The sequence below is a fragment of the Mastacembelus armatus genome, chromosome 14 (assembly GCF_900324485.2).
Source record: "Mastacembelus armatus chromosome 14, fMasArm1.2, whole genome shotgun sequence".
NCBI classification, from domain to species: domain Eukaryota; kingdom Metazoa; phylum Chordata; class Actinopteri; order Synbranchiformes; family Mastacembelidae; genus Mastacembelus; species Mastacembelus armatus.
The window spans coordinates 12,326,024-12,398,112 of record NC_046646.1 but is presented as its reverse complement, the minus strand read 5'-3'; the positions used below and the strand labels follow the sequence as shown (position 1 = coordinate 12,398,112).

The 72,089-nt window shown below is 39.4% G+C and overlaps 2 protein-coding genes across 5 annotated transcripts; both read left to right on the top strand.

The window, feature by feature from the left end:
• Window positions 1–40,732: 40,732 nt before the first annotated feature.
• paxbp1 (PAX3 and PAX7 binding protein 1) lies at window positions 40,733–49,131 on the top strand. The gene is made up of 18 exons (XM_026329060.1): window positions 40,733–41,166; window positions 41,367–41,489; window positions 42,044–42,256; window positions 42,714–42,935; window positions 43,037–43,137; window positions 43,349–43,572; window positions 43,905–44,094; window positions 45,006–45,129; window positions 45,770–45,872; window positions 46,074–46,189; window positions 46,312–46,511; window positions 46,601–46,748; window positions 46,866–46,987; window positions 47,092–47,168; window positions 47,282–47,348; window positions 47,575–47,721; window positions 48,138–48,292; window positions 48,415–49,131. Exons 1-18 carry the CDS (start codon window positions 40,857–40,859, stop codon window positions 48,533–48,535), a joined length of 2,763 nt encoding a protein of 920 aa, XP_026184845.1. The 5' UTR covers window positions 40,733–40,856; the 3' UTR covers window positions 48,536–49,131.
• A 250-nt stretch (window positions 49,132–49,381) lies between these two features.
• Window positions 49,382–65,956, top strand: slc7a1a (solute carrier family 7 member 1a). Of its 4 annotated transcripts, none has more exons than XM_026329064.1 (13): window positions 49,382–49,636; window positions 55,811–56,085; window positions 56,167–56,349; window positions 56,484–56,642; window positions 57,603–57,780; window positions 57,967–58,100; window positions 59,309–59,531; window positions 60,087–60,226; window positions 61,532–61,634; window positions 62,013–62,212; window positions 62,416–62,567; window positions 62,653–62,761; window positions 63,134–63,318. In XM_026329064.1, exons 2-13 carry the CDS (start codon window positions 55,899–55,901, stop codon window positions 63,316–63,318), a joined length of 1,953 nt encoding a protein of 650 aa, XP_026184849.1. In that variant the 5' UTR covers window positions 49,382–49,636; window positions 55,811–55,898. The 4 variants fall into 4 exon arrangements, with proteins under 4 accessions (XP_026184849.1, XP_026184846.1, XP_026184850.1 ...); XM_026329061.2 differs by having other exon boundaries at window positions 49,393–49,636; window positions 55,807–56,085; window positions 63,134–65,956; XM_026329065.2 differs by lacking the exon at window positions 60,087–60,226 and adding an exon at window positions 60,882–61,018 and having other exon boundaries at window positions 49,397–49,636; window positions 55,807–56,085.
• Window positions 65,957–72,089: the final 6,133 nt, after the last annotated feature.

Here is a 72,089-nt window from a genome sequence, read left to right as displayed (position 1 = left end):
ATTTATCTAATGTGTGTGTATGTTTTAAAGTCGCAATCAACTGCTAGGATTACGAAAATGAAATGTTATATAAATAGTGATAAATGTTGCCAGGTTATTAATACATCTCTTATTTATTTATTTGCTTAATTATCTACACCTACAAATGAAGTCTAACATTTGGCCACAAATGTACTTTAATCCTCAGCACTACCCACCAGTTTCACTACTTGCTTTCTTTTTCTCCTAGGGCTATTTTTCCACCACATTACTCCAGAGACTACCCTAATATTTGCATGATGTAGACAAGAATGTCTGGGTTTTACATTTATTTATGGATTTATGTTTTCATGAGTAATATACAGAAATAAAACATCACTCTCACATTAGATAACAAAAGTACAAAGCTTCTCTTTGGTTTTGTTGTTCAGCAATTTTTTACTTTTGAGTGTCAGTTCAATAAAATAAAAGCCATATAGGTAAATAAGTCAAAAGAGAATATCTGATTTATAACTCTTTAATGCATGGAGCTAAAACACTGTTTCAGCTCTTCTGTGATGCTTTAGCATTAACATGCATTACTGTTTACTTAGAGTCACATGGAACAGCTATGGCTTGATACCAGTTTGACCTTCTGTCTTTTTTCAGATATGTCACTGTGTTGCATGGTGATGCATAAGCAGACTGACAAACAAATACTCCAGAGGAAACTCTAACCAACTGTGAATCAATTCTGCGTCACACATTTAATAAATAATTTACAGATTATAGTTGTGAGAGCCAAACTGTGCTAATACCCCCTTCATTAACACACTAAAATATCACATTCAGAATTTTGTCAATTTTTTTTTAGGCATCAAGTCAAATTTGTTTAATCTACTGTGAAAACTAATATTACAACAAAGTTCATTTAGTGTAGTAGCTTTTCTGGAGTTTTAAAAAATATCACATAATCTTCATTAGAGGCTGTAGTTTGTTGAATTGTCATGAAAATTTCCTGTTTATATGAACCCTTTTTTCTTGTTTCTTTCCATTATCAGTGGTTCATGAGTGTAACTCATCATAATCCTAATCATATTCAATTTAATCTGTCACCAATCACACCGAATGAAGACATTTAAGTGGACTTAATAATCCGACAAGATCTCGTTGTCACTCATAATTACTCTGCTGCCAGTAATACCTTGTACCCACCTGGTGCACGCTGCAATACCGGCTGTGTCAGATTGTTTCTTGCTCAGCCACTGAACCTCCTTCTGGTCTTAGTTTGTACTAGCATACTTGTCAATGGCACCTCTTACCTTATAGAGTCTGTGTAGCCCATTTCTCAATAAAATGTGGTTCTTTTGTGTTGAATCCTGCACTAGTGCCTAGAGACACTGGAGAGCCGAGTCTACCCTGTCAAGTACTGTATAAACATTTTTGCAATATATGGTCCTGCATTCTCTGATGCAACAGTAACAGACAGAGCTACAAGGCATTGTACCAACTGTTCATGATAACTGGCCACATTTTGCGAAGGTTGGTCCAAATGGGAAAGAAAAAGTCATTAAAACCTAACATCATCACCAGATTGAAGTTATAAATAGCATTCTCTTTGTATCATTCACCAATTAATGTGACGCATAAACCATTAAAAATGTGAACTTTCTTCAATTGCTAAGCAGTTGATGAGGTCAGGTGCTCACATCCTGAAACTGAAAAGTACATATTTAAAAGTATATTAATCAGTCTTTATTCAGTTATGAGACCTACAACCACCTGGGTTCTGTTTACAGCATCTATTTATGTGGGTCTTCATTGATGAGTATATTTGGTTTGGAGGCACTGTGCTGTGGGTTTTCTAAATTAAACTAAACATAAATTAAACAGGTAAACTATATCAATTATGTTCCTACGCTTCAATACACAATGCTCCTGATTGAAGAACTTCAAGATAGACACTTGATAGGGAACTGAAAATTTAAAAAAGTACCATGTAGAAATGTGACTCTGAGTTCAGAAGGTACGACTGACGTAAATCAACTGAAGACGTTCCAGTAAGTTGTTTGTGACTGTGAACAGCTCTTTCACAGAGACAGAAATAGGGTCAGAACCAGAAGAGTCTAATCTGTAATGTCATATCAAAGAACAGCCTTGAGCTGTACCATCGAAAATGAAAGAAGCATTGACTTTGTGGACACACAATATATGTGTCAATGCTTTGTTCTGGGTCTTCCTATTTTGTTGAGCTTGGAGTCCTGTTTTTATTTCTCTTTCACCTCCTCACTGTCCCCTCTAACAGTAAACCATGTTTTTTTTTTAACTAATTAAAAAATAAGCTTTGATATGGTGAATATTTGATAAGCAATGAAATTGTTGAGGTTATACCATTTTACAAGGTTAAAATGCTGAATGCAAAACTACATGGTGCGTCTTGCAATACAACACACTTTTTGTTGATTTCCTGATTTAGGTCATGGATGTGTTCTGAGAACTGGATCCATGGTAACTTGAATGAACTATGGTAACACAGCACACATGCAGAAAAAATGTTTTCCCCTTCTCTCCTTTGACTTGCCTCACTGCTATGTCTCTTTCCCTGCTGGCCCCAATTGACCATCCTTTGAATTTATATGAAATCATCCACATAACATCTTACAAAAATGACACCTCCATAGTTTTAAACATTTAAAGAATAATAATTCACACTGTCAGTCTGCACACATCTTGACACACACACATATATCAGCACTCTAATTTTCTCTCTCATATCTTGATTCAGTCATTTCAGTACTCATGAAGATCTAAACAGATTGATTGAGCTACCCAACCTTAGGGGATCACACTGCTGTCAGACATGCTCCTCAGTCACGCCTCCAATAACACTTCTGATGAGCTAAATCAATTATATGGACCAGATACTTGTTTCCCCTGCCCTGGATCCAGAAGGCCACAGTGGGGCTTCCATCGCTTCATCTACAACAGGTGAGCCACAAACACACGCAGTGACACACTTTTGCTCTGACATAGAATATCTGATGAAAATAACAAAAGTTTTAGAGAGAGATTCATGTTTAAGTAATTTCAGTCCCACAGTTTTACATTTGGATCACTATCCTCAATCCTCCCATGAAAGCAAAATCCTGAAAATGTTTATCAGCTAACTTCTAGCAAACTACAAACAAAAAGCAAATGAACACCAAATACAAAATCCTACCCTGGCATATATGCAGATGAGGTGGTCGTCTATTTAGATATGCAAATTCTGGTGCAAACATGGTCTCTGAAATCGACAGACCAAAACAATACTCCGTGAATAATGGAGATGTGTTCAAAGCCCTGTCGATATTTGTTCATAGATTTAATTTGCTATTCCTGTTCTGATTTATTAATTGCTGCATTCGGGTGTGTGTGGAGGCTTTGTTATTGTTGTTGTCCTTTGGCTGTTTGTCTGGACCAATTATGGTTGATCCTCCCAGGAACAGACTGGACTCTTCAGATGTCTGCTTATAATCTATTGATTCCTTTCATCTCTGGTTGCTGGTGCTGGTGCATGTGCGTTTGTGTGTGCATTTGCTTGTGTGTGTATGAGGGTGTGTCTGTCAAAAACAGATGGGGGTGGTTGGTTGTGACTATGTGTTGGAAATGAGTCGATCTCATTTACACTAGTCTGCTCTCTCATCTAGGGAGGGAGGGTGTCTTGCTCATGCATTTGTTGCCTTTCTGTTTCCTTCCCTTTTCTTTTCTCACATATGCTGATAGCATTTTTTTCTTTATCGTTCTCTGTCTCATTTGTCTGTCTCTGCCTTTGCCTCCTATCTTTGCATTATAACCCTCTATTTTAGTCTGTCGATCTTAGGCTGTCTAGCCATTCACACTCAATTTCTGTTTTTGGCTGTTTTCTATTATTTTGTCTGTTTTTATTTCACTATCATTCAGTCAGAATCCATTTTAATCTCTTTTCTTTCACTTTTTCTCTGCACACAGGGTCCATCACCATCCTTTTTCATCTCTCTCGCTGTCTATCAGATAATGTAAATTCAAAATTAAACTTTTTCAAAAGAATAGGGTGTAGAAGGCAAAAGATATCAGGACTTTGAGCAATAGGGTAATTGCTGCATATTAAGTTCAAATTCAACAGAACTTATACAATTAAATTCTTTGAGTACTGTGGCCATGTCTAACAAGTAGCTGTTTTAATCTTTCAAAAAACAGTGCTGCTCTGGTGGAAATTAATCCACTGGAAATGTGAATTAGCTTCAAAGCTTGCACAGCCCTCATTGCATTGGCTTTGTTGATTCGTCAAAACGAAGGTCAGCCACAAAACAAGGGGAATTGCTGTTGAGAGCAGATGTGGATTTGTCAGAGCTTATGTGAGTCTTAAAAGGTTTGGATTAATTCTCAATGTCATAAGCCTATATTGTACCCAGTATTAAACATCCATATATATTTCAGAGTCATTCTGCCATAAACTCACAGCAAATTGTAACATTACACAGCAGCAATGTCCATCACTCAGTACAGTAATGACACATCAAATTAAAAACATATACTATATTTTTTTTCTGCCAACAGATAGTAATTCCACCTTAAGATGCAGTGCATGTAATCTTTTGCATATGCTGCTCTAAACACTCAATAGCCTAGTGGGTAAATCTGTGATATACAAAATTCACAGTGAAATAAAGCAACGATAAACACCACAAATGCACTGGCAGTTGGGGAAAATCAGTGTTTTATCATAGCATTAACTGCAGTCTGATACAGTGTTGTGTGTGTGATCATCAGAACAGAAATTACAAACTGTGCCATAACAGTGTAGTCTACATATGCAACTGGCATTCGCTGCTTCTCTCTCTTTCCCACGGCGTGTTTGCACAAGAAGCAGCCACATTTTTCAGGGGTCTGTTTCACACATGTCTAAAGAACAAATACGTTTCTATTTTAATCAGTTCAGCTGTCTGCAGAGGTAGCAGAACGGCTATGCTCTCATGAGCATGGCCTGAAGCCTATTTTTAAGCTTCAGCTTCATTTTCCTGCATTTAATGTGTGTAACAACAGTTATTGTGATTTGGGCTCAGAGCGCTTCTAAAATGTAGGTGACCTACAACTCAATACTGTGGCCTCCTGTGTGGAAACACACGGGGCACCAGAGTTACTGCTGCTGTTCTGCTAATGTGCTGCACCTTCTGTACAGACCCTGTGTGAGTTTCTGTACGTCTCTGTCTTTCACTCACTTCCATGTTTCTATCTGTGTTGGCAGTTCTGATGTGAATGGATGGATTTGGGTCCTACAGTAGAGGATATGATTTGAAGTGATGAGCTCCCAGAGTGGAAAATCAAGCACTGTCTGGTCTCTTTACCACGATCATGATCCCTCACAGTCATTATACAATTTACTGCAGCCATTTCGATCAATCACCACCCATTGTAGCATCATTGTAGCAACCTTGAGGCTTTCACGCCCTTGGAGTTTTCTAAATAACTGCCTAAAAAAGAGACAGAGATGTTGGATTTTGTCAAACATTTTCCCTCTGCACTCTCACTTTTCTGTCTGTGTAGTTTGGTTTGACAAAGGTGGTTTGAGTTTTTGTTCATTTTGACTGCATTTGTGCCAAGTCTTGACATCTTCGTGTCCAACTAACACAAGTTATCATTTCCTTATTTAATATAGCACAGAATGAAATTGAAGATAATGAATTACATTAGTTAGTAACGGTTGGTTCTACCTTCTTGCCACTTTTTGTTATGACATTGATTTTCTAACTTTCTATTTCACTTAGCGTTTGACCTTGTTTTGTCAAGAACTTGTAAATTGCAAGGGGGCTGCTGGTTTAAATACTGTCTTCTAATGTTTCATGTATTGTTATTGTTGAATACCAAACCGTATTAGCACTAATTGCATTGTTTCACAGGGCTGCCTAAAAAAGAGCAGTTTTGCACAACTGCTTTGTTTCATTGTGTTTTAAAGGCAAGCATAAAGAGAAAGGGAATCAAACACCTTGGGGCAGAACTTGTTTCTACTGCAACAACAGTAAAAATACACTGTGGCAAAGCAAAGAACCATTTTTAGACTGTAATTGGGGAGACTTTAATCACTTTTGACTACTCACACTATGTGTGTATGCCTCTGTGTGTGCTCTTCTCCACTTTAGGAAAAGAAATGGACAACTTGTATTCTGCTCATTCTCTGGTTCATTTTCTGTGTACACCTGCATCTGTACACGTATGCACTCAAATACATACACGCTGACTCACTGTCATCACTGTTTATGTGTTGTCACATTGTATTTTAGGACAGCAGAATTTTATTGAGGTGGTTATACATTAATCTCGGCCTTTGAGAAAAAAGCAACAGCATACAAAATCAGGGAAGGTGAAGAACGATAAACAATGACGACAGGACCGCCCATAATTAAATTGAGACTGGACTTTAGTTCAAGCAAAGTCATCTTTACTATAAATGTAAGCTACAATGGGGAAAGACAAGTCTTGCTAAATCAGGCAATATGATGCATTATTTCAACTTCCTGAGCTCATTTCTCCCTGAAACTTTCCTCTAGCTTTGCGGTACTTCAACTAATGACAGCCAAAACTTTGCCCATGAGATGTAGGAGGTGAGAGAAAAGAAGAAGTGAACAGTAGAAGAGTGGAAAAGAAGTTTTCTCACACACAAAGTTCTTCCACATATATCAAGCTATGGCAGACCTTGGGGTGCAAATGCCCCCAGAGAGTCCCTTGACTTCCCCTACTCAACAAGGTCAGGTTTGCTACTGATTACATTCTCCACATGCCTCCTGTGCAGCATCCTCCCTCATAAGTGCACAGTGGTGGTACAGCACTGAATAAAGACAAAGTCAGTTACTTTGATGAGTCAGTCTGTCCTGAGTGTCTTTTTTGGCAGTCACTTGAAGCCACTCAGGCAATTTGAGCCGAGGAAGAAGGAGCATCAGTCCCTAGATAGAATCATTCCAAGGCAACATGTGAAGTTCAAGCAACCCATGGGTGCCTGTAAGTCTGTCAGCCCACAAATACCTCCTAAGAGGTTGGCTCCATCTGTGAGTTTGGGCTCCCTGCCTGTTAACCAGCACCCCAATCAGTCAATCAGCATGCCAGTTGGCTTGGAGCAAGGGTCCACCCCTGGATGCCAGAAGATCTCAGCTGACTAGAGTAACAAACTTCACTGCTCCTAGTTCCAGGAGTGGGTGGAGAGAGGCATCTGTTGTCACCAAAGATGCATACATCAGATTCAGGTTAGGAGTCCAACCCCATAAAGTGTTCTTTTTTCCCATAAGCACTTTCCCAACTTCCTACTGACAAACACACTTTTACATCTACAGTACAATCTGTGTGCACCGTTTTAGCAGCATGGTAAATACCTTCTACGTAAACCTACCAAGTATTTTTCCATGCAGTGGTCCAATATGAGGCCTTCTCTAATCCACTGAAACTTATTATGCTTTAAGTTAGACCATGCTTTCCTTCTTGGGCACTGCAACAAACAGATGCCACATATATAGTTTTGTGGAAAGGCTGGCTGACTCTAGTTGACCTAGCAGGTTTGTGGTAGACATTAAATGTTATTTTAATGAACACTTGAGAGTGGTTTTACTTCAGCATTGTAGATTTCAGCTACTCAGTGTTTGCTCCCAGTCTAGTTGTAGCATTAATAATGTTGCTTTCACTGTTTTTTTGTGACTGAGATAGATAAATATGGACTACATCTTGCATTCATTTACTGTTCCCAATACTTAATCTATGTTCACTGATGTGACAAATAGTAGACAGGGCAAAGCAATGTATTGTATTTAACACTGCTTGTTAACTATTTACTAATTCCAGTGCTACTTCAAGCCACACAAACAGGTTAAAATAGAAAGTAGTGGGGTGAAAAAGCAGCAGGACAAACCTGATATCTTTTGTCTAAGGGCTACTGGCATTAAACACCACACCACATTATTAAGGAGTATTGCTTGTAAAGTGTAAAGTGCAAAGTTAAGAGAAACATGTAACTTTCAACAATGTGAGTGTAGAGGAAATGACATGATCAAATTTCCTCAACGCTTTATTGGATACACTGACAAGTCTCCACATGCATCACCGCCTTCTCTTCTATTCCCCCATCCCCTTCACTTCTTCCCAGGTGTTTCTTCTGGTTGTTGTCTTTGATAATTCTTCCTGATTCTGAATCAGTTACTTCCTCCATCCCTCACATGTCTTAAAACAGCTTGGGCTGAGAACAACTCTGCTTTGGGATAACTTCATTACAAAGCAACCAGGGGAATCAGAGAAGGTTGAAAGAGAGGAGGTAGGGAGGGGTGGCGATGTGCAGAGATAAGTAGCACTGTTGTTATAAAGCTGTCTTCCTTTTATGCCTTCATCTCATCTCTTCGCTCTTGTCCTTCACTAATAGAGAGATAGTCTGGCAATAAATGAAGAGACATTCACCTTCTTCAGAGTACCGCAGTAACAGAAATCTCAGTTAACTACTTTTAAATAATGGAACTTGCAGTAATGTGGAGATGGTGATTAATACTTTTATTGATTCTTTGTTAGGTTAGTGTCTTATTGATGGTTTATCAACCGTAAAGCAATGCTAATGAATTGGAGTGAGAAAGAGAATTTTATTTCCCTAACAATATCACTGAAATGACAGTTAGCCTACTTTATAGTTTAATACCTGGAGTTATTTTATTATGGTATGTATTCACAGTATGTGGGCATAAAACAGAGAAAGAGAGGGGGAAAAAAGCTGTGAACGTGCATGTGCATGCATGTATTTTTGTCTTTTAATATTTTACATTTTTTTATGGATTTTTGCAATGACGGCAGCCTTCATTGCCTCGGGAAAGCTTGAGTTTCTTATGATGCAACAATCAACCACTTTCTTCAACTGTTTTTGTTTTGTTTATGTGCTACTTATGAACATCCTCTCTAACGTTCATTTACAACCCCCAAAATGTACAAAACTGTCCTGACAACAACTAAAATTTGTAACACATCCATAGAAAGACATGTACACATGCATTTATCTCTTTCCCTTTGTGCTAACCCATACCCTTTTAAAGCAATGTGTTATTAATGAAATGTAATAAGGAAGAAGAGGATGTGTGGAGCTCAGACAATTAGGCTATGAAGTAGTCATCCTAGTATCATTTAAGTTTCTTTAATTGAATCCCAGCAGGCAGAAGCTACTCTATGAAGTCAGCCTTTGGTTCGTATGTCTGTGCGTGCGTGTCAGCATGTGTGGAGTGAGCATATGCATGTGTCTGAGCAGTGTAATATCCTTCTCTGTTGAAAGCTATTTCTCACTCAAAAAGGTTTTGCAAACAAAAGAAACTTGAAGACACTTGGCTCCAAGGCAGCAAGACTGTCATCTCATTCACTAACACATCCGCTTGTCCTTTGGGGTTTACAAGGGAGTTCACAACTTCAAGAGTGATAGAGATGGAAAGGTGGAATGTAGTGTGATCAGCCAGAGAGCATGTATTTCTGGTTTAGCTCCCTTTTGTTGAATCAAATAACCACTGGTGGTTTTATCTAAATTAGAAATAAGTGGTGTAAAGCTGTTAATTATGATCATACATGAATTAAATGCAAGATGAGGTAATACACAACTCCTAGCAACAACTCCTCCTGTCTGGGATTAATTCTGATTGTGATTTTTGTATGAGAGAAATAATGGAATTGATTGGAAATGCAATACAACAGCTAGAACATTTATTTTACACTGCAGCGTGCTGTGCCAAAAAGGCTAAGCCATGTCTTTGAACTCCAAATAAGCAAATGCAAAAAAGTACCCAAATAACCAAATTGACTCACTTTGTCTTACTCAAACCTGGCTGGCTTTCTATCTGATTTAGGGCTTAGTATAGATAAGTATAGATAAGGTTATTATAGCGGGAGATTTAAACATCCATGTAGATGTTAAAATAATAGCCTCAACATTGCATTTAATTTTCTATTAGATTCAGTTGGTTTCTCTCTAAATGTAAATAAACCCACTCAGTTTTATTAACACCATTCATCTTGTTCTGACATTGAGCTTTGAAATTGAACATTTAATAGTTTTCCCCCAAAACCCTCTTTTGTTTGACCATCCTTTAACAACATTTGAATTTTAAATAATAAACTGTGCAGCGTTTTAGAAAATAATCCTTTATAGCAGATCTTTGTCTGACAATGTTTTTACTAAATTTATGGACATGATTACATTATTATTTACTAAATCATGCATTGTGAAAGCTCCACAAGGCTCTATCCTAGGATCGATTCTGTTTGCCTTATACATGCTTCTCTTAGGCAAGGGAACGAAGCACTGTGTTAATGCCCATTGCTATGCAAATGACACTCAGCTATATCTATGTAAGAAACCTGATGAAACCGGTTAGCCAGACTTAATGTAAGTCTTAAGAGACATGAAGGCCTGGATGACCAGTAACTTTCAACTTTTAAATTCAGACAAAAGCAAAGTAATCAAATAGTTACAGACTACAGACGGTACAGTTTTGGCTTACTGTGCAACCTAAAAAAAAAGTGAAGAACCAAAATAAGATGATTACTAAATGGAACCCCAAGCTCTGAGAAGACACTGGGGAGACGCATAAAGTGGACTTTGGTTTTATGACTATTTCTAAAAGATAATAGTTTTCTATATCGACTGCCATATGATGATGTAAAATATACGCCGACCCATCGGTGGGGTGTTAGAGAAGTTGAATTTAAGACCTCATAGTACTATACCACCTCAATAGAGGTCTTCGCTTTCAGAATGCAAGTCTACTTGTTCCTTAGCTATCATGTTCCTCTCCTGTGGAACCAGCTCCTAGTCTTAAGATTAGGCTTAAAGCTTTTTGGCAAAGCTTATAGTTATGTCTGGCTCAGGTGACCCTGAACCATTCCTTAGTTATGCTGCTGCAGACCTTGTCTGCTGTGGGACTTCCCATCATGCAACAAGCTCCTCTCCTCTCCCTTCATATTTATATGCCACTATTCAATAGTTCAATTCAATTAAATTCAATTCAATGACAATTAAAAAATCAGCACGTCACATGCAAACCCAGCAAATCCCTCGTGAGCAAGCACTTGGCGACTGTGAAGAGGAAAAACTTGCTTTGACAGAAGAAACACCCAGCTGAACCGTCAGTTTGGGCGGCCATCTGCCTCGACTGGATGGGGTGAGTGGAGAAAAAATAACATAAATACACAAATTGAATTGAATTTCAGAAAAGCCCCTGTCTTCTTTTTCATAAACGTAAGCAACCAGGCAAAGTCTCTATGAATTCACAGAAAATATCAACTATGAGGTTCACAGCAGAATTATTGTTCTTTTTCTCTTTGTCTCTCCCTGTGCCATGCTTTAAGCTCCCTAAGAGTTACTGAGATGAGAGGAGAAGAGAGCAGAATAAGAGCGGTGGTAATCAAATGCAGGTAAGGATAGATAATTGAGGTCTGTAAAGTCCCTCTGCATTTCTCATTTATCCAGAAAAGTTCTCACATTCAACCTAACACTCTCACCTCTAAAGGAACAAAACCCTTTTCCTTCAACCTTTTAGAAGGAAGGCCTAATCTCATCCATTACAGCTTTTTTTTTTCCTTTCTTTGGCAAGGTCCATCATCATTTCTCCTCTTACTCCCCATACCTTCCTCTAACATTTTCCCCAATTTTCATATCAACTCTTTCACAATGTCATTCAGTTTACATAGTCCTTAGGTGGAGGAGACTGCCAAACATTATTATAGGAATGATTCAAATGTTTTTTTTTTCCTCTCTTTTTGTTTTGATTCAGACTTCTCTCAGATTTTGATTGACATGCCAAGAGTGTAGGCTCATCAAGGGCGGAGGAATGGCGCTTGACTACCGATGATTCTTTTTCAGTATGAAAACAGCAAAATCAGATGGTATGCCTCCTTTAACAAAACACTGTTGTGATTACCAATGTTAAAGCCATAACTTCAGGAATAATGAGCATCCAGAAAGGACTTTCATATATGTTGTTACCAGTCCGATACATTAGTATACATTTTCTAATTCCTGATTTCATGAAATCTAAAAATATTATTTAGGAGACTTGAATTTGTGTATTCAAAGAGATATTGAAGGCGGAGAATCTTTCTTTGTTTTGCCTTAAAATTTTTACCCAGCCGGCCTATTTAGTCATAGGGTTTAAGTGCTCTTCTCCTTCAGTGACCATGTAGACTGTTGAAAGGTACTGGCACTTGAAAACAAACAGGGCCATTAATGTGCTTTCATCATCTTCACAACCACCATTTGCGTGATGCATATTCAGCTACAGAATAGCAATGACAGGGCTAATTCACTTAATGTAATTAACTGAAGTGGGTTTGTTGTGTCATTTCAGCCATGCCTTAGTCTACTTCATCCGGCACCTTTTTTGTGCAGATTCAAATGTTATCTCCCCATTTAATGGCCCTTATCAGTTATTTTCATGCCCATAATTAAGCTTCTACAGGGGTAAGTTGCACCTACCAGCAGGGCAGAAGATGCAGAGCACTGATACATGGCTGGGACAAATAAAAACCTGCTTATTTTCTGTTTCAAACCATTAAAGTTTTTATTCATTAAGTTAGTTTAGCTCGGACCATAATCTTTCTCTAAACCTGAGCAAGTAGTTTCTGTGCATAAAATTGACTAAAAGATGGCTAGAGCCTTCCTAACTCATATGCTCCCAATGACAAACTGGTCATTTAATGAGGTAATAACACTGAAAGTGGGTGATAGTTATGTCAGTCATCAACACTACATACAGTATCTGTCCCCTCCCCTTTCTGTCTCTTTATTAAGAGAAATATATGTTTTAGTTACATTTAGTTGAAAGAAAATGTATATCATGCAGATAAGTCCTGTAAGAGCTGCATACAGCCTCCATATATCCTCTAATAATGGTAATAATGCCAGTGTGTAGCAAAGTACATGTGACATTTCTGCCTTCCTGAAGAATACCTTGTTAAGTAGACTGGAAAATTTTTTCCACCCATCCCTTACTCTTTTCTTTTATTCTTTTTCTGGACTAATCCTGCCCCCTACTGGGATTAGTCACTTTTTAAAATAATTTTTATTTATTTGATGTTTTCAGATCTGTCACTTTACTGCACAATAAGCAGCTGTTGAGTATACAATTCAATATGCAACCTTGCCTGTAACAAGATTTCATGTCCTCATTCAGGGAAATGTCGCTGCAGAATGCACTGCTCATGTTCATAGCGTCCTTTCCTGTGTCATATTCAGGGAGGACGTAGCAGTAGTAGCCATCTGTTGTGACTTCACATACGATGCAATTTCACAGGCTGCTTTTACTGCCTGAAATTATCCTAGCCTCCTCAGCCTGTCTTTATGAGACGCACCAAGGACAACTAGCTAGTAAAGTGTGTTTGTGAATATCCGTGCTTGTGAGAGAGAGGGAGCATGCTAGAGAAAGGCCACCATGCCCTGTAACAAAGACTGCTCCTGTTAAATCACCCAGCTGAATACTCATAAACACTGAAATGCATCATTTGCAGGGGTAGGCAGAGACATATCACCATTATTCTGTTCCAGCTACTTAACTGGAGTTTTCCAATATTTGTCCTCTAAATAGGTTAACTGGACAATTCATTGTGTGAATATGTCCTTTTATTTTATTTTTCCACTGAACTCCCAGGGTGATTTTTAGTGATGGGTACATAGGAACAAAACTCAATAGAAAGACAGGAAATGCCTCACATATCTCATAATACTATTATCTCAGGTAGGTTTATACCTGATGAACATAATTTGTAACGCTGACAACACCTAAACTGGAACTGGATGGAGACACCATCTAAAATTACATTATTTTACCTCTGCTTGTTATGATGCAAGGAAGATTTTTTTTTTACACCACAGGAGGAGACAAAACTGACATTGATAATTAACACACAGTATATGTCAACGCTCAAAACCTCTGAAGCAGATGACAACCTATAATCCTCCATTAATTATTGAATGGAATAGTATTAAAGGGACCTGACACAGCCTCTCTGTTGACGTCTTCACTCCTTGCTCATGTCTTGTCAGATTTACCATAAATATGAGTGGCCAACTGGGACAAAATGGGCATGTCAGCCTCCTAGTGTTAATTACAAACAGGATGTGTGGGAATGTTGTTGGCTCCGATACCTCCCATTTGGCATTACAAATAGCAAAAAGATTGTCAGCTGGCAAACACTGCAGCAAACCCACTGATGTCATCTGTCCAAGGTAATATAAACTAAAAAGATCAGTTTTAATAATACTAATAATAATAATAATTTTGAACTTTCAAAAGGCCAGTAATGTAGGTGTTAAATTTAGAAATACACTGTGCTGAATATAGTCAGTCCAAAGAGTTTGCTTCAATATGACATTAACAATCAGAACATCTAATCGAGAGAAAAAAAAAAACCCTAATTATCTGCCAGAAAGAACAAAATGGGGAAATTGTACTTTCGGCATTAGCTATTGATTTTGGTTGAGTTTACTACTTGGGGAAATCTTGCTCCTTAATTGTTTCCATTACAGAAATGCTCCTTGCTTGCTCATCATATCAGATTAGTGCAGACCTACTCGAACTTTGTATTCACACAGTTGGAGGAAATGAAAAGTTGTTTCTGCTTTCTTGTCACCCTATTACCGATCACTTTTCACCACAAGTCACACCTGGCAACACAAACCTTTCAGAGACACTCACCCACACTCTTGATGAGACAGCTGCATGTTTTTAATTTAACAAAGCTGCACTGAGCTAGATTTTCATGCAGATCTAAGTAAAACAAACTACAAATTCAACCTTACCTGCACGCTTCAGATCATGCAGTGTATGTTTCTTGTGATGTAATACCAGCCTTTTCATGACTCTGTTATTAAATCAGTAATCGTGTATTTGATACCTTTCACTCCATGTGTGTTCCTTATGACTCTGAAGGGATTCAGCTCAATATTTTCACATCCTCCTGAGATTCCAGATGCAATGTACATATTTCAGCCCTGATGACAAAAACAACTAGAGAGAAAAGAGCAGAGTGAGGCATCTGCAGAAAATAAATCAGTGTTAAATTAAATGAACACTTTTCCTTATTATATTTAATTAATCATATTCATTTAGGGTATACTGTATATGTTATCCAGAAACAGTTTAAACATTTAGAAAGCTTTATTTTATGGAAAATGTTTAGCCTTAAATACAGTGGGATCTGTGGGAGAGCACATAGCAGTTTGTCCTGGTATGTACTGTACGCTCTCATATGTTGAGGTCGGAGAAAATGCTTTTATAACTTTTCCTTTGGTTGCTTTCATGTATACATGTTTCTTTACGATTAGTTGTCTTTTTAGTGACAATCTCATGTGTCATTCCGCATAGATAAAGTGCCCTGTAGTTTTTAGTGTAGTCCGGTTTGTGTAAATCAAGCCTTATTCTGTCAGACCGAAATTACACAACCCACAGCGAGGAATGAACGGTTTCTATGAGTTTTAGGAAATACTATTAAAATGTGTTACAGAAAAATCCTAATTAAAGAGACTGTTTGAGAAAAATGATTGGGGACCAGGGACATACTGATAGGAAAAGCCACACAAGTAACTGTCTAACAGACACAGAAGATTGAGTATTGAAAGACAAGAGACAGGGAAGGAGGCAGGATTTTCTCCTTTGCCGATGTAGTGTTTGTGGCTGTGCAACACTTCATATACCTTGCCATTAAGAAGATGAGGTGCCTCCTCACACTGAAATAATTTAATGGGTGTTTCAGTATGTATATTTGGAGGAGATGGGATTTTCCTCCTCATACTGAAAGGATTTAATACGTGATTCAGTGAGTTAAGGAGATGTGTATTCATATGTTAAGGATGCTCTTCAGACTGAGATAAATTTCATTTGTGAATTGGTAGTCAGCGTATACATGGCAGGGTAAGATGAGTGGGAGGCTCACCAGAATGTGCAATTCTGCAGACTGGTCCAGTACCAGGAGATCATTTTTTATACTCACACAAACACACTGATGTGTACATATGTTTTTTTTTTTAAATAAATAGATATTTTCAACTTATATATCAGGAAACAAGAAAATTTACAGGGGTAACAAACAAAATAAAAAGAAAGAAGAGAAAAACCCAATTTCCCTGTGGTTTACCACCAATCTGGAAATGCATGCATAACATTAATCCAGGATGGTTGAATCAATTCAGTGTGTGGGTAGCCTTAGGATTCCCAAAGACAGAGAGTCACAGTCAAAGTCAGTCAAAGACAAGTTAAAACAAGCCTTAGAGAAAAAAAAAGAGAGAATCTAAAGAAGAAATTGACAGACTGTCAAAGAAACAGAAAAAAATGTGAATCATTTGAAACGTAGAAAATCATAGAATATGTGGAGAGAGGAAGCTGAGGGAAAGAGACAGAGAGAAGTAAAACAAACACAAAAACAAAATATATAATAACTTTACTAATCTAAGTTTTTATCTGTATTAACCTGAGGGACAATTCCCACAGTAGGCTACAGAACCCCATGTGCTACTGGTTGATCCTGATCTGGACTCTGCATCTATATGACTCCTTACCAGCACAAAGAGCTTCATTCTGGTCCACAACAACAACCACATCTTCCACCTGCAGCTCCGCCCCAAAGACAACAACCCCAAGCTGAACCAGATGCTACAGGGGCTAGGGCTCAATTGGCAGTGGGAACTGTGACACAGGCTGCTGAAGAACCCTGCGCAGTCTTCCTCACCACACTACAACACCGTTTTAACCTCCTGCGTGACCTGGAAGATTGCCAGTAGAGCCACTATTCTGAAAAAGCTGAACATGCAGAAGAAGGAGCTGCTTCACAGCAGAAGCAAGCGGCAAAATCATGCCAAAAGAGGCTTGAGGAGGCTGAGCTGACTGGCAGAGGGAAAGGGAGAAGAGGATGCAGGGGCAGAGGCGGGGCAACTAGCAGAGGGAAGCCTGGAATCAATCAATGCAGAAAGTGGAGAAAAAATAGACAGTGGACTAGAACATGTCCAGCTCAAGCAGACTGAGAGAAGAGCATGGCTGGGTGGACCCCAGAGATGGACACGCATGCAGCTACAGGTCAAGCAGTAACACACACACACACACACACAATACAAATGCACTTTGCAATGATGAAAGCACATGTTCACTGCAAGGGAGAATGCTTGGTAACATATTCACTCTAACTCTGAGGGGATAAACTTGTTGATCTGAACAGATGAAATGTGATACCGACCCTTTGTAGGCAGTTTTTCATCAAACTGAACAAAGTAAGCACCCAACTAATTTTATTTAGTTAGCCTTGGCCTTTAATGAAAATAACATGAGTACATTGCAACAGCATTTTCATACAAAATACTTTTACTTCAACTTTTAATTATCACTGATATAGAAAACAACAAAGACAATAATAATAATAATAATAATAGAAATAAAATTAATGGAGGCTCAAAGCAACAAATAAGCAATAAAGAACAAATAAATAAGAAAGATGTAAAAGAACATGCTGAAAATACAGTTTATCTTGATGAACATGACAGCCTGACATATCTACAATTTCAACTACATTAGTCCAATGAGCTGATGGGAAAGAAGGTTACATTGTCTTTTGCTTTACAAACTATTTACAGAACTTTTCGGTGAGAAATGGGAACTGAGTTCTGAAATTTTCATGAGTATTTCTTTCTTTTGTTTTCCATTTCTCACTCGGTCTGAGAGGAGGAGGTAAGAACAGTGCTCACATGCATGCCAAGAAGGTGTAGTTGCATTGTTGTCCAGATGGAAGCAATACTCTTACAATGCACAGTACCAGAAACAGGTTGTGCTAATGAAAAAGGAGAAAGGTGTGAAATTTTGTCATAAATCTGGAGAAATGCTGAAGTTTGACTGCAGGAGGAAACCGGTAGAGGGTAGTGAAATATTACGAGTCTCTTGGGTAAATCAGGAGGGTTGGCAAGTATGTACGTAAACTGTTCTGTCAGGAAAGGGGACAATGTGACACATGGATATAAAGACCCCTGTCAATACAGTGGTCTTTACTTTAACTTGGTCCACAATGCTGCCAAAACCAGCCATCTGCATTTGCAGATTTGTCAGTTCATGTTTATGTGGTCTTTCAGAGTAGGTTTTATATCCTCTGTTGTTCTATTAAACTACAGTAGTAATGGGAGTCAGGTGCTCCCACAGTAGCTTAATGGTAAGAAGGGACATTGTGCACACTGTAATTACGAGAGCTTTCATATTTACAAATGTCTTTGTTCTGTTTATTGCACCCAACCAGCAACTAATTTTTGATTACATTGGTCTTCCACTGTAAGCAATAATCACATCTAAACTGTGTCATATGTAAATGAAAAGACCTGCTCGTAGAGTTTAATCGCATTGCTAACCATTTCCAGCGTTTCTAACTTTTTCAGAGACCCAGAACAGTATGGGTTTAGTTTTTCACAGTGACAGTTTATTAACTAAATCACACACCATTCACTGTAATAGTACTTTAACCCCTGGGCCATACGGACAGCCACTTTTTTGCCCTAACAGGAACACAGGCCTTCAACTAATAGACGCAATAAAAACTGTTACAAAAATAGAGGAAAGAGGTGACTAACTTGCAACACAAGGCAGCTCAATGTCAGAGAATAGATCTTCATAAAAAATACAATCAAATATATATATATAAAATATAATATATATATATATATATCTATATATATATATAGATATATATATTTCTTTTTTCTTTGGTGATATGTAGAATCAGCTAATGCACTTATACCGCCAAATGAATACATTTCCCACATTTGACATCCCCCACCCCGCAGGCTCAGCACTTACAGTAAAATGATGCTATATATACAAGAATTATCTATATGCTATATATACACATTAATTATCTCTAAGAATGTCTTTACCATCTTGGCTTAATATACGTTTGTCAAAAATGTTGTCTTCAATTGAATACTGTCAATAAAATAACATTTTTGTCAGCAGCCTGTAGAAGTTCTTAGTTCATAAATTAGTTCATTTATTCGTCATGCTCAGTTGCTAATAGATGTAATCACCACTGAAGGAAATAATGACCCTAATAATAAAATTCTTCATTACATAAACTGGCAGTACTTGTAATGAACTGCAGTGCTATACAAGAAGAATATTAAGCATTTTAGAAATATAACCATCTTAATTAACTTACAGAATCATCAAATATTATCACAATAATCACAGAAATAAGACACTAGCCTTTAATTAACCACATAATAATCTCATACTAATTCTACACCTTCATTCTTATTGATGTAAGCCAACAGTATAGTTTGCAAAAACAAGTTACAGCTATTAAAAGTAGAAGCGTTCAGTATTTAAACGATGGAGCATTTTGAGGTTAACAAATGTTTGCCATCACATCTTTGAAAGGGACATAATAATGTGTAGGCAGCAGCCTTTTGGTCGAATGGCAGAGAAATGTACACAAACCTGAGCTGTCTGATCTCGCTGCCTCCTGCCATTGACCGGGACCTTTAGCTTCACAAGATGATTTGACTCTTCGCACACACACATCAGGAGGGAAAGGCTACGTCAACTTCATGTTTGTGTGTGTCTGTGTGTTCATGTCTAATGCCCAGTGGGTGAGTATTTATTTGTGCTATTCTTTGTGTGACTACTTCTACCTTTCATCACTTACAAAAGCGCAGACTTAGTGTGTCTGTTTGGTTCTGCTTTGTGTTTGTCTGTCTGATCTGTCGGGCTCACAAGCGTGAAAAGGCTTTTTTATTTTTTTTTTTTTGGAAATGTCTGTACTGAGGTCCCCTTAAACACACAGCGCCAAAGTCCCTCTCTCTCTTTCTCACTCCGCCTCTCACTTGCACTCCTTTTGTTGGTCTCTGTAAATATCTGTTCAGTCTGACTGTACGTCCTGACCTTGATGATGAACTCTTCAGCACTGACTGAAAATTAGAGGTGGCTGTGGGATGCTAAGCTTCACACGCTTGACAAGAATTCTTTTTCTAGGTGCTCTCACTCCAATAATCCAACAAGCATTTAATACTAAACACAAAGAACAAATAAAACATATTTTAAAAAAGGATTTCCTTGGAGGCAGGAACATATACTTTGAAAAACAGCACTAATCTACACTAAATTAGGCCTCGACTGAACAATGGCAGTACTCGCTGCTAGTGAAAGATAAACCTTTTTAATGACAGGCTAAGTCCATCCTTGTCATCTATGTTTCATTAAAGATGAAAACAGACTGTCAACATGACACCATCATCAACACTGAACTATTACATTGTGTTGATTTGTTACCAGACCATTTAACAGCATTCCAGCACACTCAGGCTGAAGACGTGAATTAACTTTCCTTGCAGGTGATGGTGTCACAGCACAGAGACTTTAGCCTATAGGCAGAAGGGTTCATTGCAATGATGGGTGAGCTGTTGTCATGGATACAGTAGTTAGTATAATAATGATAAAAGCTTTGCTCAAGCACCATTTTGTCACCTCTTTGATCAAGGAAAGAAGGTTTACACACACACACACACACACACACACATATACATATATATATATATATATATATATATATATAAAACCAACAGGAACAACAAAATATGTGTTTTTTTTTCCCAACACAAACTTTGATTTTTAATTACCTAGTCTAAGTATAATCCATTCTGAATATCGTTTAGTCCAATTCAGGGTCATGGTAGAGCTGGAGCCAATTGAGCAGGAGGTGCGGCACACCCTGGACAGACACCAGTCTATCACTGGGCTAAAACATAGTGACAGACAAACACTCATATTCACACCTACAGGCAATATAGAGTCACCAATTTACCTAAACCCTAAACTCTGTATGTTAACAACAAAGGGTCCTCTTGTTCCAGTTGGGAGCATTATTATGCATACAGAATGTTATGCCATATGTCAATCCACCCACTGATCAAAGACAAGAAAAAAAAGGATAAATTGATTGGGCTGAACATATTACCACCACGGTACAGCTAATTACTGATTTCACCGTCACATAAGATTGCTTTTCTTGATATTTCATGTGAATACATCATGAACACATCAGCTAACCTTTTATATATACCCTAACATTTCCGCCTTTTTTTTTTCCTGTGGGGGTCAGATAGAGTTAAAGGTGGTCTGATTAGACATGTTTCAGCTGATTGCACTGGTTGAAACTATGTGATGACCCAGAAAACTCCAGGATGTTCATGGAGAAGTTTAGGGAGAAAGCCAGCACATTAACTAACTCAACATTACTGCATTAATGCTTAAAAAAAAAAAAAAAAGTTGAGCACGGTAAAAAAAAAGCAGTAAGACTTATATATCTCTACCAAAAGTGTTCTTGACAGTGCTCCAGAAAGTTTGAAGAGTTTCAAAGAAGTTTGAATATAAAGGAAAATATCACTTTTTATACGGAACTATTCAATGTATATAGGGATGGAGAGGAGACGCACAGGCAGTCAGCATTCTTTTGCATTGTCATTAGCAAGTTAATAAATTTGTGGTTTATGTGACTTTAGTCATTTGTTGTCGCTTCTCTACCAATCGTTATTTCTCACACACACACACGCACACACACACACGCACACACACACACAGCTGTCTGTGAATCCCTGGAGACCAATTTGCTCCTGCAGCTGGCATACTGTAGGTGGTACAGGCCATGGGGCATATACCCATTTACCAAAGTAATGAGGCTTAGTACTATTCATGGGTGTCCTACTCCTCCGCTTTAAAAAAGCTGAATGCGCCTCTATTTTCTCCCACACACAGTGATGTAAGGATTTCAGTTGACTTTGGCTCAACCTTAGTCAAAGAATTCCTGTAGCACAAAATCAGACTGGACTGAACTGCAATTTAATGCGTTTCTAGGGCACATTAAGCTTTAAAGGAATGGTTCATCAACCATCGCTGAGGGTAACAACACCAGGCCAGTCCTGGTCACCACACAAGCAAATCTCTATGTAACAAAACAACCCCAGTAGAAAAGAGGCAGTAGAGCAAATATATTACCAGTGGAAGCAACAAGGTGTGCCAAAGACTTTCCACATGGGAAAAAGGAGAGAAGAAAACATGAGTTTTACCCAAGGAACCTTAACTTTCGACAAGGCTTTGGTTTAACTTCATAGCAAAATGTTAAAATCCCATATTACATGCTTATCTGACAAATTCTGCTAGAATCTTTCATGACAGCAGCTACTGAAAATAAACAGAAAAAGTTTTACTGGTAGAAGTTTTAACAATTGAAAACTGTTTGCATCTGCTCTGGAGAGGCCTCCTCCTGTGTACTATTGATAAGCACTGACAACTGTAGGTGGAAGTGTGGAGATAGAGGGTCACAGCACTGTGCACTACAGTGACAGCAAAGAGACACTGACATTTAAACTAGCGCGAGTACCCCTCAGCTCCTACGATTACTGGTTGACAGAAAAGCCCGTGCATATTAGCCCATCGAGTCAACTGGATAATAATTAAGAGGTGGAGACCAGGCGCGATGAGGAAATTAGAATGATAATTGTCTCCCTGCTTGAACTTTAACTAAAAGCTTTTCATCTTAGAGAACAAGAAGGACAAAGGACAAGCTGCTCTAAGTTCACTTTTGCCCAAATGCGTGACTTAAGGTGCAAAAAAGTGGAGGCACAGAAAAAGATGAAAATTAAAAAAAAAAAAAAAAACTATAAAATTGGAAGAATTTGTGCTAAATAGTCTGTCACTTTGAAGGACACCAATTCGATTTAGCTTAGTGAGAATGTTGAAACTTTACATGACCCTCAGCCTTTGTTGAAGTGCATTTTTCTATTGAAATTTCTATTCTATTGAGAAATTTCTATTTTATTGAGTTGTCCATTTTGACCTCCATTTCTGACTGAAAAGCTTCAGGGCCAATATGGGGAGGAAAAATAATTAGAGCAATCAAGATGTATAGATATGGACACACCAATGTTGTTTTATAACACGTGACACATCCTGAACCCACCCTTTAAAAACACAATGACACATACACAGCACATGAAAATGCATACACAATAACAACAGCCTCAGTAACAACTACCAGCAGCAGTGGACGTCACAGCAATCACAACTCCAGGTCCCAATATGGAAAACACAAACTCACATTCTGCAGCTGATGTTCAAGAAACCGATAGGCATCAGCACAAGTGAGATCCTGTAGTTATTAGTCATGATAGTGAACAGTATAAAACAGGAAGCAGTTTTAGGAGTTGAAACTTACACTGAAGTCAGGAAGAATTTATTATTGAGTAGGTGGATGTTAAGACAGCTGAGGGAGAATAGGGACTGGAGGATTCAAGCAGACAAATGAAAGCAACTTGCAGTCCCACCTGATATTGTCAGCAGCAGTCTGAGGTCTGAATCTGAATTATAGTCCAACACTGAGCCGTCTGTTTACTCACCAGAAACTCACTGCTATGGGAGGAATGGTAGATGAGGGCAGAGTACCCTCTGTGGATTTGTAAGCCACATGTATATGAGTTTAGAGATTTGTGGTCAGGGCCAGAAAGGGCAACTGGCGACTGTGGCTGAAAGGACTAAATACTATTTGGAGTGAAAAGTATGGAAATGAATTTAATGACTAAAATTTAACATCAAGTTATACTTTAGTGTTGTAATAGCAGGGTTATGGTTGCAGGCTACAGCATTATCAGCTTCTGTTTTATAAGGTCCAGTACAGTGACTGCTGATCCAGTTATCTTGTTAGCCAGGTGTTGCTTTATGTATAGTGAGAATCACATAATCAGAAAAACTCACTTATCATGCTGTAAGGCATGTAAATAGACAATGAATCACAGATTTTTCCCAATCCATGGTGAGCAAATGTATTGTAACTGTATGCGGAGGAACCTGTGGCATATAACACAACTGTCAGCGATATAATTGCATCCAAATGTAATTTTTCTCCTAACTTTTATTCACTCCCCAGGCTCAAACTAAGCCTCATCTTATCCAAATCCAAACCACACAACACACTCCTGCCCCATAGCAGTCCCACGAGCCCTGCTGAGTTCTAATTTACTGTCAGCCTCAGTTGTAGATGATGACAAGTCTGATCAGCACTGATGGTGGATGTGGGGCTCTTTTCAGCAAAGTCTCTTGGAATTTGTGTGGGCTATGCTTAAAAAGGAAAAACAAAAATATAGAAGATGAAAGTATTTCAAGTGGGAGGTGCCTACCGAAGATAACAGAAAGTCCCATGTAACCCTTATTTTTAAACCCTAATCCCCCAGAATGAAAGAAAGTTTCCTCTATAGTCATTTGTCCTACATATCATAACAGATGAGATCGTGTTACATCAGATCCTGTGCACTGGCAAATGGTCATTGGTATTCTTCTTTGCTCTCTGTGCATGTTGCAAAAATGCCTGGATGTGAAATTTAAGCAGCATAAATGTCTCTTGACAAAGTAAAGTTCATGTGAGAGCTGTGGGACTCAAAGTTCTACTTCTTCTTCTTCTTCTTTTAAATTACATTCAAGGGGAGCTGTTGGGTTGTTTTTCCAATCATGTTTTCAAACCTTAATCCAAAGGGGTTGAGTTCTGCTGAAAGTCACCTTTTTCAAAGGAAATTGTAAAGTACTAATTTTCAGAAATAGTATACTAAAAAAATGTTGCATTCCACATGCCTGTCTGTGAGCCTTAAATCAATTTAATGTAATGCTATGCTATGTTTGGATCACTCTCAAATGGTGAAAATTACATGTATGTATGGGACATGATCAGAAAGTCATCAGGAGACACATGCCTTTTAGTATAAACAGAGATGATCTCTGGCTCTTCATCAGACTCCATTGTCTTCACGTAAGTGTTTCCCTCAGAGACACACACCACAATATGTTTTATGCTTCCCCTGTTTTGTAGTCTTCTGGTCTTCTTCAGATTATAAAGTGAAGTAGAAGTTAATACAATGACACATTCAACCTTATTATTGCTGCTGATGCAGCTTTCTGAGCTCAAATATAAGTGCCGGGGAGAGCGTTTTTACTTGGCTCTGCTGCCAATGCTACTAACTCTTGTCTCACAACACAGTTTGACATCCTCATATTTGGTCAAGCCAGGAAATAGCTAAGTACTTTTCCAGCAACTGCAGGCGCGCTAACCCTACTTTGTGCTGTGGTGGATTTTTAATCAAAGTGAGCATTTAAAGCTGCTTGCTGGGGTGTAATTGATCAAAGCCATGTAAATACCCCTGACCACTTCTCAAATTCCAAAATTACATTTACATAAAAACAGGGCTATTATTGTTTTGTTAACCACATTGAACCTGTTGTTGTTTTACAGTAATTTTGCCTGAGAGTCCAAGTTAACTTCAGTCTACATTCCCTTGCTATTATGTTTTAAATCTACAGCTGCTGCACAGTGCATTGCCATGCACTGTCAGATCTTTAAAATGCATATTCAAGAGTGGATGTGGGATATTTGACAAGAAAGCAAAAGGATTTCGTGGAGCTGTTCAATTTTCAGTTCAATATAATGTGGATTTAAGTTTAAATTTCAATTTTGTGAACACTCCCTTAGTCTCTTGTTTGGTCTAGTGATTGATAGGTCTATATATAAAGCAATGGCGTAATTGAGGTGTGGGTTCACCCAACCTGATTTTAACCATTACATTCCTAGGTACACAACACTGAACACACCTCACCTCTTACTGTGTAAAAGAAGATCTTAGTAAAAATGACTCTCTTCATAAAGCATAACCTTTTTCGTCATTCTCCATCCCACAGCAGATTGATTATTCTGAGTAATGTGAGGATGATAGGGAAAAAGATTTTAAAGGCCTGGTGTTTGTTTTCTGTCCTTCAGCCGAGTAGGAACCTTCTCCTTTCCCCCATGCTGTGTTTTCTTGTTGATTTTTTTTTTTTTTTTTTTTTTTTGGTAACAAAGAAAGAAAGCATGACTGGCTATGACTTTGTGCAGGATATTAGTCAAAAACTTGAGTCGATCTTAAAAAGTCACCCCTTCTTAAATGAGATGATTTTTTATTCCACTCTCCTCACATGCCCTTTCTTTTTCTTTTCTCCTCCTAATCCATCTCCTCTCCTGCTCTCAAGCTGCCTATGGCCCAGAGGCAGCAGTTTGTGTTGCCACAAACAGAAAGCGGGCAGGAGAACCCCACCATGACAGGCAGATAACAATGCTGCAACACCACACTAATTGGCCTGGGGCTTGCAGGGAGAGTGTGGTGTTCAGCAGCCTGGTATTTTTGGGACGTGAGAGCAGAAAAAGAGTAGGTGGGAAAAGGGGGAAGGATGAGTGAGGTGGGGGGTGAGGAGGGGGGAGGCTGAGGCAGGGAGTGTCAGTTTTGATTATGGATGAATTGTGAGATAAGTGGAGGTAGGACATGTTTTTTGTGAGGTGGAAAGAATCGTGTGTGTGTGTGTGTGTGTGTGTGTGTGTGTTTCTGTGTGTGTCTGCCACACAAAGCTTTAATCAGAGGAGATGGATGATGTATTAGCACAGTGTTTTTCATGAGCGATCAAAGAGGGTATTCATAAAATATCCTACTTCAACAGCGTTTATCTTTACAAGCATATTATTTATAGACACACAACTACGGCATACACAACTATTTCTATCACCCTAATATTAAACCCAGACTTGGATGTTTCATTAAGATTTTCAACTGGGGGTTTGACAAATGTTTTGTTGATTATGTCTTTGACACCCAGAAACATCAGACGAAGTCTCTCTACTCCCACTCTCAGCATCAATAAGAAGTCCACTATATTCTCCAAACATCACTAAATTACTAACAACTATCTATATAGGATTATACATACTTCACACAGCTCCATCCCATAATTTTTAACTTTCTTCTTAGCTGTAATAGCTGTCCAGAAAACCAACTGCAGGCTGACCTGTTTGACTTAAAACAATCCACTCTGCAGCTCAAAAATCGAGTTACACCAGAAATTGTACGTTTAATCATATACTGTAGCACAACAATAACCAAGTCCTGGGGTTTGTTTTTGAGGTCTGAAGAATAAAAGTACCTCAGTTGTCTGGGGCTTGTGCCAATACACTGCTCAGTCTCGAAAAGAAGCTTTTGGTCTTTACATTTCTCATTCAGTGATAAGCCTTTTATATACATAACCAAGCCTCTTCTGTTGAGCTTTTTTTTCTCACCAATACCACTGGGACTCCACCTGAGAGTTTGTCAGGATTCAAGGTGCGTGAGTGGACATGACAGTGGGCACTTAAAGTTCTGAAGCAAAAAGAAAAAGACTGCAAATACAGTGCAGCTTAGAGATGCAATACTTGCGTTTATACCTGTCTGGGTCTGGTGTAACAATGACATCACGTCTCACTGCTCTTTTTCTCTAGAGATGCTAGAAAACCTCTTGATGCTGCCTCTGAGGAAGAGCACTGAGACTGAAACTGACAATCCAAGAAGCTGCTTTTCCACCTTTCTTTTGATTCTGAGCAAAAATTTCATAATGCAGATTTCATTAATAAGCACAGGGTCTGCATATTCACATTTTCTTATTTATTATGAAAAAAAATATGCACAAAGTGTTTTCCTTTTCCCAGACTTGAAACATACACAACACACATTACACATTCTTACACGCGCACACACACACACACAATCATATTGTAGACAGATTAACTACAAGATGTCACAGGGAAATGAATATGTGAACACCATGCAGAGACAACAGAAAAGGAGAATTGTAATGGACTCAGTGTGTACGTTTGTCTGTTTACATGTTTCAGGATGTTTCATCAAGAATGTGAACTTGCCCCCGGTGGCTGTTCCATTGGTGTGAAAGTATGTGAGGTTGTGTACATGGGCTAATAGTGGAAAGTGCATGTGAGTGGAGAAAAGTGGTATATAAGTTGATATGGCATTTACACACAGAGCAAGTACAATAATCATACACAGAACAGTCAACATAATCCTACAACAATATTACAGCTCATGAGGTAGCATTTGAGGTTACATTTAATTAGCGTTGTTGCTTTTAATTTCCTGACATTTATTCAGTTGGTTATTGGTTAAGAGTGATGTAGCCATCTCTTGGGATGGCTACATCTACCACTATGGCTTTCTTCTGTTGTCCACTACTATGTCCGGTTGGTTAGCCATCACCTGTTTGTCAGTCTGTATCTGGAAGTCCCACAGGAGCTTAGCTCGGTCATTCTCCACCACCTTTGGAGGTGTGTCCCATTTTGACCTTGGGACCTCCAGCCCATACTCTGCACAGATGTTCTTTGGCACTATGCCAGCTACTTGGTTATGGCGTTCCATGTACAGTGGTATGAGAAAGTGTTGGCCCCCTTCCTGATTTCTTACTTTTTTGCATATTTGTCACACTTTAATGTTTCAGATCATCAAACAAATTTAGATATTAGTCAAAGATAACACAAGTAAACACATCATACAGTTTTTAAATGGAGGTTTTTAGTATTAAGGGAAAACAAAATCCAAAACTACATGGCCCTGTGTGAAAAGGGTATATATATATATATATATATATATATATATATATATATATATATATATATATACACACACACACACACACACACACACACATATATATATATATATATACATATATATGTGTGTGTGTGTGCGCGTGTGTTTATGTGTATGTATGTATGTATGTATGTATATATACATATATATTATATGGAGAGAGAGAGAGAAAGCTGATAATGAGTTAATACAGCAAATGAAAAGTGTTGCTTAATGTATGTTATGTTATGTACATATTTATGAGACATAGAGCACATCTGCTGTTATAGGTATACTTCTTTTTTACAATGTTGTTTTAACCTTTCCAACCAAAGAACCTTCTGCTGCACTGTATATGAACTAAATGCCGAGCTTTTCATTTTTTTTTTCCCAGAAATGTTTCCAACTATATTAAGCCAACTCTACAAAGACAAGACATAGGTTGTCAGTTTAGAGTCCTCTCCATTCTTCTTAGAAAACAAAGTTTCATGATGTTGTCAAAATCTTAAAGGTCAGAAATGGTCATTTTCATCTGTCTTTTTGGAGGCCACACTCAGAGGTCTGCTGAAAACCTTTCACATTATGACATGTTTTGAAATCATAGTTTGTCTTATCCCATGGCTGTGTACATGCCATTCAAGAGAAGTACAGATGTATAGAGAACTGGCAAAAAGACAGATAGCTCTGTCTCTGTATCATTGTTATGTTAATCCATACACTGGCGGTGCACATTGCAAGTTTTATTAAGTAATATTATGGTTTAAATTGGATATATAATTAAACAAGTTCCTCTCTGCTTGACATGCAGAGAGAATATTGCCATTTTTGTACTTCAAGACAACCCTGGGAGGGATTTTACAAAGTGAGAACCCTGAATCATTTTTGTATAGCTCCTTGGTCAGTATAATCTATGCTGTGATTGATTTTTTTTATTGTCTTACAGTGCCAGGTATTTATTCTTTCATTCATTTCATTGATCTTAACTTTTCTAACTATCTCAAATGCCATCAAGATTACAAACAATGCCAAGCATGGGAAGAAAGAAAGGAAAAGACTGGAGCGAGTACCATGTCTTTAAAAGTCTTCCAGGATCCTTTTGGGAAGTTTGAGCCAATCAATAACCTGTCAGGTAGAAAGCCTTTTCACTTATTGGCCAGTCCGCCGGCTACTGCTCAACTCAACTCAATCCACCTCTCTCCTTGTTTTCAGCTTTTCTCTCAAATTCGTTTTATTACCTTGACTCTATTGAGTGGACCTGACAGCTCAAAGAAACATTGTCCCCTCTTAGGTTGCTCAGACTCTTAATAAAAGAAGGGTCATGGTGTCAGAGATGCTCAGCAAATTGGGTGGTAGAAAAACCACATATTACAGAGTATGAAGTTACTCTGGTAAAACCAAATCTCCAGTGTGTCTCTCTCAGCTGAAGTATTCCACTTCCTCTAAGCATTTGCTGCACTGTTGGCTTTTGATTCTGTGAACTGAAGACATTTCTTCACTTTAAAATTGATTGTCTGAGCTCTAAAAGGACTGACAGTGTTTAAAGTAAATCAAACCTGTAAGGTCCCCTGTTTTCAAGGTTTCAAGATTTTTTTTTTTTTTAGTGAACCATTCAGCTAGAACTACTTATAACAAGACATTAAATGATATAACCACATTTTTGAAAAATGTGAAAGTAAATACAAGGTAAATACAGTGAAGTTTGAGTTTGTTTATTTGTTTGTTTTGTTTGTTCAGTGTTCATAATAATACTCATTCATGCTGATTTAGGTTCAGTATTGAATCTGTTATAGCTCACAGTTTGTAAAGGAGAAAATTACTTAAATGTATTCAGTTACCTTTAAATAGACTAGAGTTAACGTGAAAAATCTACTGTGAACATTGTTCAGTGGTTGTCATGCATGCAGAATGCTTGAAATGAATAGTAAGTAATACCTCATGCATTGCTATTCATGGCTTTGACAGCATCCTTCTTAAATCTACGTTTGGCTTTCGAGAATGTGTAACTTTAAAATGATATGGTTATTCAATGGTTTATAATGTTTTCTACTGTACGTTAAAAGCAGCGCATGCTTAATAAGAGATCAGTTAATAAAATGATCCAATAAAGGCCACAAATCCATTTGACAGCTAATTTTGATTTATTCAATCTAAATTTATTCTCAGTTCACCTCAAGTCATCTTGCAATCTGAACCAACATGGTAAAAGCCCCAGAGAGGTTTACCCTCGGTTCCACGAACACCCCTTGGCTTGGGTAATCATCAGTTGTCAATCATCCATCACTCAGAGTCTGTCAGTTCATGGCATCACATCATTTAGATGATTGATGACCAGGTGGGCTAAAAAAAAATAGTACTCTTACAAACTATTTCTAACAAATACTGCAGATTTCCACGTGGGTTTATGCACAAATGCACATACTTAATCATCTAGGAAAAGTACCCACTGTAATTACACATATGTCCTACTACTACACACCACAGTGACGCAGTTAGCCTTTAATTAAACCAATCTTATCGGCTGAGAGGTTTTTGTCCCTAATCTGCAAATGCAAATGGCCTCCCAAGCAGAGAACGTTCTTGGTTTCTACCTAAATTATCTCTTCATTTCTCTCTTTTCTCGTTTTCTCTTCACTTCTCTTTGCGAGATTTTGTTTAGCCTGTATGAGTTTTCATTGTGCTCCTTCATCTTGTCCATTACTGTGTTTCACAAGCGCTCAACCTCACTACAATGCTCCACTTCACTACAGCTTTGAGAGAAATTTAAAAACAGTATAAGACTACATAGCACTCAAAACAATGCAGTAATGAACACAGCAGAAACGACAAATAGAACAGAAACAATTGAGTCCCAATTATAAGGTGCCCATAAGAAATATAGTCTATTCAGAAAATCCAACAGATAAGGTCAGTGTTGATTTGACAGCCTCTGCTGACAACATGCATTTTACAGTTAACTATTTTCTCTGTTTAAAAACAATACATAGTAATAAACTAGCTGTAATATATTTTTACTGATCACATCCACTTTCTCTAGTTAGCTGCTTGTCATCCATTCTGTAGTGCAACCAAAGGTATATTACTATCTAAGTGAACATAATGTAACAGGCGTTCTTATATCTGTATTACTAGATGTATTTCAAAAGAGTTATAAATATAACTGTATGTCTATACTATTAGACAACAGAAGTTTGTTGTATGTGTAAATGTAGTCAGTCACATGGGTTTACAGACATAACAGACATCTGGGGATTTTTATCTACAAATAGTTTCTTGATTGAATATAAACAATATGTAGTAGTAATAATCAATTTTATTCAAATTACCAACCCCTAGTTGAAAATATTTCAACAAATACAAAGACAAAATAATGCCCATCGTTCATTCAATTGAGAAAAGTTGCGTTGTTGTTAAAAACAGAAAAGGGCCTGTATGCTGCCATCTAATTAACCAATCACAGCGGTTCGAAAAATAAACCTTTATTTTAATCACTGAAATTGTTGTAGTTCAAACTGACTGAGCCATTGACGTAGACTGACATCAGTGGAGGATAATAGGTTACACAGAGATTTGTACCAGGTGGTGTAGAGAGGTTTTCATCACCCATTTATGAGACATAATGAATGCCAAACACAGTCGATGGACCAAAGCCAACCTTAATGCTGTTGGTTCTTGGGAGACTGCCACTGGGCACAATGTAGTTTGGTACCAAGGTCAACTCATTTTAAAAGAGTTTAATCTTCTACAAAAGTTAAAGTCTGATTCTCCGTGACTTCACTCTGACGTTTCAATACGTTCAATTTATGTGTTATAATTTCTGTAGTAGTCACCACAGTTTCCATGTGTATGTGTTCCATGCATGTATGAAAACCTATTAACTGCACTGCATGAAAACATTTAATTTATTACACAAACACACATGCACGTATCCGTATAAAGGTGAGTGTTAAGTCAGGCACGCGTCTTCATCGACCCACACAAAATGCCTGAAAGCACATTGACCGTGGTAGCCCAGTGGGACTGCAGAGTCAATATAAACCAACAGGAGCAATGATTGATTGATCCCCTGCTACCCTACTCTCCTCCGCCTCACCATGTCCTCCTTCCATGCCCAACCTTTCCTCTCACTGCAGTTTCTGAGGACTTGTTCAGACATAGTATCTTGAGTGCAAATGTATCCAAATTGGATCAAGACCTAGTAGGCGTAGATTGCACTTCACACCTCACATTAGAATTAATCTCAGACCATTCCACACTAACGCGACTAAATCTTAAAACACACCTTTTTCACTCGGTTCTGAGTTTCAGTCGACATTAAATCACCATTTTTACAACACAATTATCGCCCTTTGTTAGTGTGCAATGTGCTGTCACTAACTTATTAATCTATCAGTAATCTGCCTAGTAACCATATACAGTGATATGATCATGGTATCAGTACAGCAGCACAGTAGAGGACCCAGACAACAGAAAAATATATTTGCTAATTATAAGGATATGGCAGAACTGAGGTTTAACCAGCTGTGATATCCAAGATAACAGGGCAGTGTCTGTCTTGAGCAGGATAAGAGACTTGGCTGCACTCTTTTTTGGCATTTCAGTGTGAAGATCTGCACAAAACAACCTAAAAATATTAGTGTGCAAATGATACCAACTCCAGAAATGTGTCAAAAGATGTTTGGGAGATTTGGCATTTCTTATGTACTCTGCAAAGTTTACTAGGCATCCTTTTAGTGCAGACAGGATACTCACGCTCTATCTGTGCTCACACATGTTCCTGACCACCTTCGGTATTGATTGGATGGTCCAGACCAAGTGCATCCACAATATAGTTTCCATTTACAGTGACTATGGATGGCATCACCTAAGCTATAGTTGATTGCCAGTTGTGTAAAAGGCCTACATAAATATCTCCCATGCAAGTACTAGTGATTTGTGATTTCACTGGGTTATTGAGAACTGAAGAAGGAATCGTATTGAACACCCATCTGGACCCTTTCTCAGGGTGGATATTTTAATGAGCCAAACACAGAACAAGAGACAGGAAGCGAGGTCAGCTTTAAACACAGTGATTAGCAGTTCAAAGAGAACAACCAGGGTTTCATCTAGCTCTCCTCCTCTCAGCCTTCCCTCCCCTTACACTCAGTTCCTCTTATTTTCAAACGACCCTAGTGAAGGGTGGAGGTTGAGGCATGGCCTCTCCTGGGTCAACCTACAGGGAGCATTGCTGGCAGGAGGATGGAAGGCTGGAGGGCAGCTTTGTTGCCTGCTTGGCCTCTCCCCTTGTTGGGCAGTGATTAAATCAAGGCCCTGGTGTGAGGCCTTCTGCTGGGGCAGCAGTGGGATTCTACCCCCAGTGTGCTTGGATGTGTCCCTGAGAGAAGATGTTACAAAGTCCCTGTTTGTTTTATGAATTCATTGCAAGTTCTCTCACAGGATACTCTTTTTTTTTTTCCTGCCATGGGCCAAACACATCACTCACAGATGTCCTATTCCTGCCCAGAATCTCAAGTTGTTTGTGTTAACCAGCAGGATATCATATGTAAGATCAGGTTGGATTATGATGCTCTTCACTGATATACTTCACATAGCCCTTGGCCTTTAAGAAAAAAGGCACTCTCTAAAGGTGACAGGAATCATAAAACATAATCACATTTCAAGGACTGACGTCAAAAGGCTTCAGTTAATGGTCTTTGGTTGCATAAACACACAGACCTAATTAAGAATCGGAAATCTCATTTTTTATAGAGGCCACAGAACCTTTGAAATTATGAAAGGTATCCTGGAGCTTAGAAAAGTCTTCTTTGATGACAAGACCTGAGGAAATCTGGGTCAGGTGTAAATGAGATGTTCCTCCACAGCTATTATTGAAGTACCTATGAGCAATCCTCGGTTGTTTCAGTGGAGCTGCTCAGTGGCAAACAGCAGAATGTGGTTGCCATTGGCAACTCCCTGGTGGGAATCTGTGTGCTTGTATGAATGCGACACAAGCTTGTGCTAAAAAAATAGCATGCATGCCCAACCAAAACCCCTGTGCAAATAAAGATCGAAAAAGTTAAATGCTAAGGAAAAAAAGTGTAATGTGTAAACTTTTAAAAGATTGTAGCTCCGCCCTGCACAGCACCATAGTGAGTGATTGCTATGCCCAGGTCGTGGTCCCGTCAGCCTGACAGAAAGAAGGGAGAATGCATTCAAGGAAAGTTATTCTTACATTGTTACCCTGAAATCAAGTAAAAAAAAAAAAAAATCTTTCAGTCTTTACGTGTAAACTTTAGGGAGATTCGAACTCCCTCCTGCAGAGTAGTAGTGAGTGATTGCTGTGCCCCAGGTCCTGTTCCTGATGGGTTGACAGAAAGAGGGGAGAAATCCAGTCAGGGAGAGTCATCATTTATCCTTATGTAATTACTCTGAAATCAAGGTGCTGAAATATCTGTACTCAGGCTGATGGAGGAGAAAAGCCCCTGAAGGACTGTCTGAAACATACGCTGCCTAGGAAATGAAGAGATGGAGAGGAGAAGCAAATCGGAGAAAGAAACGTGAAATGAAGAGAAGGGGGGTGGGATCAATACAAGGTCAAGCCATTTTAAAAGAGATGGTCTAATGAGCAGTCAGATACAATGATTAATCAGTAGACAGTGATGAAGAGTGGAGTGGGGAAGTATGGAGAAAGAGTGTGTGTACTTGCATACATTGTGCTTTAGACAAACTAAAGTCAAATAATTATATTAAGCTCCACTGAAGTCTGTCAGATTTTGGATGAATTGTCAGGATGAATTGTGCCATTTCACGTGCTGTAGAGTGTACATCCATCCAGCCATTCACTTAGTCCAGTGTTGTGGGCTGGAGTCTATCACAGGCCTGACACATAGAGACAAACACTCACATTTACACCTGCAGACAATTTAGAGCCACCAATTAACCTGATCCCAACCTGCATGTCTTTGGACTGTGGGAGAAAACCAGAGCACCCAGAGAAGAATTAAGGCAGTCACAGGGCAAACATGCAAACTCCAAACAGAAGGTTCCAGGTTTAAAAACAAGGTCTAAACCCAGGATCTTCATGCTGTGGAGCAATAGTGCTAACCACAGCACTGCCATGACGCCTATTCTGGATTGCTCATTACAAAACAATAAACTAAACAGAACTGAAATATATTGTCTGTAATCACCAGAACTTTAGAGCACGCAGGGTGTAGCAAAAACCTCTGCCAAAAGTGTGTATATTTCTGAATGTTTGTGCAATTGTGCACAATGACATTCTTATTACTTTAGCTCATATGAAAATGTTGAAATCCCTGCAGGAATTAGCTTCACTTTCATCTCCTAAACATCTGCATTGAAAATTCTCTCTTTTCACTTTTTCCTGCAGTAATTCTCACAAACGAGAGCCCTCTCACGCTTCCTTTCTGTCAAATGACAAATTTAGATAACACATCCAGCTCTAATCTCAGGACCATTACGAGCATTGCAGGGATGAAAGAATAGCAAAGGCATGAATGAAAAGTGGGGAGGATGTTCGCTTCTTCTCTGTTGAGCTGTCCGCTGATGAGAGAGTTTTAAAGGATGTTTGAGTTTATCATTAAGGAGAAAATAAATACTGATTTCTCTTCTCTTTTCTTCTTGTCTTGCCTTCTACACTTGCTCATGTGGGAAGCATCTCTTGAACACACCTTTTTCTAAATCGGTGTGCGTCTTTAACACACACACACACACTCAGTCTTAAAAGTGCTACACACACTCAAGTGTGTGTGACTATGACAGGAAATGAATATTTAAGCGCTGGGCCGCAGGTGTAGGAGCTGCAGCCATTTCTTGAGTCTTCTCGAGCACATAATTTATTTACCAGTTTGAGGCTTCAAAGTGGGTTTAAACATCATCATTTTCTCTCTGTGTTCCCTTTAATCAAGCGCATCACCTCCTCCACCCGATTCCTCAACTTTAGTCTACATCTGCTTTTGCCCACAGGTGCTGCGGGGACGTTCTCCTGCAAAGTCTATGAAAGTATGTTTCTGTCTCTTCTCTGTCAGGGGTTACAGATCAGGGTGTGCTAGTTTTCTTAAATCCTCAAGTCCAGGAGTCCGATGCCGACTCACGAACGCACCCCCGAAGGCCATGAGTTGTCAAAAGAGGGACAGTCTTTGAGATATGTGTGTGTGCAAAGCTGAAGGGGGATGTGCATGTGAGTGCGGTGTGTGTGTAAACGTACATGTGAACGCTAGTCCTGATAGAGTTTTAGGCACCATGTGTAACTATGGCTAAGTCTCCCAGTGATTAGGCTTTGATCTTACCTTGAGTGATAGATGAGAGAGGAGGAGGGTTGGAGGATGTGGTGATGTTGCTGACACAGTTAGTCTGAGACAACTTTCTTCCTCATACTTTTTTTTTTTTTTAAGTCTTTGACACTTTTCTATCTTCACTTCTAAAGCTCGGCACAAAAAAAAAAAAACACAACTGCTTCACTTAAAACATGGCAAGAGTATAAGCTCAAAATGAGTGATGAGTGCAGTGGGGTGGTAGCCAAAAGGAGGGATGGAAGGGTGTTGAAAAGAAGCGTGAAACGATTCACATCAAATTTATTTCTAACGTATGAAGAGGACGCAGAAGAATTCACTCCTGAGATAAACACATACCTGCACCATCAGCGCCACATGCAGTAAACTCCATGTGACATAAGCAGCCAGGGAAGACAGAGGAGAAATATGCAGATAGTCTCATCTTGCACATGCACAAAGTATGAAAGAATGTACGATACCAGTCACTGATCAAAACACCACAACCTCTTTTTTTTTTTTTTCCTTCTCTATTTAAAACACTGCGAAATCAGACTGTCTGCCTGTTTTTTCGTTTGCCTCAACTATTTGTGTTCAAATAACTGGTGCCTGTGCTAACAGAGGCAGTTAGTTACTGGATTTCATCTCACTGATTGATACCAAGAATGGCTGGTATACGCAGGCACATGCACTCGTTATTCCTCCGCTGCTGGAGGAGGAATAATGTTCTCTGCTAGCACAAAGCACACAGAGAATCTAAACAAAAATTACCTCAGCGAATCTTGATCCCCTGTTGGAGATAAGAATAATTAGTTAACAACAGTAGTCTCTTTTTTTCTGATGCTTTGTACTGTACATGGATGCTTGTATCACAACATTAATCTTCGGTCTTCAAAGGATGCTATTACCTGTGAGCACTGGGACATATGAAGAGAATTAGATATCTGTCTTTAGAGAGAATTGACTGCCTCTATTATAAAATATGGCTGCTTTCATGAAAGTAAAGTACATAGTTTTAAGATTTATATATCAAATGTATAAACACACTTTGATGAAAACTGTTGAAGTCTGACGTTCATTTTCTCTTATGGAATATGCATTTACTTGCATTATTGTGAGTCCTCACAATAAGGTAAAGGGAGTAGATCCTATTGTCCTCCTATTATTGCAAATCTTTTTTTTTTCTTTTATTCTTATTCCACCTTCATTACCTCTTGACATGCATCCTGTGTATTTAATAAACTGGGTTATTCAACCCTGATGTTTGTTTCATCAGTGCAAATGAAACCTTGGCTTCTGTAACTTTGCTATTGCAGTTACTGTATTCTGGAGGGGAGGGTCAATTTAAAGTGGCATCATTCCTGCTGCTCTGCTTAAAGAGAAAAGACATACTGTGGTCCTTTTGAGTAGCTGTATTGATGCCATCTATATTCATGCTGGATTGTTTCAGATACATTCTCTGGATCAGGAAATGTCATTGTATTTCATTAGCATTTATACATGGGTGAACTATGAGCTTACCTTGGCCACAAATAAGACACAGCTTTTTGCTTACAAGGGCCTACAGTGCCCCCAAGTGTTTCTTATTTGGATTCCCTGCTTCTGCTTGGTTGCAACACTGAAGAACAAGCCAGTTTGTGGCTCTCCTTTTGATTTTGAGAAACCCCATGTGGTGGTTTCAGCAGAAGAGTTAGTCTAACCAGTTCCGACCATCCACCACTTTAGACACTCTCAAGTCATCAGAGCAGTAATAGATTCTGAATGTCTGAACTAGGAATCGGTGGCCAGTTACATCAAGTGTCAGAGTACACCCTGGGACCTGGAACAACACATTCAGTCATTTGTCACTGATTGGGTGGGGGGTTTGCAGTATAGACATTTAAATTTGTTATTGCACATTGAACGGAAGTAAAAGTGTGCAATTTTAATTAAATAGTCAACAAACATTTTCGTCTCATGTATAATTATTTCATAAACATTGATTGGATATATACTGTCAATATCAAAATGGTTCTAGTTTAAAAATCAAACAGACGCTGAAATTTAAATATTTTCAAATGAGATGCACATTTACCTACAGTATATTACATGGTTTTCTATCAAAATTAATGGTTCCTTTCAAACATACCTCTACTGCATTTTAAAATAGCTTTCTGAAGCAAAAAAAAAAAGAAATCATCAATATTAAACAAAACAACTTGATTTGTAATACTTGATACTGTAAACAGCCCACAATAGCAATGGAAAGGTTCCTGGGTACTTCTTACTGCATCACAATAGGAGAAGAATAGGTTTCTGCTCTGCTAACTCTACTGCCCGATAAAGAATGAGTATTATTATGGGGAAAATGACTCTGGGAATGAAAGTGAAATACTGCCATTAATTGGGAGATATTTATCCCCAATTATCATTTTAATGGCAAAGGGTAATCTTGATGATAATAAATCAAAGCATATCATCCAGCTTCATCTGTGGTGACACTTTAATTTCAGCTGTTACAGTAGCAGAGCATCGTCTAATGTGTCAAGTAATAGCTCTATAATGACCCTCAGTAACTGCAGATCACATGCCTGGCATTTATTAAAAGAACTGGACGCTGTGGATGTCCAGAATACATATCAGCAGAGAAATGCTCTCTTCTCAACTATGCCATTTTCTATAATGTGTTTGACATGCCAGCATACATACTGTAGAAAGCAGCTTCAATTTCAGAGGTTTGCATTTGGATCTTTCATCTTTTCCATTATTTTTCAAACAGCTATAAGTGAAGGAAATAGCTCAGAGATAATGAGTGTTGAATGAAAGTGAGCTAAAATGAAAGGAGATCATTTTGAAGAAAATTAATTTATGAGAAAATAGGTGTGAGGCGGACTGTAGACGTGGAAACTGTCTGAGTATCCATATTTTAATTTGTTTATCTTTCCACTAGTCTAAACTCAAATTTAAACTTTTATGTAAATTCTTCAAACTTCACAAGTCACTAAGTTGCATTTTAATTTTATAAAACATAATTAGCTCCCATGACTTTTTTATATGAATGCCTACATCACCCCCCAAATTTATTATGAATCCAGAAGTGAGATGCAGCTGACTGCTTTAGGGAGTGAACAGGCGATTACCACAAAATCAGTTATCTTTCTGTCACTTTGCATTAGGCTCCATCAGCAACAGTGGGTTTGGGCCTGTGCAGGACTCTGAAACAAGGGGACATGCTGTGTAGCCTGTCATGGCTGGGTTCATTGACAAATACAAATGAATTGTCTGATTGAATGCATTATAGTGAAACTGCATTACAGAAAAATGTCATATTGAATTTGTTTGACCATGGCTGTCCAAGTCAACCCCATATGCCATCACAGTGTCATCAATTATTAATTTGACCTTGAATACAAAGGCAGAGTTAGACTATGAAGGCTTGTAAAAATACACATATGACAGTGAGTTGTCACAGTGGTTGTAATAGCTCGGATTTGGGACACAGCAGAATAAAGGCAGTTTCAGTGATCAGGCTTACATTTGGTTACACAAAGGTAAGATTGATTAGGGAAATATACCACACAAGACTATGATATGACAAAAATAATTTCCTTACTGCAATCTCAAAGAAAGACTTGCTAACATTATTAAGGTGTATTTGTATATAACAGTTAAACCCACCATCTAATGTTGTCGCGAGTGTCACAAATACGTTATTTTGCCTCAAATAATGTGGTACATTTGAACTAAAATTGTAAAAATTATAAATGAAACATTAAAATCAAATAATAAATGCATACAGAAAACAAGTTATATGTGTACTTTGGAAAACCCCTAATGAACAGAAAACAAACAAACCAGCAATTTTTTTCCTAGTTAGACTAAGATAATATATTAACAACAAACGTCACTATTCATAAAATACAGTAGATAGTCTATTCAATTCAATGTTACCTGTAACTCCAGTTTAGACCAGTTGGGGGCAGTAACGTGCAGATGTACGTCTCCACTCTGCTTCAAATTTTGAAGGCGAAGAAGATACGCAATCTCTGACAGAAAATGGCTGCTTGTGAGTGTGTGAATAACCTCCTGTATCTTCAGTCACACTTTTAAAGCATTTGACGACTGGGCATGTACTGCTGCACTTAACAGAGAGATACGCGATGTTTAAAAAGGCGAAACGAGCTAACTTTCGGCGGAGGAATGACTCTGACGAGGACGAGCAGGAGGAGGGTCAGCAGCCTCCGGTGGCGCCGACGCCGTTCGGGCCTGCAGGGGAGGAAATCCCGTTTATGGAGACTTCCAGCAACAGCATTACCGGGGCACCTGGCAGCACGGATACCTGTCACAGCAATGGCCTACAGGCTAACCTGAACATTGTAAGAGTCGCCAAGAAGGAAAAGAAAAGCAAAGATATAGCTCCGGTGCCAGGGCCCACGAAGGCGAGTTTGCTGAGTTTCGACGACGAAGAAGGTAACGCGATGCTAATTAGCTAGTTAGCTAAGGTAAACGCGTTTACCTTTCAGGTTTTATTTGTGCGTGGCGTACCTAAATCCATGTTATAATCTTCGTTAAGTGTTATGGCTTTTTCTTGATTTGGCTTCACTTGTGTGGCCACCACCAAGTTAACTGGATGATGTTGACTCTTTTTCCTGCTCAATTGTTTCAAACAGAAGGATCAGAGGTGTTCAGGGTGAAGAAATCCAACCACAGCAAGAAGATTGTGAAACAGCTGAAGAAGGAATATAAGGAGGATTTGGAAAGGTCTGGTTGTGTCAAGCACGAAGCCAAATCAGGTGGGACATCCCATTCTTGCTGTACATCATCTGTTTAATAAGATAAGAAAAATCTTTGTTGTCCCACAGTTGGCAAATCTACATCGTCACAGAACCAAGTAAGGCACAAGATAAAAAAAAAACAATAAGAGCAGAATAGAAAAAAGTGAAGAAATCAAGGTATTTACAATAAAAACAATATTAAAAATGAAATATACAAAGCGAAATCTGACTTATTGCACTCTGGTATATTGTATGTTTACAAGTTAGCTTGGCCAGCATCCTCCCACCACCTGCACTGGGTCAAGGGGACTTCTCAGTACAGACCAGACACTCTTGATCAGTTTGTCCAGTCTTTTCCTGTCCACTGTCGAGATGCTGCTGCCCCAGCAGACCGGTTCATAGAAATGGCTGATGCCACCACTGTGTCAAAAATGGTCTTCGGCTGTGTCGCCTGTACTCCAAGAGACCTCAGCACACTGTGTCGTTTCAATGGCTGTAACGTAAATGTGTTTTGTAATTTGTTTTAACTGTTTTGCATTTGACTCATCTGCTTCTGTATCCTGTTTTCCCAGATGCACCAACTCAGCCTTTAGTTGCCATCAAAGAGGAGGTTACTAGCAGAGCGGGTAGTGAACAAGGGGAGGAAGAAATGGAGGTGGACAGTGCTGATGAGCAGGAGGACGACACGAAGAGTCAAGGTGGCCAGGCGCATAGTCAGGTGTCCAGGAGCAATAGCAGTGGAGCAACATTCAACACTATTTCCTCCCTTGGTAGCCTGAGACCAGGTATAATGCACACATTCAGTTTTAAACGATTCTCCAGTGTTTTTCAGCGTACAGTGCTGGCACAATCTTGTTTGGAACAAATAGGCCACCTCCTGTACTTCTTACATGCTGTACTTGATAGTTGAGTACTGTATTTTCTGGACTATAAGAGCAACTATTATTCTGGTGCGACTTATTTTCCAGAAAATACAGTACTTTTTCGTCACGCTATTTATCAGGAAATATCAGTGAGTTTGGTTTTAGTCTTTTTTTTTTTTTTTTTTTTTCTTAATGAATTCTGGTGCAAATCTTACAATGGTACTCTTCTCTGCAATATTTGGTTTTTTTTTAAACTGTCACTGAAATGCTTTAATCTCCATGCATGCAGCACCTTGCTTCCAGACTGGAAAGACTTTTTTGGTGGTTGTATACACAACTTTGCTACATAGCTCTAGGACTTATTTCTCTTTTATTCTAGGGGAGATCCCTGATGCAGCGTTCATCCATGCTGCCAGAAAGCGCCGGCAAATGGCTAGAGAGCTGGGGGGAGAAACTCCACTGATAGAGACAGAGGCTCCCAAGAAACGTCTGGTGCGAGAAGACCAAGATGTTAGCGATGACGAAGATGAGGAAGAGAAGAGGATCCGCTTCAGCGGTGTCAGGAATAAAAGCCAGAGGCAAAAGATAGCTGAGGAGATAGGTACTGTACAAAAATGGTGTGCTGACCATTTATTGATTCTGTGCTACTGTGTTCATTCGGTTGTATCTAACATATATAAACATCCCCTCTCACACACACAGGTATCCAGGGTAGTGATGATGAAGCACTGGATACAGGTCAGGATGAGGAGGTGAGCCGCTGGGAGCAGGAGCAGATTAGAAAAGGAATCAGCATACCCCAGGTGAGCTGTACTAAATCACATAACCAATGTCAAATATATCAATTTGATTTGAATAGTTTAAAGTCCCTTTCAGCTCCTGAGAGTTATGATGGTCATATTTCATAATTTTATATTGTAAACAATTAATGCAAAAATATTATAGATAGAATAATTGATTGTGCAGGTTGAAGTGGTAAAAGCATCATGTGTTTCCCTTGTGTCTAATGACTAGGTCCAAAGCACCCAGCCTGAGGACAACACAGTCTACTATCAGAACAGCTATGAGAGCCAGCCCTATGGCTCGTCCTACAGCATGGCTTTTACCTACAGTACTGTGGCCCCGCAGACTGGCAAGCCACCCGGCCGGGCAGACAATGGCTCTGTCCACTATGTGGCCCCTATTAGTGATCTAGCCCCGGTATCCACTGATCTGGTAAAGAAACGCCTGCGGGATAGGTAGGTTCAGTGGAAAACTGCAGCATCATCTAATAATCAGTCTTCAGCTCAGCTGCTGCCATCTTGGTGTGCTGTGGCCCTGAAGACCCAGCTACACATTTATGGGCCAAAGAAGGAATATGGGGTTCTGGAGGTGGGGGGTTACATTAGTGCTCATAAATACATGTTTTTTGTTTTGTTTTACTGGGAGTGCATTGTTTTATGATGTGTTTATTTGATAGTCAGACTGTCATTTTCTGTGTGGTAGCATTTCAAATAAGACTAGTTTTGTTTGGCCCGAGACCTTTTTAGGTCATCCTTACTGTCCCTCCCTGTATGTGATGTGTCTGTAGGCTCAGCCAAATGTGTGCAGGCCACAACGCAAACGCCAAGCGCTACAAGCAGATTGAAGAAGACCTAGCTGCCTCTGAGAGCACCATACAGCAGCTGGAGGCCTCATCCAATGACAATGCAGATCAATATAAATTCTTGCAAGAGATGCGAGGGTATGTTGGAGACTTGCTTGAGTGTTTCAGTGAAAAGGTAAGGGAGAATTTATCTGCTGTGTAATTAGCTGTTCTCTGTTTTGTCTTATGTGGATTTTAGAGATAGAACCAAAGGACATTTTTGTGTCATGACGCATCAATTGAGAATGATAAAAAGTTCATTTGTATTGATTTGCACAATGTAATTATATATGTAGTTATAATTAATAATACTCTTTTGCAAGCCAGCGTGGCTGCAAATGAGTTACTTGGAGCACGCTCCATGTAAATTCCAGCTGATTCACTGAACTGAACTATCACAAATAGAACTCTGCTATCTTACCTAAGCAACATACTGTTGTATGTTGCAGTTGTTTTTTGTATATTAAGAAAATGCTCCTACTTCATAAGAAATTGTATTGTTTAAAGTCTATTTAAACAATCACACAAAATAAATGAACAACATAAGTAGGGTTGATACACAAGTGTATGGTCTATAAAAGAAGATAAGATAGATAAATAGTTCATGAAATGATGAATCTGAGACATCATACACATCTATACCTAATCTGTGGGAAAACCCACTTAGTAAAATGCATGTCTAAACAGAATAACTTAGCCTTTGTCCTACAGCGTCTACAGGAGTGAAGAGAGAACTGGCCTTCCAGCTGCTGACATGTGTTTCCTCAACCACACTTAAGTCTGTTTTTACCCTGTTAGGTTACATTATGAAGGAAAAGCGACATTAACCAACCATTATCAGAATTACTTCAGCATGGAGTCTGTAATACAGCCTAAGCATCTTGACTGGAACTGAACGCATGAGATACCAAATTTTCACCCAACGCTAGTGCAGTTTTGCTTTTATTGTCCATTGTGCTCCTCTTGTCCCTCCAGCAGGATGTCTCTGTGACTCGGAGCCCCACTTTGGTTTGGGTCAGAGGTCACAGAAAGCATCATATCTTTCAGGTGCCTGCTGTCCTGGAGCTGGAGGCTGCCATGCACCAGTTACTAAGGCAACGGGCCTCACGACTTGTCCAGAGAAGACAGGATGATATTAAAGATGAATCGTCGGAGTTTGCAAGCCTTTCAAGTCAGTCCATCTTGAAGGTTTTTATGATTTATTTGAACAGCCTCGTTAGTTCTGTGTGTGTGCGTGGTGTTTGTGAGTGCGTGTGTGGTTTACATTCTTGTCTCCCACTGCCCCCTCATGAGTGTGATTAAGGTTAATATGTGACTTTGAGTCAGAGAGCATGTATGTACATGGGAGATGTTTTCTTGGAGGAGCTGTTACAGCTACTCTTTAATGGCTGAGTCTCAAAGTCAGCTGGGTGGTCAAGTAATGAGCCACTAAGTAAAGATGGCAAAAAATGTTCTCTTAAGTGACTTCATCAGTCACTTTCACTTTAACTTGTAAGCTGATGCAGACAGGTAAGTGAGTAGAACATGAGTTAATACTAAATATTACTTGTATTTGTACTTATGTACTTACTGCTGGTTGTACATAACAGATTAGCCTTAGGTCCATATTTATTATGTAAGTTCAAAACAATCCTTTTGTCTGTAACTTGCCTTTTCCATTTCATTATTTTCAACACATATAGTTTAGATGAATCAAATTTTGAATGTTCTTTTATGTTGTGTGAGATGTTGAGCATCCAGAATAAGAAATAGTTTATGGCTTTGTCACAGCTTTTCATTACTGGTTCTAACACGGCTCCTGTCTCTTACAGATAAAGCTGTCATGGCTCCTAATTTAGACTCATTTGGACGAGACCGAGCAGCATACCAGGAGCACAGTCGTCAGAGGAGGATAGCAGAAAGAGAAGCACGGCGGTATGAAACTAACTCGTACTCAAAGATTAGAATCCAAAAATCTGCTGCTGTTAGTTTAACAGAAAATAAAAACTATTAAACTTTAATTTCGCTCGTCACAAAAACAGTTAAGAGTCTTGACTCTTTGTAGCCATGTTACAGATGATCACAGATAAAATATTCTGTACTGGTTTTAACTTTTGAGCTTGTGGATTTGTGCAGAACTCGGAGGCGCCAAGCTCGAGAGCAGAATGGAAAGAGGACAGAGCATAAAGAAGGTTTATCCTCTGATGACGAGGAAACCTCTACAGACATCACCAGCTTCAACATGGAGAAAGGTTCAGCTGCACCTATTACAGCCTTAATGATGCTAAATGGGAATTTTGTTGGTCAAATGGGATTTAACAGACAACACAACACATCTGTAACTCCTGCCTAACAAACCTTTCGCCCCCTCCAGATCGTATCATCAGGGAATGTAAGAAAGTGTTTGAAGACGTAGTGGAGGACTTTCATTCTCTTGACTTCATCAAATCCCATTTTGAAGTATGGAGGCGAGACTATGCTGACTCCTACAGAGACGCTTACATAGGCCTCTGTCTGCCCAAACTCTTTAATCCCTTAGTCCGCCTGCAGCTGATTACATGGAACCCTCTTGAGGTAGGGCACACGTGTGTTTTCAGTTTCACCTTTTCTTTTTCAAAAGAGAATTCTAGAAATTCATTAGTTTTCTTTATTCCCCTGTGCAGACACAGTGTGCAAATTTCGAGTACATGCTCTGGTTTGAGTCGCTGTTGTTTTACGGCTTTGAGGAGCACAGCACGTTGCAGAGAGGAGACGGGGATATCGGCTTACTGCCTGCCATCGTGGAGAAGGTCATACTCTCCAAACTGACAGGTAGAGAAACCTGCAGCACTTATTGTACTAAGACAGATTTCAGTTGTTTTGTGTTGCAAACCAGCACAAACTATATCATGTACATCTGTGTGTGGTGTTTGTGTTTGTGTTTCTCAGTGCTGGCAGAGCAAGTGTGGGATCCGCTGTCAAGCAGTCAGACAACCAGACTAGTAGGCTTTATTCAGAGACTAATGAAAGGTTACCCTACTGTGCTGCATGGGGACAATCGGTACACACAGGTACTGTCCGCTTTCTTAACGCACTTCATCAGTGAAAGAACAGAATAGTTTGGCTCTTCTGGTAATTTATTGGAACTTCATGGATTTCTCCTTTTCTCCATTAGGAGCTTTTAAAAACTATTGTCTTAAGGACCAGGCGGACTCTGGATGAAGATGTCTTCCTTCCACTCTATCCTAAGAAGTATGTTACACAATTAACACTGAAGGTGGTCTAGTTTTTTTTTTTTTTTTTTTTTTTCTTGTGTCCCACTGATGACGCTTAATGGATTAAAAGTGATTCTTGCTTTTGCCCAGTGTGTTGGAGAACAAGAATAGCAGCCCTTATTTGTTCTACGAGAGGCAGTTCTGGTCCTGTGTGAAGGTATGTGCAAAGATGGAGCAAAAAGATTTTTTTGTTTGTTTCTGCTTTTTATTGCTATACCAATAAGCTGTGCTGGACACTAGGCATCTGCAACAGTATATGTGTCTCTGTCTCCATAATATGGTTTATACCCAAACCCACATATGTCAACATTTCCTTATGTGGCGGCTAATAGAACTACTGTCCTTGTGCAGTATATAATCTGTGTTTTTCCATCTTTGTGCAGCTGTTGGGCAACATTCTGCAGTGGGAAGGCATCTTATCCAGTTCCTGTCTGAAGGACCTGGCTTTGGACAGCACTCTCAATAGATACATTCTCTCTGCACTGCAGACCACAGATACAGCAGAGGACAATGTTCAGAAGTGCCAGAAGGTAGGTGTTACTTTTGTTTTGTTGTGTTTTCTTTTATGGTGTGGGTTGTTTTGCAGAGAAAACTATACATTGTATTTAGCCATATCACTTTGTCAGCAGAGAACAGCATTATTATGAGCCAGTACAACAGTACTTGTTGCTCTTACATGGTCTTTTGCGTTATGTAGTACTAAAACATGAAAGTATGAATGGCAGTTGAGGTGTTCTCATGGTTCAGTACAATTTGAGAGGTTGAAACATTACATATGGGTAGTTCACATTATCTAGACATTTTCTAGCACTCTTGCCATCTGCTTTCCATCTTTTCTCTCCAGTTTTTTACAGCTGACAATAGCTCCTGCTCAGCCAGGCAACTTTGTGACTCTCTAAACAGGATGACAAAGCTAGTGTTGAACTCTTCATTGTTCCTTGTTCAGGTGGTGGAGTCTTTGCCAGCGCATTGGTTCTCTGGGCTGAAGAACCAACAGACGCTGCCTCAGTTAGAACCATTCTGTCGCTACCTCGCCCACCTGGCCAACTCGTTGTACCGCAGTACCATGGGCAAGTCTGATGTGGAACGGCGCACTGCCAAGTAAGAGGCTTGTTGTCTAAATTTGGGAACCTGAATTTATTTATAGCGCCCTCTCCTGTAACAGTATCCAAGGTGCTTTGCGTGAGATTCAAATTCTAACTTGTAACTTCTAATGCCAACAGAGAACAAGTCAAAGAGGTTGTGAAGATGTTGGGCCACATGAACGCCCTGGACCACATCGTCACCGTGGCATCAGAGCATGGCATTAAAGACATCAAAACACTTTTGGAAGCCAAGTCTTAGAGGAGGACATGACAGCAACAATTTTTCATTCATCTTTTGTTGTGTTCAGCACATTCGAGGTTCCTGAAATACTGCTCAAACGGAATCAGAGAATGGAAGGTATAAAATCTGTAAATATTGTGAATAATGTATAGGCAAGCAGGTGTGTTGATACACACATCAAAACCAGACTGATGCTGAAATGAGGCCTTGTGTTGTCAGCTCATACAGAATAACTATGCTGACAATATTTCAAATACATAATTTATTAGGAGTAAACATTTTGTTGGCATGACTTCCTTTTTGGAAAACGTCCGATCTGTAAGTTGACACTATATTCAACCTTGGCTTTTTGGAAAAACTGCAGAACCGCTTCATTTCTCTTACGCAATCTACTTTTCCATATGTGTGGGGAAAAACCTGTAGTTGTCCAAAAGGTGGACAGTGCACACAGGTAAAGGCTGTTGATATAAAGAATGTTCTTTGATCCCCACTTCATCCTTCGGTACTCCTGTCACCTACAGACTGCTCCGACGGCCAGAGCTCTGTATTCAAGGTTGTTAAGACTTTTGTTTTAGTATTTTTCCCCTGTAAATAAAATTTTAATTTGAAAGATTTCTGTAAGTTTTGATTTATATTTCAGGTGAGTAATGTGAATAATGACAGTGTCCCACCCCCAAATTTGAAGCTCTTTGCCTCCAAATCTTGTCATTCAGCTACAGACATTTTACACTTTATCAGTCTCAAGTCCTTTTAGTCCTTTGAAGGTTTCCACAAATGAACTTGTATGAGGATGATCATTCTTGACAAAGTTGATGTGAAATGATATGTTAACAGTAATTTCAGCCGCTTGGGGTTTTGGCTCAGATTCAGGGTAATGACTACTGCAAACTGTAATAATAATGAGCAGGCGTGGCTCCACCATCTTATGGCATTAAAACCAAGCAACACGGCCCTTGCGTTTCTTCTTACCACCTGCCAAGAAAGACGTATCACTTTGCTGGTCAACTTGGGTCGAGTTTAGTTTAGATTTTTGCAATTTTCAAATTTATTTTTTTTTAATCCTCACGGAAACTCCTCAACTTGGATCGCTGCTTCATGCGCTCCCTCCGGTTTTACAAGGTACAGAACTTTGGAGACGCTGCACCACGAAGCTCCACGGGCGCACATGAGTCAAGGCGTGTGGATTAACTGGCTTTATGCTACTAATACATTAAGTTGGTGATTTTAGGGTTACACTTACCGAAAGGGTCCGTGAATACGCGTAACAACCGATCCAAACCACTTCCTCTTTTTTTTTTTTTTCTAATGAGAACAGTTTGTTGCAGCCTGCATGTGTTTGTTAGAAGTAATGTCACGACTGTACTCCATAATTACACTTTGCCTGAAAGTTACACCTCAGCACTTGAGAGTTAGGTTTGATGGTTTAATATTGAGGTGTTTCAGAGTGAGTTGTGTGTAACCATGACCGTGGAGTGAAAGGGTTGGTTTCTGGTGTGTGTCGGGGGCTGGGTTTGATTGTGTGATTGAGTTTTACGATGAGGATGTTCTGTACTCAAAGCCGATGTGAAATCAGAAGTGTGACAAGTGTGCGCCCATGTGAGGAGGGTGGTGGGTGTTGGCTCTTTTCAGGACTGGAGTGAGAACGGAAATTGAACACAGAGAGAAAATAACATATTAATAACAGAGCTGCAATCATTGAAGTAATTATCCTTAGGCTTATACTCTTAGTGTTATCAAAACAAAAGGTAAACAAAGGTGTGAAGAACAGACCTTACAGATACAGATATGAGCGGCAGGTGTTCTGCAGTCAAAACCCCCATTGGAAGTTGCATTTGTACGTAGTACATAGATGTAGTACAGTGAGAATCACGATTATCCATCTACAATGTTGTAAAAGTATGAGAGTAAACTGTACAGTAACTGTGCCAGTCACGTAGAACAGTGTAAATGACTGTAGTGTTATCAAGCCTTTGGAGTGGTCCTGTCATGTATAGATAGATGGAGGTATGACTGGTTTGCACTAGAATTTAGCTTTGGAAAATGTAGCTGCAAATGGCATTTATGTGACAGCCTGTTAATATTGTTTTGTACAACAATAATCATTATAAAATAATGACAAATATATTTTACAATGTTACAGTTTTTTTTTATATATTCTAGGTTTAATTTCATGTTTTAAGAATGGCTAAGTGAAAAGAGTTGACCTTTTAGATCTCGATGGTAACAGCTCAGACCAGTTCTAGTCGGTCTAACTTTAGCCCATGTGTAAGTGGGTCAGTAGCGGGTGAGTTGCTGACTGCAGGGCTGCTTGTATCCAAGACAAAGTGACTACCGGAGCTCTCCAGGTTCACTGAGATTCTACGGATGGTTTCAGCATGCCAGGGCTTCATGTTTCCTCTCTGCTGCCTCTCCAGGCTGCTTGTCGGTTTAGTCAACAGCACTGGTATAAACTCGTAGTTTCCTCTGAACAGTGTGGAGTTTTATGTCTAATTAAGATGAAGCAAGTTACAGTGCTGCTTTGACCTCTCAAATGTTAGTGACTGAGGCTGCAGCAAATAGACAGTGTGTACAAAACAGCTGTCAGCTGTTCATTGCAATGTTGGGCAATAGTAATAGACAGTGTACGTCCAGGCATATTGAAATAATCATGTTGGAATAGAAACAGATTGAGATTCTGAGAATGTATTTTGTGTTCAGCAGGCAGTGATCCCCCTGAATGAGCCTTTTAATTGTCAAATGACTTGTATGTTAAAATATACAATTGTAGTTTTAATCTGTGTAAATAATTAGTTAGGGCAATCTGGTATAAAGAAAACCTGTTTTTTATGTTAAACTGTATGTCAGTATATTATAGGTTAAAAGCCTTTTTGTTTGACCCATTTTCTTCTGAATAGACTGAAAGTATTGGATCTTTAGGTGAGTGGTTTGAAGAAGTTGACTGATGAAATTATCATGGAGCTGAAGGTAAGGTAAGGTCAATCTTTGTTTCCTAAAGTATGTGATTATTTCCATGGCATGTGTGCGTTAGGTGGTTAAGAGTCGGGTTATTGTCTGTTCAGTCAGGTGAAGGGCACTTGGGCTCTCAGTTGTCTTTGGTTATAGGTTCCTAGTTTGGTTTTTTATAGACAAACCCTGTCTGCCAGCATGATTAGCATGCACACAGAATGTTCAAATGTGTTTTGGTGTCTTTAAACGGGGACACTCTTTGACGTACCACGTTAGTCGAGTGTTGTCACCACTCTGCTTTATTCATATTTGTTTTTGGCTGTGGCTTAGCCTGCTCCTGACAAACAAGGTGACCCATGTGAAACCACCATCATCAAAGCCGATGGGTCATGCAGCACATGGGTTTGTGTACATGTTCCACAGGGGACCAACTGATAAAATCACCAGAACTTTATTGCAAAAATAACCAGTCATCAGATAGCAGCAATGTAGATAGACTATTCATATTCTCATGTGCCTTTAATAAAACAAAGCTGAGCGGCACAAAGGCGTGTGGGATGGGAACAGATGGGAAATGTCAACAAACAGCTGTGTCAAGACTCCAATGTTACATCGACACCTATAGCAAGTGTATCTGTCTGAGCTCAACTGTCTCTGAAACAGCGAACAAAATATAGAACTACATCCATTATAGTTTATTGTTTATTCCATATTATACAGCACAATGCAACAGGAGAGACAGGTTGCTCAGGAGAGAAGTATCAACAGTCTGTGGAACCAAGAATTTGTGTTTGTTTAAGCTTTTCCATGTTGCAGAGTGACTGATCTCCAATGACCTTATAAAACATATTCCACGTATTATTTATCGTGTCTTTAGGAGGTGCAATTGCTGCTATAAATCCAGTTATACTACTTTAATTGGTTTTTACAAGGTTTTTGTAACCTTTGGTATTTATTCTTGTGTATACAAGCAGTTCATTACAGTGCATTCCAATAAGACACACATGAATGAGTACATGTGCTTGCATGCATGAGTGACATCAAACCAAAGGCTTGTCTTGCAGCAGATCCTACCATTTGTTAGCAGTAACATATTTCTGTGTGTGTGTCCTGCTCGGACTAGCAAAGCCATGTTCTTTTGTTGTTGTTTTCTTTTTTTTTTAAGAGTGGGGAACATTCTCTAGTCCATCCATCCATTTTCTATACCTGCTGTTTCCTTAACAAGGGTCACGTTGATCTGCTGGAGCCTATCCCAGCTCTTTTTCAGGTGGAAGGCAGGGGTACACCCTGGACAGGGTCCATCACAGGGCCACATATAGACACACAACCTCACACACTCACACTCACTCCTATGGGCAATTTAGAGTCACCAATCAACCTGACGTATGTTTTTTTTGGACTGTGGGAGGAAGCCGGAGTACCTGGAGAAAACCCACGAAAGGGCAGGTTGCCGCGTTGCGAGCCCACGACCTTCTTTCTGTGGGACAACAGTACTAACCACTCAGCCACCATGCTGCCCCACTAACTAGTCATCTGGTAAAATAGTTAACAAATGTCCCATTAGCATGTCATCATGTGGTCTGATGAATTGTGGTGACAGAAGACTAAGCAGTTATATAACCTCTGCACCCAGGTTAGTGGGAGGTCATATGAGCGACTCTCTGCTGTGTTCTTGTGTGTGTTTGGTGCTGTAAGAGCTTTATGATTACCCTCAGCTATTTGAATAGTATTTCCACTTTAAGCTTTTGTTAATGAACTTTCAGAATTTTGCAATAACATAATACACGAGTCGTTAAGTAATCAGCTACTTAATTATTTGAGCTGAATAAAACTACAAGCACAGGCACAACAGTCTTGCTGCTGCTGGTTTACTCCAGTAATTTTTAAGTAGTGGCAGTTTTATTACAGTTTATTGTTTACAGATGAATGAAATACATCTCTCTAGACCTGTTCAGGCTAGTTATTACACATAATATATACTGATTATATGATCCGACCATTTTCTATACCTGCTTTTTCCTGAAAGCCAGGGTCACGGGGATCTGCTATTGATTATAGCCTATTGATTATATGATGATTTATTTATTTTATCAGTTTGAGAAGTTTGTTGGATAAACTCTTTTCCGCCTCACACCCAATAACAATGGCTATAATGTCCAATCACATTGTAACTAATTTTTAACTCCAGTTACTAAAATGTCCTCCTTCCTTTGAGTAATTTCACCATTTCTGCTTAAAAAAAAAATGATTATGGGACTGATCAGAGGACAAAGCTCTTAGTAAAGATGGAAATACAGTGTGTACAAATGTTTATGATTTCAGTGTAGTAGGACCTCACAGCAAGAAGGTTCTGGATTTGAAGCCTATATGACCCTGGAGCTTTTCTGTGTGGAGTTTGCATGTTCTTCCTGTACCTCTTTGGGTACTCTGGCTTCTTCCCCAGTCCAAAGATGTGCAGTTTTAGGTTAGGTTAATGGGTGACTCTTAAATTGCCCATAGGTGTGAATGTGAGTGAGTATTTGTCTGTCTCTGTGTGTCCGCCCCAGTGATTGTCCAGGGTGTACCTGCCTCTCTACCAGTATCTGCTGGGATTGTCTCTGCCCCCCTCCTGCAACTCTGGATGTTCTCTGAAAAGCACTAGATGACGGATGCATGCGTTTCGGTTTAACAGCTTATTGTTGAAAGGTCAAACATTGTCAGGTTTGACAAATCATTTTACACTGCATTGTTTCGAGTAATGTTTTCACTAGGGACAGTTTTCATAAACAGTAAATATAAAGCCGTTTAGTTGCATTGTATACTATTATTATGGGAAACATGATAAACCATTTCCTATAGGTTTGCTATTGCCCACATTTTATAAATACAACAAAGAATATGTACAGTATAACATTTTTACACTTATAGAATTTATTTTTAGCCTTTTTGCTATTTGAATCTATGTACAAACATTATTTCTAAAGGTCAACTAGCATCACTGCTATCACAAAACAAAAGAGTAGTGAAGGAAAAAAGTCAGCACCTTATGTGGAAGTTTCCATGAGGTGTGACATTACATGACCTTTCTAGGTTTGTTTCCACATGTCAGTGGGTTCTGGAGAGGTACCATTATCTAGAAATAGGTTGCAGTCACTTCCATGTGAAATATCACAGTCCCATCGCAGACCTTCACAACTTACTGCAGGACATTGTTTATGCACCCTCCCCTCTTTTTTCCCCCCCTTTTTATTCCTCCATCCGTCCTTCACTTTTTTTTTTCAATTTGGAATATGAGCTCAGTACTGAAGAATGTGCATGAGATGTTGGACTTACTGACCCAGAGAATTTTCTCAGCAGCTACTTAGGGAAGACGTCTTAGAGCTGTGTTTGGCTCTAAACAGTGGAGACAGTGGGCTGCTCATTCCTTCCTCCCTGTTTGAAGTATTTCTATATGCGGGTTCTTCAGAAAGTAAAAGCTACCAAAGACAGACCTGTTCCAAGCAATAATACTTAGAGTCCCTGCACTGGTTCTATAGCATAGTCTGATTTATGTCTCTACACTGTGTTATCTATAAATATTTGTATAAAAGCCAATGTGGGCTTTATCATCCCAATATAGGGATAATGTAAAGTTTGAGAAAACAACCTGCGGTGACATGATTTTTCTGCTGATGTCTAACCATTAGGTATTTTCAGGTATCTGTTTACTTTGAGCGGACAAAATAACACTCATTGTTTGCCCTGCGTGTCCCCAGGCAGGTTTAATTAAAAAGTTCTGGTAAATTTTATTTCTTCTACTCTGTGTAGGGTGTGACGCACCTCCACGGCATGTGTGAAGAAAGTGTTTTTGTGTCATGATTTATAGTCCTCCTTGTGTTGAACAGCCTGTTCGAGGGCTTTTCCTCGTCTCCTGTGAGTTGTGTTGTGTTATGTAACCAGTGTATGTATCCAATGTATCCAGCAATAAGATGGATTATTCTTGACGCCCCTGTTTTTTTTTTTGTTTGTTTTCTTCCTTTGGCTTGTAGTCACACATTGTGTATTTGGGTTATGCTATATAACTTCGTGCTACTTACCACAAGCTTATCAAGCATACGTGAACCCCTTTCCCCAATCTGTAACCACTGTGTGACCAGATGCTGTAAATGTGGCTTCTGTATACTGTGATACAGACAAGCTACTGTACCAGGGCGAGCAAACATAGTACAGACCTGAAGTATATATTTGTGTTTAAATATTCTTCTGTATTTTAGTTTAAAAGTCGGCTCAGCTCAGGTCCAGCTAATGCACAGAGGAAACAGCAGCGTAGTGTGAGAGACTTCGTTTAATTTCTGTCCTTCGTCTGCCTTGTTCTTCGCTTCTAGATAGGGCGTGTTTGACCTCTCTCCTATCATCTCTGGATCCCGGTCAATCTTCTCCCCCTCCCCTCCCATCCCTGAGGCACTGACAGTGATCCATGGCGCTGCAGAAGCTTCTGCGATTCGGGAAGCAGTTGCTGAGGGTCAAGGTGGTGAACTGTAACACGGAAGATTCTCGTCTGTCTCGTTGCCTAAACACTTTTGACCTGGTGGCTCTGGGCGTAGGCAGCACGCTGGGCGCTGGCGTCTATGTGCTAGCGGGCGCTGTTGCACGAGAGAATGCAGGTATCAGAACTGTAAACAACGAAAATGTGTCTTGTGAGAAATCTTTAACTCTCTAATTGTGTGATCTATTGCTCCCCCCAGGTCCAGCTATTGTGCTGTGTTTCCTGATAGCTGCCTTAGCTTCAGTGTTGGCTGGTCTGTGCTATGCTGAGTTTGGAGCCCGTGTTCCAAAGACAGGCTCGGCTTATCTTTACTCCTATGTGACTGTAGGGGAGCTCTGGGCCTTCATCACTGGATGGAACCTCATCCTCTCCTATGTCATTGGTAAACCTTGTGTCCGATTTTAGCCGAGGCATAGGATGTAGTTTATTTCCACATCAAAATAAGAAGATGAGGCTCGGTGGCAAAATGGCAAAAAGTCCTTTGGATCTGTGTCAACTCATCACTTTTCATCTCAGGTACTTCGAGCGTGGCTCGTGCATGGAGCGCCACCTTCGATGAGTTGATAGGAAAGCACATAGAGCACTTCTGCAGAGAGAACATGTCTATCAATGCACCGGGCGTCTTGGCAGAGTATCCTGATGTGTTTGCTGTTTTCATCATAATCATCCTTACAGGTATAAACACTCACTTTCTGTCTGACCCTCTCTCTTGTGTGATCACATATTCTGTCTATGCTGCCAAACAGGGGTTTGGGGCAAATCTCTGGAAAACTGCAATCAATGAGCATTATTTTATTTATGACTCTGCAGCAGCAGTAATGCATTTCTCGTTACTTTACTTACATCCTTTCCAATACTGACATGTACTGACATATCAGGTCAGGTGCTGCAGTTCAGAAGTGAAACGACACTTGTATCTCAGTGGGAGAGGCTTCTCATACTTCTTATCTTTCTCCTTCGTCAAGGGGCGAAAAAACCTTCTTAGCTAAAACGCTGCTGCACAGTTGCACTAGATGGGATCAGAGTGTTGTATTTTATATACATGTTTCTCATGCTTAAGAAATGGTTAAGAGTCTCAACCCCATATCCCCCCCTGACTTCAAATATTCCATAACTTCATTTTCTGCTGAGTAGCTGTCCTCAGGCTCTGCTTCAAATGCAAAAAGGTTCATTTCATGGCTGGTAGTCACTGTGGACATTATTAAAGCAGGGTGCTCTGCAGGAGCAGTTGGCATGACTGTTGGCAGAAACCCCTCCTCAGTTTCTGTCCTGCCTTCATCTCTCAGCCATCAGAGAACTCGGGATATTGTTGAGCCTTTGGGCTAGTAGCACAGATGTCATGACATAGCCCACCTAGGACAGACAGTCAAGTAACAGGCAAAAATGCAGTAACGCAGCATTGCTTGGATTAGAAACTGTAATATTATTACTGTTTTGAAATGCACTTATAGTACTATTACTGATTACTAATGGTGTTACTGTATTGCGTTACTAAATAACATTATACTGCTCAACAGTGGTAAGTAGCATCTCATCCATGAACTTTTAACACCTGACATTCACTACAGTTATTTGACAAACTTTAGTGCACATTTTAATTTTCTTTATCCATTCTTTGTTCTTTTCATTTCTAAGGTTTGCTGGCGTTTGGGGTCAAAGAATCAGCAATAGTGAACAAGGTTTTTACGTGTATTAACGTCCTAGTCTTGTTGTTCATGGTGATCTCCGGCCTGGTCAAAGGCACATTGAAGAACTGGCAGCTAGACCCTGAAGAGATCCCACATGCCAATTATACCAGTAACTCCTTTGTCAAGTAAGGATGTGGTCACTAACTGAACAATCCTTTGCTATGTTTGAGGATTCATCTAAAAGGGTCACTCAGAATAATCCACAGATCTCACTGAAAATTTTATTGGATCTGGTTTGGTTTTTTGGAATTTGGGTAAACTGACCCATTAAAACGGCAAAGTTATATTTCTTCTTTTCTTCTCCTGTCCAGTGTAACAGATGAACTGCCAAGCAAAGAGGGTTTAGGAATGGGGGGCTTCATGCCGTTCGGTTGGACAGGGGTCCTCTCTGGAGCTGCTACCTGCTTCTATGCTTTTGTTGGATTTGACTGCATCGCGACCACAGGTCAGTTCTGCATGAAACCAGAAAATGCTCACTCTGCTAGGCCAGTTTTCTTGTTCTGCTTTGGGTGTGGGGGGCTGGGGAGCGTTGTAACTGGATCTGGAGTTCAGCCCAGCTTGTCTATAAACACCCAGGAGTGTTACATAAGAGGGGTAAGGCACAGAGAAAAAAAAAAAACAGTTTGCTGCCAGGCAAACTGACACAGGTTACAGTTGTAAATCGTATGATTTACATGATTATATATATATATATATATATATATATATAAAACTTTATTTATTTTGTGCAGATTGTGTCTCTTCATTTGTGTAACTTTGTTTAATCACAAGGCCTATGGGCTGTACAAAGAAAAAAAAATGTAGCATGCACAATTTTCTTCCAGCTTGCTTCCATCTTGACCCCCACCCCCCTGGCTTTTCCCACCCCTCTTTTTCCTGAAATCTGATTGGCTAGAGTGAGGTTAGCCTTCAGTGAATACTGGAGTTTTGCCTGAAGCCATTATCCCCTGTCACCTCCACACATACAGCACATCTGCACAACTCTTAACCACTGTTACACCTATGACCGTGGATCTTCCAGTAATTTGTGTGGGTAGCTATTACCTGTCATGAATAGTGTTGGAGGAGAGGATCCAGACAGTGTTATGCACACTCCATGAGCATGACGGGATTTCATTGCAGAACAAGACCTGAGTTTTCCCCTTACGACCCCTTTGCATAATTGCCTGCAGTGGAGTAGCTGGCTGTTACAGTCTTGTGGGTGCACAGGAAAAATAAGCTCCTTGTTCAATACCACGCAAAATGTCTCTTAAATGCTTCTGTTTGCTCGTTTTTTTCACTTTGAATTTCTGCCAACATGTTCTTAAAGGTATGAATGGAGTGTGGAATTCAGGTTTTGCTTTATTTAAAGTGTGAATGGTTATTCACTAACAAACAGCTGATGGAGGGATGTTGGACTGGTATAATATATTTAAGAAAATAACTTATATTCTTTTCCAAAATGAAATGATTTATCCCATTCAAACTATGTACAGGCTCGTTTACATTAAGTGTGCTGTTCAGTCACTTCTATAAAGAAGAGTTTTACCAATCTGGGATTTCTCTCTACCAACATCAAATACAAGAAAAACAGTTTTAAAGACAAACGTTAGCAATCAGTAAAATGATACTTATTGCTTCTTTTACACTGTCTGTTCAACTTCCACACACTAGGCGAAGAGGTGAAGAACCCTCAGAGAGCCATCCCTATTGGCATCGTATCGTCGCTGCTCATCTGCTTTGTGGCGTACTTCTGTGTTTCTGCCGCCCTCACCCTCATGATGCCGTACTACCTGCTGGACAGCAAAAGCCCTCTCCCTATAGCTTTTAAATATGTGGGCTGGGAAGGAGCCACCTATGCTGTAGCTGTAGGTTCTCTTTGTGCTCTGTCTACAAGGTAAGCAGTTACACACAGCTGCACTGGTCCGCCATTACTTTTAACTGTATCTTCATGTGCGTGCAGACTCTCATATTTAGATAGTTGTGTGTTTTGTGTGTGTGTGTGTGTGTGCGTGTGTGTGCATGCGTGTGTGTGTGCGGGACACTATGTGAGTGTATATTTCACTTCGGAAGGCATTTGGTCCCTCTACTAAAAATAGGATTACTGCTAAGAATATGTTGTGCCATCAGTGTACTGGACATGATTTTGTAAGTCTCATGTCACTGAAGGCCAATGCAAGCTGCATTTTTCCTAATAATCTGTTTTCAATGGTTTTATAATGCTGTACCCACATACTTTGTTTTGTACATATTATGAATGATTACTGTTTTAATAGATAATTACATGATTATGAAATAGACATTTTACACGTCATTCGGGTATGAAATATACTGTATGTACACTGCATGAAGTTCATTGTATATGTAAGCTGGTGTCTTCGTTTATATATGTTTCACTGCATTCTCGTGGGTGTAAGTGTGGAGATCATATATCCTGATCTTCCCTCGTTAGCCTGCTGGGTGCTATGTTCCCTCTGCCCCGTGTGCTGTGGGCTATGGCCGATGACGGGCTGCTTTTCAAGTTCATGGCCAAGATCAACCCTCGCACCAAAACCCCGCTAATTGCAACCTTCACCTGTGGCATAGTGGCAGGTGAGACACTAACATGCATGTTTTAAAACTTCATTCATATAATCCAAAACTTCTCTTTTTCATGCTGGAGGGTGGAACTGCACCAGGTTGCAAATGCTCTAGCCTGCCATTTGCAGAGTCTATTTTAAGTGCGTTTTAAAAAAAACAAAAAACCCACCATAAATCAGCACTCAAGCATGAAAAGGGCATCACTAACTGTAATCTTGTCTGACATGGCCAGTTCTCTGGTTGGATCATACCAGACTGAGCTGAGGCAGTTCTTTTTTCTCTGCTTTGCCATTCTTCTGCCATGACACTTTTCTTAGGAAACTTTAAAAGAGACTTGCATCTTGGTGGTGTACCAAACTAAACTGCATGGTGAAATAAAAGATTTTATATTGGAAAGTAACAGCATGTTACGTGCATGCTGAAATCAGGTCATCCTTGGACCAGCATCATGCTCTTGCTGCCTCGATTGTGCAGCCAGTCTGGTGTCTTGCTGCGCGTTCTCCTGCCCCAAATCCACAACTCCTATCTTGCCAACTACATTCATCTTCTGTTGCGAATTCTTCCTCCTTTTTCCCCTACTGATCTTTTTCAATTCTTCCTTTCCCCTTGTTCTGCTACCCTACAACTGTCATCCCAATCTTATGTGTTCCTCCTTCCACAACCCCAGTCTTTTGGGTTCCATGTTCCCCCTACCGCGTATCATCTATGCCATGGCTCGGGATGGCCTGCTCTTCTCCTTCCTGGTTCACATCAGCGAGAGGAAAGCCCCAATAACGGCCACTCTGACTGCTGGGGTTATGTCTGGTAAGATGAAGAGTGAATGTATACAAAGGAGGGATAAAGGAAATGGAGGCTTGTGTTAGTGGAGAGGCAAGAAGTAGAGATGGAGATTAAGATTAAAAGCAGGTATAGAAGTAAAAGAAATTCTGAGAAACTAAATTAAACAAAGGACACAAAAAGGAGAACAATCTGCATTTTCACCTTTGACCTGATGGCAGTCATTGTCAGATGGTGATAACAGGCACAAATAGGCACAGGCATAAAATGTTCCAGTCCATCCAATACAGAAGATTGTAGCAATAAAACCAGGTTGGACTCTAATCATCTTTGTTTTAGTGTGTTATCTGCTTGTTTTCAATTTAAAAGAAACTACATGAGAAATGTTTATGGAAAATCAGAGGATCACCTTGAGAACACATTACATTTCCTTTAATATATAAATATATCTATATATATCTATATATACAAAGTTTTTTAGGATAAAAGTGTTTTCATCTTTCCATCTCTCTTTTTTTCCCTCTTGCTTGCTCTTTGAAGCAATCATGGCCTTTCTGTTTGACCTGAAAGACCTGGTGGACCTGATGTCAATAGGGACGCTGCTGGCCTACACATTAGTAGCCGCCTGTGTCCTGGTGCTCAGGTCAGTGGGGAAGTACATAAATATATATATAATTATATATAGCACCTAACCTGGGACACTGGGTTTGAACCTCCCCATTTTTTTAAAATATTATTGCATGACTCTGAGGTGTGAATCACTTTGGCATGCTGTGTAATTTCCATGTTGACGCTGGTCCAGCTTGAGGCTGAGACACACAGTTTGATCACCACCCCTCTACTGCCACATATTTTTATGAAACTAAATCATTAGTAGCAACTAATGAAACCGTGCACTGCATTTACAATGCAAGAAATGTTATATTAATTTTATGCTACCAGACAAATTATGAATTTAATCTGCTGTTGATGAAAACAGTACATGATATTACAGTTTAATGTGTGGGTCTGATTTTGTCAGGTACCAGCCGGAGCATCCCAATGTGGTGTATCAGATTACCAGTATCCACGAGGAGGTAGAGGACGGCATCAGCGTCCCTAGTATGGGCATGCTGCCTGGTGTGGAGGAACGATTTAGTTTCAAAACTCTGCTATTCCCAGACAATCCTGAGCCATCCACGCTGTCAGGCTGCACTGTCAACGCCTGTGCCTGTGCATTGGGTATGTGATCACACTATTCTTGCTTTCACAGAGTGGTGATAATGATGTGAGGTGCTTTTGTTAAAAAGTTGAAATATTTTTTTATACACATTAAGATTTTGTAGGGTGATGTAAAATATTTTTAGTGATTTTGAGTGTGAAATTACAAGGCCCTCATGCAGAGTTACACATGAAATAGTACAAAAATTCTTGTGCTTCTGCAGGAATGCTGATCCTGATGTTCAGTGTATTGGCAGTGCATGGAGGTACTGCTGTGTGGAGCATCATAGCCCTTAGTGTCATCTTTTTGGTGTGTTTCCTCCTCACCCTTATCATCTGGAGGCAGCCTGAGAGCAAGACGAAACTCTCCTTCAAGGTTTGATTTTAGAGGCTCTAGGTGTAAAATAGTATGTGTAAAAGTAGAGGTTTTAGGATCCTGACACAAAATGTTTGACTTTCAGGTTCCCCTGCTGCCCTTCATTCCAGTGATCAGTGTGTTTGTCAATGTCTATTTGATGATGCAGCTGGACAGAGGCACTTGGCTGCGATTTTCAGTCTGGATGGCTATAGGTAGTTATGGCTCCATTGTTGTTGTTTAAAAGGTAATGCAAATGTGATGATTCTTATGTTTTTAACGTTGACAGCAGTGTATCGCATTAAAAAGCAAACACACATTTGAAAATGGTGGATTTTACTAATATGCACCACCAAGAGATTCATTTAAATGGGCCCTTTTTGCAGTTTGTATTACTCAGTACCTAGTTAACAAAGGATACACACAAAGAAAAATCTAATTAAATACAGCACTTATTTCAAGCCTTTCAAGTTCCTGGGAGGTTGTTTTCAGTCTGTTGGCAAAAGATGACACAACAGACAGGAGGTTTGAAAAAGATTGAAAAAAAAAAACAATTGAATTTTATGCTGGCCAATTTGCTTTTTCAGGTTTGGTGATCTACTTCTGCTATGGTATTCACCACAGCACAGAGGCAGCTATGATCCACTCGTGCGCAGATACAGAGATGAATGACTTCAAGCATGACCATGAATCAGAAGCCATGTCAACAGAAAAGGAGGCCTTTCTTCGAAATGGGACTGACATCAGGGAAGAGGACGACAGGCATTTGTAGGAAGCGATAGAACATGGTGCCCACATTTCATACGTAAGAGTTTTTCTGACAGGACGACTCCCAGTACCTCACTGGTGGTAATCCCTTTTGGGGAAAGTAATGATAAATAACTGATACACTTATCTTTTCCATTGGGCTGCTGAGTAGGACAAGGACAGCTGGTGATAATATTCATGCAAAAAATTGGCATGCTGCATTATTTCAATATTTTTAATGAGCTCACTGCCCCTTTTGCTTGACCTTGGCAGTCTGAGGTGGGAGGGCTCCTGCTGGGGACATAAAACATGGTGTTGCAGGGAGAGAAGATTTCTTTCTGTTTATGCTCGGGTGTAGTTACTTTAGTGAGTGTCTGGGTCACATGACTGACAGTTGAACTGTTTGCTCATGTGGTAACAATTGTAATTTTTGGCTTTCTTTAAGGTAAAACATAATGGCTACTTCATATATCTGCATCATTATAAAAATCTGTTAACACACATCAGTATTAAATGTAGTTTGGTACCAATAGCTTAATTCTCTTAAACGTGCCAATTCTTCTGTAACCAAAGTGGAAATGCTGCTCTAAAAGTCCTCCGTAAAAATGACCTAGCACAATACATACAAGACCAACACAGTTGGCTTGTCAGTGATTTAATTACCCTTGTTCACCAGTAGAAAAAGGTGGACTGTCTAAGTGGGTCAGCAGAGAGCTGTAATGCGTCCTATAAATCTAAAGGATTACACAGATGCCATCTGAATTCACAAAAGGGAAAGAGTGACATTTGTGTAAAGGGTTATGTAGAATGGCTGTACTGCAGACACATCTTCACCAGGAGCAGTCAGGAACAGTCATTAGCCATGGATCTGGCTGCAAATTGTGATGCAGGAATTGCTCGATAAACGACATATCCTGTCAGACTGTCATAGTTAAACAGCACTGAGATGCAGCAATACAGAGAAAGAGACTTGGTGTAAAACATAAAGCCTAAGTTTAGTAATGTTTTGCTAAGTGATGCAACAGATCATAGTGGGCTTTCACAGTGCTAGCTGTTGGGCTTTTTTGCATCTATAGCTTGTTTTCAAAAAACAATACAGCCCAACTTAAAATGTTCAATTTGGAATAATGCATTTTTTTCTCTAATATTTTACAATTTTTAATGTTTTTTTTTTATTACTCGCACACATGATTATTTTCAGATTATAGATCCGTAATATTTACAACTAAGAAAAGCCCTATAAATAATATGACCAGGTAGAATTTTGCCTTAACATTTATTTCCATTAATTATTTTGGTTGTTTTCAAGATATCTGTTACATTTTGTTGTAATGTTTAGAGAGTACTCCACTGATTTACCTTAGCTCTCATATAAAATTGTTGGAGCTATGACACTTTTAGAAAAAGGATCAAAATTGGTGCAGCAGTACCAGAGATGACATCTTTTCTTTAATCCCATTTATCAAACCTGGCAATTACAATACCCAAAATGCAAGTCATCCAGTTTTGGTCAGAGATTTTAATGTGTATAAATGGCAGCAGGTAATGGAGCATCACACTACTACCCTTTGGCAGAAATGAGAAGTGGACTACAGAGGTCTGGAAAGCTCACTTCTTTCTAACTCCATGAGTTTTTTTTTGTTGTTGTTTTTTTTTTTTTTAATATTCACATTTTCAAACTTGTAGTCTTCAGACCCAAACATCACTGATTCAATCAGTCATCTTAGAATTTAGACTTCGCTCAGGTCTCTTGTGGGGCTTCATGAAGCTTTCTGTAATAAAGTATATGTACAGTATAATCAAAATTGTGTATATAAGATGCTGTGTATATTTCTTGCCATAAATTATTTGTACATTAGTGAAAAGGCTTTTTAATATTTTGAAAGCCTATTAATTGTGCATACGTGCATATGTAGGAACATCTGTCTTTAGTTTCTGCTTCTGCTTTGTTGCTCTGTTTTTGTGTGCAACATTTTCTTTCTTATATTGTGTTTACATGATTTTTGTAGTTAAACTTTGTATCCTCAGCGTTGGCAGAATCTCCGCCTTCACCTTCTTTTACCATGTGACCTTATCAGCAAAAAGATGCCATTGTAATACTAGAAAAATGTGAAATATATGACTGGGGTAGAAATAAGTTCCTGAGGATCATAATGCAATGCAGCCTTTCACATGAGGTCTAATAATAACCCGTGAAGTCACATTACTATAGTACTACTATAATCAACCTTATGTCACTAACTCTTCCGGGGCTTTGGTCATTTGTGTGTCTTAACACAACAATACACTTTTTCACTGAGCAGCGCTGTATCTGAAATTCAGCAATAACCACCTATTTGGTGATCCTTTCTTTTCAAAAACAGTCTCACAAAGAGTCAGATCATATGAAAATTCCCACTCTTCGTAGTTGTAGCTGTTTCAAAGAAATCAAACTATTCACATCAGAGTATAACAACAGTCCAACTTTACACTCAACTGACTCAGTAATCTTGGATTCTCCTGCTCATTTGTGAGTATTTGTTTTTCTTGATGTCATTTAAATTTGATTTCCTGTTGAATCAATACAAAGGGATGCATACAGTATGTATAATAAGTACTTGTTATTCCTACTTTTTGTGCCAAACTTAGTGTTTACTTCTGAAATAAATACTGTGTGTAATAGATTTTTTTTTAAAGCGTATATTTCTTCTTTGACGCAGCTTTAAAAAGCTGCAGACCTCAGCTTTCCCCTTACACAGCACGTGTCACATTATTGGGCTCTTGATGTTTCAGATGTGTTTTTTTTTTTGTTTTGCTACAATTACATGGTTTTCTCAGACTTTCTCTTTTTGCAGCCCTTTTTTTGACCTGGCTGTCGTTTGCTGCCAGTATATAACAATGGTGTTTATCGGTGAGTCACTCATATTGACAAGTGTTTATATTACTTTGTCCACCTAATATATAAAAATGAGGCCAGGTTTAATAATATGCTCTGTGCCTTAGAGTCTTATGCATTGAAAAGTGTGTGTAGGGGTTTTAGAAATGTCTTTATTTATCCGAACTTGGAGTCTGAAAAGCAAATAATGAATAATCTTCTGATTATACCAACAAGTTACATCCAATTGCTCAAAGCATAGATACTTTAATACTAGTGTCAATACGTATAATACATGATAGCCTTATATGTTGTGAATGACTGAATTGTTTTTGCTGTTTCCAAATTGCTTCACTGTTTTCTGCATCGCTCTCCTGAACAGGAGCTTTTATGAAACAGACACTTGTATTACTCACGTGATCCAGCAGAGAGCGCAACAGGGATGAAAAAGAAAAAGACCCTGTGCCTCAGCAAAAGGATGCTGTGCCCGGTGCTGGCTGCAGCATCAGCACCGCACCTCCTCCTCCTCCTCCTCCTCCTCCTCCTCCTCCTGTCCGCAGCATCTCTCCTTGCACTGTTTTCTGCTACTCAGAAAGAGAGAGGAGAGGGAGAGACACGCTTGTTTTATCTTTTCGCAACTCCTGCGTTTGTGACCGACATACTTCAATAGGCCAACAGCACAGAAGCCCGCAGGTAAGTGGCGCAACTGAAAAACACCTTCATTTTTGCTCGGGGGAGCATCGGTCTCTTGAAGAAGTGTCGCACGTATTTTGCACGGAGGGATTTTGGGTCTGGCTGCTGATTCGGTTCGCTCAGCTGAATGTGGGTCCGATCATGTCGTCGCAGGCCCAATGCAGCGCGATTTGTGAGGGAATGTGGGACATTTTAGAGAGAAAATAGACTGAAATATTGAACTTGATTGTGAGTGGAGCGGTGTCGGGCTGGAGACTGAGGTCAGACAGGGAAAAGCAGACTGGGCTGATGGATGGAGAAGGTCTAATGATCAGGCATAGATTTCTCAGGGTTTTCACCTGACTCCAGCTATAATCCACTTTAAGACAGAATGAATGTATATTTATTTCATATAGATTTTTGGCAAAAAAAAAAAGTCAGTTTGATAGTATTATGATGCTGTTATGCTAAGACTTCAGATATTTAATGGCAGTAAATGTAAAAATAGGTTTTAGTCTGACTCAACATTTTTTTTACATGATTTTCCAGCAATTGTAGCTTCATTCTGTAAAATATTTGATTTCTTCTTGTCTTTCCCCTCTTTGTCTTCTTCATTTACCAATAAAGTCATGAATGATAGGCCTACTGTTGCACACTCTTGCAGCTGCACAAATGAAGATCTCACCACTTCTAAGTACTTTGGGGCTAAACTTGAAGAGCGTTAGTCAGATGTACATTAGCAGTATTTTTATATGCTTTAGTTTTGCAGCAGTTTCTGTCCTCAGCCTCACATTTAGGCTCCTTACAATGGTGAGAAGCAGCGAAAGACATGAAGGGAAGGATCAAATAAAAGGTGAGCAGACTGAGGTCATGCCTTTCATACTCCACTGGCTCTTGTCCTGATTGTTTGGTCTCTGATGATCAGGTTGTTCTTGGGGATGTTGTGGGAGGGGTTTGTATCTTTGTTAAGATGGATGATTCGTGTTTATTTGACTAGAATTGTTGACAAATTTTTCAACTGTGTCAAAGTTCACATCTTTTAACATGGCCGCACCACACAAATGTAAGTGGTCATTATGATTTTACCCTGAGCTGTTGTTCATATTACGTGTGTGGGCGGTGTGGTTTTAGTGTTTATTGGCATTTTCCACTGCCGTTATTGATCCCAATATCAGACACTTCCCACAGCTATGGATCTTCCAGTCCATTTTGCTAAATCTCGCCAATCCCTCGCAGTCGTGTCAATGTGGAATCTGACACTGCATCAAAGCGGGGCAGCACAGCCTGTGGCCTTGGCTGAGAACTGTGCACTGTCTGCTTTAGCTGCTGTTCTAGATGCTGATGCATGTGTGATTGATCTATTGCATCTGACCTCTGCAGCAATCAATTCAGCAGATCTCTGCCAGGAAAACCACTCGCAGTAGCATGCATGAGTGTGTGCTTCGTTCAGATGTTTATGTATGTATGGTATGTGTGTGTGTTTCTGCAGGTTACACTGTTTGTCACAAAGCCCATGAGTGTAGTGCACTGGTACGACCTTCAAGGTCGTTTTATAGGACAGAGTAGAAGAGGCAGAGGTGGGAGGTAGAAAAGAGAGATGACAAATGAAGTGTAGGGGACAGGGAAGGGAAAGTGTGTCAGTGTATATGTTGGTTTGTCAAGTTTTTTTTTTTTTCTTTAAATGTGTATTGCATTGGATTTTTTGATGCTTTTGTTTAGATGAAAGTGTTTTGCTGAAAGATACGGCAGGGGTTTTGTTCTACAACAGCTTACTGTGTATGTTTTAATATTATAAACTATAAAAGAGTAATTGTACAAGGTATAAAATCTGTTTCCAGTGAAAAGAAAGACCGAAATAGGAAGAGGCTGTAGTCAACTTAATAACTTGCGATTGTTGTGATCATTCACAGTTAAATGATTAGGATGCTTCGCTCTGTTCAGTATGAGAACATATATGAGTGTTTGTGTGTCTCTGTGTGTGTGCATGTGTGTCTGTGTGAATTCAGTGTGAATAAAGTGTCAACACACATGCAAACACATGCTCTCAAATTCACGCTGCCTTTGTCTGGAAGGTGGCAATGAGCTTGTTGTAGCTCCTCCCCTGCAGTCATAGGCAAGACAGGGTGAACAGAGAGGCATGCCTCCAATGATCATGCACACACACATACACACACACACACACTTCCCTCTACCATTGGGAGTCAATATGAAATATGTTTTTTCACTTGTGTGTGTGTGTGTTCACCCATTTACTGAATTTGTGCAGCAGGTTCAAAGAAAGTCCTACACATTTTTCAGTTCTTAGAGTATTTTTATGTACTAGGTCATTTTAATTATGAAGTCAGTAGGACAGAATCCTCATTAAGCAAAGTAATGCCACTGTATGAATGACCTTAAACTGTGTGAACACGAACACCAGTGTTTTTATGAGGGCAGAACTTTAAGAGCCATACTTAACTTGACCGTAAAATGCCACAGAAACATTCAGTGAGTCCATATCATTTATTTTTTATGACACAGTTCCACATGCACATTCTTTGTCAGCTTTGTTTATGGTCACAAAAAAACTTATGTCAGCAGCCTATGTGAATTCTTAAACTGAGCTTGAACCTTCTTTCATTTCCCAAAGGAGTTTTTTTTTTTCTCCCGCCTACCTTGTATTTTCTCTCCTCTCGTTGGTCAAGTGTCTAAAAACAGCCACTTCAAACCTTCACTGTTGGTTTGATTTATTATTCTTTTTTTTTTCTTCTTTTTTTTTTTCAATAGACCAAAACCCTCAGCTCGCTCTATTCTTTGCTCACCTCTTACTGATCCTTTGCCAGTTGTCCCTCCCCCACGCCCCTGGGGTACACCACATTGCACATGGACACACACACTTACACATTACAATGCAAACTACAAGCCCCTCCTTACTCTCTGCAGCATCATTTGTTTCTATTATCATATTTTCCTAAAATATAAAGTGACTCAGCCAGTCTGAGTTGCACTCTGCTTTGTCTGGCCTATGTCCCCTTGCCAGCTTTATGTCTGACTCTGTACGTCTGTGTGAGCACGTGGCAACTTCCTTATGGTCCCACAGAGAATTCCACCATTATCGCTTTCTTTGTCCGCTTTGCAGCTTTGCATTTGAAGTGAACCCCTCTCCTTCCCTCTTTGTCCCCTCGTACAGTTTTGCCCACCAGCCATGCAAGAGTTAACATTTTTCTCTGCGACAGGCATGAGGGTAGTGGGTGGAGGGGCTTTGCTAATAACAATGCAGTGCTATCAGCCACCAGCGTGGACAGACACCCTTTCTATCCTCTCTATCATCTCCTCCTTGCCATCTCTGTCTGGATCTATGTTAGTCTGTGTTTTCACTGTGAGGGACAACAAACACATAAACAAAAGTAACATCTTCTCCCTGCACGTAATTTCTCCCCTTCAGACTGTAGCAGTTCATTTCTAATTGTGCTAACCTACCTACCAATTCTTCTTTGTTTGTTGCTCCATAAGTATCTTTCTTCTTGTAATTTGCTGCATATTGGTAATCCTGTTATCCTGTGATTTGAATTGGTTCATGTTATTATATGTTTCTTTAGTTTATCACATTGTAAAAAATACGCAAAACAAAGACACAAACCAACATGCGTTGGATCGATGTGTGTGTGTGCGTGTGTGTGTGTGTGTGTGTGAACATGTGCTCGTGTTTGGCTATTTTTCAGTTTTCTTTGCATCCTGTTCTTAAATCCCATTAAATCATATGATTGGCATATTCTTATTTACTGACAAATTCATAGCAGGTCATATTGTTTGCATACAATAAGGAAATAAATTACCTCTTATTGCAGATGATCTGATTTTCTGAGTCTTATTACTGTTAAAACCCCTCTGACCTGAGATCCTACAGAAATCCTGTTATCTCTGTTCCCCTTGCGATACAAAATGATTCCCCCTTGGGTACAAACGTTCTTCAACTGTGTGTATGTGGAAGTGAGAGGCAGAGGGGGAGACAGAAGACAGATTATCTGCTGTGCTATCTATAAGCATGAAAATGGGATTGATCACCTCACCCTGCCCTCATTAATTCAGGCCTGTTGTTTTTTTAATGCACATCTATATAGAAAATCAGTGCAAATCAACAAGCAACTATTTCTGGATATTTCGCAGTTCTGCTTCATTGTTCTGTGTGATATTAATCCCTTTGCTGTGCATAGTGAGTTAGTCCTTGGTTCACAGTTTAGTGAATCATCACTTGCCTGATTCTGTCTACACGGTGTCTATTGTGTCTTCTGTGAAAGTGGAGCATTTAGCTTATTTTAGTGTTATTTCTGTCTGTGTTGGGAGGAGAAGGAATGGATAAGTGAAGCTTAGCTTATTTCTGAATAGACTTTCTCACTAAGCTTTACCCTGCTGGATGATTTTATGTGAATAGAGTACAAGGTGAGAGGAGACACTTTGTGTGTGTGTGTGTGTGTGTGTCTGCTTTTGTGTCAGTTTATTTTTGAATGTGCAAAAGCCTGGGTACATGTTCACACGCTTCCAGACACACAGGTTTCAATTACAACAAAAGCCTTGCAAAAGTGTATTGAGGACATGCACCAATGACGTAATCACAGATTGATTACATGCATGCAAAGACGCTGTGTTAGAAGAACTGAGTTTCATTCTTATTGATGTCAGCTAAACTGATATGAAATGTAAATCCTGCATCAAATCTCATTATGTGATATGGTAACACAGTAGTTTGAAATTGTAAATGATGTAAACGTCATCATGCTGTCCATTTATCTTACCACCTTTTGTATTGCTTCTATTTCGGTGTGCTGGAATTTACGTGTGTGTGTGTGTGTGTGTGTGTGCATGTGTGTGTTTGTCATTGGGGATCCCCTGAGACTACAGAGCTATAAAACCTGTCTGCTTTCCAGTGGGGGAGGAGATGGAATGAAGCCAAAGTGCCAAAGACAAATGGTTTCAGTAATAGCCACATGTGCTGCTGGACCGACAACAAAGACGCTGAGGGAAGTTGTGTGTGTTGATGTATTGATGTGCGTGTCCGTGATGGTGTTTGTGTGTTGTCACATGTACATAAGATGGAGAAATAAAATTCTGTGTAGGATCTAATTTTAAGTCACTGGCTGGTTCCTCATAAAAACCTAAAAGACCGAGATTACTGCGAACAGGAGGGCGGTTCTTCTTGTTGTATTATATATTTCATTTTGTAAAAAGCAGGATGGACCCTCACTGGCATTTGACTGGACATTCAAAATATTAGATTCTTGACAAACATAACA

Excerpts from the sequence above, each read along its gene's own strand:
- paxbp1 (XM_026329060.1), top strand. The coding sequence starts at position 40,857 with ATGTTTAAAAAGGCGAAACGAGCTAACTTTCGGCGGAGGAATGACTCT. Across the intron at positions 43,138-43,348 it reads AAGGAATCAGCATACCCCAG|GTCCAAAGCACCCAGCCTGA; the intron begins GTGAGCTGTACT and ends TCTAATGACTAG. Across the intron at positions 45,873-46,073 it reads GCAGAAAGAGAAGCACGGCG|AACTCGGAGGCGCCAAGCTC; the intron begins GTATGAAACTAA and ends GGATTTGTGCAG.
- slc7a1a (XM_026329061.2), top strand. The coding sequence starts at position 55,899 with ATGGCGCTGCAGAAGCTTCTGCGATTCGGGAAGCAGTTGCTGAGGGTC. Across the intron at positions 56,643-57,602 it reads CATCATAATCATCCTTACAG|GTTTGCTGGCGTTTGGGGTC; the intron begins GTATAAACACTC and ends TTCATTTCTAAG. Across the intron at positions 62,762-63,133 it reads TTCAGTCTGGATGGCTATAG|GTTTGGTGATCTACTTCTGC; the intron begins GTAGTTATGGCT and ends TTGCTTTTTCAG.